Source organism: Jaculus jaculus, chromosome 6 (assembly GCF_020740685.1).
Source record: "Jaculus jaculus isolate mJacJac1 chromosome 6, mJacJac1.mat.Y.cur, whole genome shotgun sequence".
In the NCBI taxonomy this organism is placed as follows: Eukaryota; Metazoa; Chordata; class Mammalia; order Rodentia; family Dipodidae; genus Jaculus; species Jaculus jaculus.
The window spans coordinates 153,034,676-153,104,683 of record NC_059107.1 but is presented as its reverse complement, the minus strand read 5'-3'; the positions used below and the strand labels follow the sequence as shown (position 1 = coordinate 153,104,683).

Here is a 70,008-nt window from a genome sequence, read left to right as displayed (position 1 = left end):
GAGGCCCTGGTGCGTCTATTCTCTCTCTCTCTCTCTCTCTCTCTCTCTCTCTCTGCCTCTTTCTCTCTCTGTCTGTTGATCTCAAATAAATAAATAAATGAAAATAATAAAAATTTTTTAAAGAATAGGAGACCCTACCTCGAAAAATAAATAAATAAAATAAAAGAATAGTATGTCAGGAGAGATCCACAGAAGAAAAACTGAGGTGCTAAGCCTAGGAGTGTTCCAGGGCCAAAACCAGGGCTCCCCGGAAGAGATGCACTTGGCTGAGGTCCACCAGGGTTCGCCAATACCTCGAGCCCTGAGTCCCCGGTCTGTGGTGAGGCTACGTGGCCACCTACTGGGAATGCTGGAAAAGTGAAGACAGTGATGTCCTGGTGGGACTTGGAGCTGGTTGAGGTTTGAAGGTCCCCTCTGTAGCTGAGTGTCACTTATCCTCCAGTAAATACAGAGCTCCCATGCAGGGCAGAATGTCCCTCATTCCCAGAGGCTGCAAATATTCTAAGTCATTTGTGACTAACTTCTAGCCTGTCAGCAATCCGGTGTCCTCATTTTGACCATTGGTCTGTCTGCTGAGGAACTTCTAGAAAAGACTTGTGTTGTTCCCCCACACCGCACGCCCACACTGCTGGCTGCTCCATTCATCCTTCCTTATGGGGATGACGGTGTGAGAACATGATGCTTAGCAGCTATCTTGAGACCGTGAAGCAACAAGACACCCATTGAAAGGCAAATTCCGGCTACATCTTATGATAGTCATTAGGTGTCAGGGTGTCATTGGCTCTTATTTTTAATCAATGATGACACATCTGCAATCCTAGCTTTCAGTTGATGGCCAGCCTAGGCTACGCAGAGAGACCCTGTCTCAAAGACACTAAACCAGCCTGGTGTGGTGGCGGGACTCAGGAGGCGGAGATAGGAGGAGCGCCGTGGGTTCGGGGCCACCCTGAGAGTACATAGTGAATTCCAGGTCAGCCTGAACTAGAGTGAGACCCTACCTTGAAAAAACAAGTAACAGAAAAACCTACTAACGGGAGGTGATAGGATGGAGAGTGGAGTTTCAACGGGGATAGTGGGAAGAGGGAGGGTATTACCATGGGATACTTTTATAATCATGGGAGTTGTTAATTTAAAAAATTGAAAAGAAAAAAAAACCCACTAATGCAGGACGGGGACATGACACAGTGGATAAAGTCCTTGCTCTATAAACATAAATATCTGAGCACTTGCCTTCTTGTTTCTGGGACAGAGCACCAGACCAAAAGCAGCTGGTGGGAGGGAAGGTTTTATTTTGGCTTACAGTCTCAAGGGGAAGCTTCATGAGGCCAGGGGAAAGCATGGCACAAGCAGAGACGGGACATCGCCTCTGCCACAGTAGGTGGGAAACAGCAGCGGGAGAGCGAGCTGAACTCTGGCAAGGGGGAGCTGGCTATAACACCCCTAAGCCTGCGTCTCATGACATACCTCCTCCACCAGGGCTCCACCTCCCAAACTGTCACCAGCTTGGGACCAAGCCTTCAGAACACATGAGTATGAGGGACGTCTGATTCAAACCACCACAGACTGCCAGGACACACGTAAAGTCAGACGCGGTTGGTGTGAGCTCTATGATCCCAGCATGCCCACAGTGAGGCAGAGCGATCTCCCAGAAACGCACAGGCCTGCGGAGGTGAGGGACAGACTTTACAGACTTCCTGTGAGTAGCAGATGAGCCGGAACAATCTAACAGCCCGCGGGTCACGCTGCGCACAGAGGTCTATAAATATCGCTGTCACCACCGCCGTGGTTAACTGCAGGAAAGGAGGGACAAGAGTTAGCCCAGGACCAAAAGCCAGTGCAGGCAGATCTAGGAGCAGAACTTGAGTTTCTGTGCACGTGTTAATGCCAGCAACGGGGCTGAGGAGGCAGCTGGGGGGGGTGAAGAGCTTGCTGTGTCGTCATGAGGACCTGAATTTGATCCACAGCACCCACATAAAAGCCGGGCATGGTGGTGCAGGGATGGGGAGCCCCTGGGGCTTGCTTGCTAGCTGATCTGGCTCAATCGTCTCCAAAAACAGGGTAGAAAGAGACTTAGGAAGATACTCAGCATCGACCTCCAGCCTTCACATGCACATTTACACATAGAAACACCTATGTGCACACATGCACACCACACGCATGCATGAATATAAACAAAAAGCACCATGCCCCGGCACGCACCATGTGTCCCGTATGCATTTGCTCTCTCTAAAGTCAGGCTGGTCCTTGTCACTCCCATTTTAGAGATGGGAAGTCTCGGGTGAGTCACGGATTTACCCCCAGGTGGGTGGTAAGGGCAGGATTTGAACCCAGGGGACCTGGCCCCAGGTCCTGCATAGCGTGGGGTATGTGGGGACTTGTGGACGCCTTTGCCTCCCTGAAGAGAGGTAATCAGATCCACTGGGGTGTCAGTGTCCAGGGCCACTGGTGGGGGTTTCTGCCAACATGGAAGGGCTCCTCCAAGCAGGCTGCGAGGCAACAAGAGTTGCCTCTTCAATGTTCTGCCTCCCTCAGGAGCAGACCGTGGAGTCCAGGGCACGGGGAATGGGTGCCCGAGGAATAGCCCAGCAAAGCCCACCTGAGGGCAGTTGTGAGCATGGCCGGTGGCCCTCCATTCACCATCTCTTTGATGGCAGCCCCCCCCCCATGCAGGAGCCATGTAAACACAGGTGATAGGAGGCTTGGAGCAAGCACTCAGTGTTATGAGCATGTAAGGACCAGCATATGGTCCAGGGACAGTTTAGATAAATAAGTTTGTTTTTCTTTGTGTGTGAGAGTAAAAATGCAAAGTCAAACTTTGTAAGCAAAAAACTAAGAGTAAGCTGAGTACAATGACATAGTAAGAGATTAGCAGAAGGTGTGTGTGGAACCCTAGATAAGTAGTGGAAAATACAAAAACCCCAGCTGCTCAGCAGCCGTTGTCCCAGTCCTCCCGACACTATGACTGACTGAACGGCTGCTCAGCAGTCCGGACTGAGACCTCCGCGAGACGCATCACCGATCCGAATTCATCTGCCCGACATGTTGTCCGAACGACCGAGACTCGCCTTGAAACACCGCGAACCGAGAGAAAAGTCGGAGCACGGACCCGTGCCACCAGGTTGTAAAACGTCAGAAATCTCGCAGACCGAGTCTCGCGTTGAGACCGAGTCTCGCGATACTGCATCCCAAGTCTCGCGATATCAGGTTGTATACATGTTAGACTCGTTAGAAATATTCTTGTGTTAGTAGTGATGAATATAATTTGGTTATATATTATATTAGCTATAATATTAGTTGTGATAGTTTGGACTTGCTTGTGTGTGACTTTCATCCCAGTAAACTCCTTTGCGAGTACACCAGCGTCTGAGTATTATTGACCTTCGTGGGTGGAATCCTCTCAACCAATCATCTTTGAGAGTGCTCGCGACACCCAGGAGACAGCCCATACCAGTGCCCCTCCCCACATGGCCTCTGTCGGCCCAGGTTTCCGGAAGGCCAAGCAGGCTTCCCTCGGCCGGGGGTGCCAGCCCTCATGCTCCCATCCAGCTGCAGACAGTGACAGTTAAAGAGGACAGCGAGTCACAACGCGGTCTTTAGGGAGATGGGCGTGGTGGCGCCCGCCTTTAATCCCAGCGCTCTGGAGGCAGAGGTAGGAGCTTCGCCGTCAGTTCGAGGCCACCCTGAGACTACAAGGTGAATTCCAGGTCAGCCTGAGCTACAGTGAGACCCTGCCTCAAAAAAAAAAAAAAAAGCAATCTTTAGGGCCGATCTAAAACAGCAGGACTGGTGTCCCAGTCTATGACCCAAGACAATTCTTGTGGCCCAGACAAACCAGTCATTTTACCCTTATCTCGGAAGGTAAGCAGGGTCAGGCCTGGTTAGTATTTGGATGGGAGAAGCAAACAAGTTAAGCATGCCTGTGATAAGAGATTTAGGAGGGTTGGGGGATCACTTAGTGGATAAAACACTTCCCACACAAGCACGGGGACCAGAGTTTGGGTCTCCAGCACCTACATAAAAACCAAATACAGTAGCTTACGTCTGTAGCCCCGGAGCACCTACTATGAAAGGGGAGGTGGAGACACAGGATCCCAACGCTGTGGGCCGGAGAACCTGGCGAACACACACCATGGTGAACACCAGACACACCCTGCCTCAGAGAAGGTAGAAGACCAGCATCCAACTTACCCTCCAACTGCCACTCCTGTGCCAGGCACGCGCCTGTGCTCAGGCATACAGAGAGAGAAGCTAGAAGCTGGGCACAGTGGCTCAAGCCTTTAATCCCAGCACAATGGAGGCTGAGGTTCCTACCTTGAGTTCAAGGCCAGCCTGGGTTACAAAGTGAATTCCAAACCAGCCTGGACTAGAGTAAGACTCTGATTCTCAAAACAACAACAAAAAAAGCCAAAACAAAAAGTGAGAGTGTGTGTTGTTTACATACTAAATATGTCCATACCTAATAGCAAGAGAGAGAGAACAGGGCATAGGCAAGAGGGAGACCAGATGAGGACACAGAAGGGAGGAGCCACCAACCTTCCCCCACCCCCGCGCGCCCTGTGCCCAGATCTCCAACCTCCAGAACTGCGGAAAACCATCCTGCTGCCCAATGCCCCAGCTGGCCAGGTCCCAGCCAGGTCCCAGGAACAGCCTCTCTAGGCCAGACATCTGCCCAGCATGGCAACCTCTCACTTCAGACCCCAGAGGCAGCCCAGTACCTGCTGTGCCCGTTGGCTTTCTGTGCTGCTGACAAGGTACCAAAGGCAATCAACTTGAAAGGACGAGATGAGGTCTAGGGAGGCCCTGAGCTCAGACCCCAGCCCCTGTGGAAAATGCAAGGTGGGCGTGGCAGCCAACCAGTAACCCCAGCGCCAGGAAAATGAGACAGGTGGACCCGTGGGGCTTGCTGACTATCTAGTCTAGCGAAATGGGCGAGCTCCAGGTTCAGTGAGAGATCCTGTCTCAATAAGGTGAAGAGTTACTAAGGAGGACACCCTGACATTGACCCCTGGCCTTCCTGTGCACACACGTGTGCACCCCCACACACATGTGAGCATGTGTGCATATATTCATGCACACCATACGATACACACATGCACACAAAAAAGAAAGAGGGCTGGAGAGATGGCTTACTGGTTAAAGGTGCTTGCTTACAAAGCCTACTAGCCCAGGTGTAGCAGACAGATTCAGGTTCGCTGAGATGAACTTCCAGACCAGGCACAGTTATGGAGTAAGGGATATTTATTGAAGCTTACAGATCCAGGGGAAGTTGCATAATGGCAGAAGAAGCTGGCCTGCCTTCACAGGTCCAAACACAGGGAGAGAGAAGCACAAGCCTAAAGATCAAAAGCCACAGCACACTGCAGGAACTCCAGCTAGGCACACTTTGCATATCTTTAGATTGAAATCTGAACCCCACCACCACACCTTAAGATCACCCAGTGACATTGCCTCCAGCCAGGTAGCCAGCAGATGCAAACCACAAACAATAAAGAACTGAATATATTGGGGGCCATCTATTCAAACCACCACACCAGGTTTCGATTCCCCCATACCCACGTGAAGCCAGATGCACAAAGTATGTGTCCTGAGTTTGTTTGCCATGGCAGAAGACCCTGGCACACCCATTCTCCCTCTCTCTTTCTCTCTCATAAATAAATTTTTAAAAAAAGAAAAAGAAAGTGAGGGAGGGCTGGAGAGATGGCCTAGCAGTTAAGGCGCTTGCCTGCAAAGCCAAAGAACCCAGGTTCAGTTCTCCAGGACCCACATAGATCCAGCTGCACAAGGTGGCGCAGGCATCTGGAGTTCGTTTGCAGTGGCTAGAGACTGTCATGCCCATCTTTTCTCTTTCTCTCTCTTCTCTTTCTCCCTGTCTCCCAAATAAACAAATAAAATATAAAAATTTTAAAAAGAGAAAGGGAGAGGGAGAAGGAAGGGAGGGAGGGAGAGAGGGAAGGAGGGAAGGAGGGAGGGGAGGAAAGGTTCCTTTTAGCTTCAGTTTCAGGGGTTTCAGTTCATGGCCACTTAGGCGTGTGACTGAGAGGTCATACTGGGGAGGAGGGAGCTTGGCATCACAAAACTGCCTGCATCATGGTGACGAGGAAGCCAGGGAAGCAAGAAAGAAAGGGGGTGGGACAAAATACTTCCTTCAAGGGAAGGTGCCCTGTGACCTCGCTCCTCCACTAGGCTCTACCTCCAAGTTCCCACAACCTCCCAACATCCTTTCCTTCACCTATAAGCTCATCCACTGGCAAGTCTTCTCACAGGGTCTCAGCCCAGTGCTCCGGTCAGCCTCAGGGCCACACCCCCAATGCTACCTACCGCACTGCGACCTCACACCTTCAACACCTGAGATCTGGGGGTATTTCAACCCCAAACCACAGCATCTTCCTTCTTTGTGCTCCTGTGGATTCAGCCACCAGAAGAGGGTGCTTCTGGGCCCTCTCCCGTTTCCTTCCTTCCCTCCGTGATCCCGGGTGCAGTTGTGACTGGCATGCCCTCATCAGGAGCTAGCTCAGCAGAGTCACCTAACTCCCCAAACTCATGGAACTGAAAGTCTGGGAGAGATCTCAATGAGGGCTTAGGGGTGAGCATCAGGCCTGGCTGATTCAAGGCTTTCAACTGTCATTCTCTCTGTCCTGCGACAGAATTGTCTCCACACAGCAGTCCAAGGCTAACAGCTACCAAAATGCCAAGGAACTGTTCCCAGGGAAGATGACTTTTTCTTTTCTAGATCTCAGGCAGACCTGCTTCAGGCCGAAGGGGTTTCGTGGACAGGACTTGGGCTTCTGGGAATGGCTGGGCCCAGGCTACGCGGTGGCCAGCATCTTCCTGGGTCCAGTCTTTCCCCTCATTGTAAAGCCACAGCTCACAGAAGACCAGGACACAGCCACAAGAACAAATGCATCAAAGGCCCTGGCTCTTGCCCCGTCTTCTCACATTATAGCAAGTGCCCTCTGAACCCCAAGGCAGTGGTACAGGCTAGCAAGCCCTCCTCATCAGCAGCAGGAGGAGACTGGCTACTGATGACCAGGCACAGCAGAGGGCCAGGTCTGCCACCAGAGATGGCGGGCTGGTGGTCCCAGTGGTCAATGCTGTCCATGGAGGAACCCTGAGAAACATGTGCAGGGGACTAGATGAGAACAGACCTGCGCTCGGCTCTGCTGCCCACTGGCCGTGCAGGCTTAGGCGCCCTCCTTTACCTCTCTGAGGCATCCCTTTTCTCATGCATAAAACGTGGAATCAAGGGTGCTGGGCAGATGGCTCAGTAGATGCAGCACTTGCTGAAAAGCTTGACTACTTGACTTCAGATCCCCAGAGCCTAGGTAAAAGCCAGAAGCTGTCAGGCTGCCGTCACCCCAGCACTCCTTTGGGGCGATGGAAGGCAGAGACAGGAGAATTTCCCCAAGCTTACAAGCCAGCTTAGCCTGGCCCAGCCTGGCAAGTAGACGGCGAACAAGAGACCCTGCTGCAAACCAGGTGTAAGTAAGGGCCAACCTCTGGCAGTCGTCCTCTGGCTGGGAGTGGTGGCACATGCCTTTAATTCCAGCTCTCAACAGGCTGAAGTAGGAGGGTCTCCATGAGGTCAAAGTGAACCTCGGCTAGAGAGTGATCTTCAGGGGCTGGAGAAGATGGCTTAGCAGTTAAGGTGCATGCCTGTGAAGCCTAAGGACCAAGGTTCGATTCTCCAGGTTCCACGTAAGTCAGATGCACCAGGTGGCGCGTACGTCTTTGCAGTGGCTGGAGGCCCTCACGTGCCCATTCTCGCTCTCTATCTCTCTCCCTCTCTCCGTCTCAGTTAAGTAAATAAAATAGATAAATAGAGTGAGCTTCAGGTTATGTCAGCCTTGGCTAGAGTGAGACCCTGTGTCAACAAAACAGAACAGAATGAAGCAAAACAAAATGAAACAAAAGAAAACATCCAATAAAAGTGACCTCACACTCGTGCTGTGGCACTTACACACCCACACTCACACACACAAACACTCCCCTACACATATACACATATCATAAACACCCCACCCCACAAAATGAGCCATCCTTACCCTACCCCACAGGAATGCCAGGGTAGCTATAGGAGAGAGGTGTGAGGTCTTGAGCGCAGGCTCATAAACTTGGCTTTGCCCATCTGTGACCTGGGGCTTCTCCATAGGATGGGGAAGGGAGGGATTAGACATTAGGGTTGTGTTCCTGCCCAGGGTCGATTCCCCAGCAGCTCAGGGGCTCACAGGGTGAATTCCCAGGAGGTTTGCAGCTAAGTGTAACCACAATGTGGCCACTGAGTCCTATGTCCTATGAGACTCTGAGCCACCTGGGGGAAGGGCTACCTGGCCTGGTGTGGTCACTGCCTCTGGGAACCTCCAAATTTTCAGTCCCTCCTCTCAGCCCATCTGGCTGTCAGGGACTCTGGTCCTTTCCCAGGCTGAGGCCCTCACAGTACCTCAATGACACGTGCTGAGCTATCAGGGCCGGCAGGCGGCTCCCTCCTACAAATGAGACCCTGAGCAAATGGCCCACCTCGCTGGGTGCCCCTGCCGATCCCAGGGCACTACTGAGTGGAGGTGGAGGGCATGACCGCACAGGCCAGGAGACTCCGCAGGGACACTCGCCAGGCAATCCCGGGACTAATTGAATCTCATGTTTTGCACCCTTGGGGCTGACAGCTGAAGTCAGCTCAGAGCCGAGATAATGAACTTGAGGAAGCTCTGGGAAGCTGCAGCTTGCATGCCAAGCTTCCTGCAGTTCCCACAACTCCTGACAGCGAGGGCACCCAGGCTGCTTCAAACCTGGCAGGGTATCCTCAGCCCCCTGGGGAGGGGGTCCCATCTTCACTCTCCCAGGGATCAAGAGGGTGACAGCAAGGACAGTAGCCCCCGTCAGGTCTCGGGGGGTGCCTCACCTGTCATCATACATCTCCTGGGATCTGCCCCACTGGCACCCGGCACCCACCCCAGCACCCCACCCACGTGCGGTGACATGCTGGGGCGGAGGGGGCAGAGAGGAGATGTCAGCGTACCTGACATGCCAAACGCCACGTGAACCATGACGTGCCACTCAACCGGGAAGATGGCAAAGCGAGGCTAAAATGTGGCTGCCCCTAGCCAGAAGGGGATGAATGGGGCAGCGCCTGCCCCAGAGGATTCTCACACTCACTGCCTGTGTCCAAGGGAAACTGAGGCTCAGGGAACGAAAGCTCAACATGCCCTGGGCCCGGAGCAAGAATGGCAGGTGTCTCTCCAGCCTTGCTCGACTGCACCTGGCTTCGTTCCATTACAAGCACGAGGTGTCGGCACCTTCCAGTGATGCCCTCTGTGATACCAACTCCCCGGCAAGGCAGATCTCTGCCTCCATTGTCCTGCCACGTGGCACTATCTTGACCCACTACAGAGGTGCTTTTTCCATAGAAGGCTTGTGTTGTTTCTGCTCAAAAAACTGCTAGGCTCCCTACAACTTCTTTTTTTAATTTTTTTTTAAATTTATTTGCAAGCAGAGAGAGAGAGAAAGAGAAAGAGAGAATGGGCATGCCAGGGCTTCTAGCCACTGCAAACAAATTCCCGATGCATGTGCCACTTTGTACATCTAGCTTTACGTGGGTACTGGGGAATCAAGCCCAGGTCATTAGGCTTTGCAGGCAAGTGCTTTAACTGCTGAGCCATCTCTCCAGTCCTTTCTTTTTTTTAGTCTTTTCAATATTTAATTTATTTATTTGCAAGCAAAGAAAGATGGGAGAGAGAGAGAGAGAGAGAGGTCCTATGCCTTCTAAGGATCAACCAGGAATCTTCAGTCTCCATCGGCTGAGACCTCCCAAGCATCTCTCTGGCTTACTGGAGAGTATCCCCTCCCCTCCCAGACCCTCATTCCAGGTGGCTGATGCGTCAGCCTTCCTCTGCGAGGCACGCCCATCTGCTCATGCCCATGGTGGTCTCATGCCATGGGACCCGCCCCATGGTCAGCCGAGAGCAGGACTCCCCAGGGGAGCTCATGCCCTGACCCTGTCCCCTGTGACTGTTGAGGGACTCGTGCTTACTCATCAGCTGCCTTGAAGACATGGGGATCGGGGCTGGAGCTGGGGCTCAGTTAGGAGACCACTTGCCCAGCACCCATGAAGCCCTGTGTTCCGTCCCCAGCACTGCACAAAGAAGGCATGGTGGTACACATGAGATCCTGCCTGAAAGAAAGAAAGGAAGGAAGGGAAAAGAGGGAGGAAGGGCGAGGGGATAGGGAAGAAAGGAGAAGGAAGAGAAGTCAGCACTGGCCATGTGGCTCAGTGGCAGAGCTTTTGCCTAGAATATTGAAGCCCTGTGTTCCAACCGCAGCACCAAATCAAACAATCAAATGGCCAGGGAAAGCACCCTGGATATTATCTGGGTGCAGGGGACAGCGTCATTACAAGGGCTCTAAGAGGAGAAAGACAGTCCCAAAGGCTCAAGAGGGAGCCGGTGTAAAGAAGCGGCCAGCCATTGTTGGCTCTGAAGGTGGAAGGGGCCACCAGGCACAGAACTCTCCTCGAGAGCCCCCCAGGACGGCAGCCTGATCACACCTGTGTCCCCACAAGATTTCTGATTACTGCTTGTCAAATCATAAGCGTGTGTCCCTGAAAACCTGGCACCCTGGGTCACCTGCACAGAGAAAACCACCAAGGCCAGCACCCCTTCCTGGTTCCTTGGGTGCACCCTACACACTCCTTGGTCAAAATCCCCACGGGCACAGGAGACATAACAGGCGCCATGTGGATAGGAGGAGAGCTGGGGAAGGTCAAGCAGGGGACCACAGCTCTCTCCACACCTGCGGGATACCTGCTCACTCACCCAAGGACAACCCCAGGCTCTCCTTCCCAGTTACACACCAGAGTCCCCTGGTGTAGCCCTGTGTTGGTGATCCTTGGGTGGGAAAGATCCATTCCCCACAGGCAGCTGGCTGGCATTCCTACACGGTCATTCTCCAGATGTAGAGATAGAGCTAAGCGGTTAAGGTGCTTGCCTGCAAAGCCTAAGGACCCAGGTCCAACACCCAAGATCCCACATAAGCCAGAAGCATAAAGGTGAGGCTAGCGCAAGGTCGCACATGCCCACTAGGTGGAGCAAGTGTCTGGAGTTCGATTGCAGTGGCTGAGACCCTGATGCACCAACTCTCTTTCTCACTGTTTCTCTCTAAAGAAAAATAAATAAATAAAGATCATCCCATTCTTGATGATGACCGAGGTTAGCCTAGTGCTTTCTAGCAAGAGTCCATTTGTTAATGCCTAGTGACATTCTGGGTTGTCACATCTGAGGGATGTTCCTGGCATCTAGTGGGTAGAGGCTGGGCACACTGCTAAGTATTCTGCTCAAAGAATGGTGCACTTTCTGTCAGTTGGTGCAGAGGCTGAGAAACCAGGGGTTACTGGGATGGTCCCACAGGAAAGCTAGACACAGCCCATCTGTGACATTTACATCATCATGCAGAAGGTAAGTTGGGCTCAGAGAGGCCAAAGAACTTGTCCAAAGTTACACATCTTCGAAGGGGAACTCCACCAGAATTCTCAAGAGTTAGGGGTCGGGGCTCCTCCTAACCGTCAGTGACCCCTGCTGTCCCAGCCAGGCTCAGTGTTTAAAGGAACTCCTTGCTGATGAAACCCTTGGTACCCTGGGTCATCTAACCCTTCAGAGCTCTCCCCACAGCCCCTCACACGCCTTTCTGCCCATGTTTTTCTCCAGGCCAGGACAGTAGAAAGGAAAGGAAAGGAGCTGGAGAAATGGCTTAGTGTTTAAGGCACTTGCCTGCAAAGCCAAAAGACCCAGGTTTGATCCCACAGGACCCATGTTAACCAGAGATGCACAAGGAGGCACATGCATCTGGAGTTCGTTTGCAGTTGCTGGAGTCCCTGGTGTGCCCATTCTCTCTCTCTCTCTCTCTCTCTTTCCCTGCCTATTTCTTTCTCTCAAACAAATAAAGGCAAATAAAATATTTTAAAGAGAGGAGAGAGTAGGTGACATCTGCTTGTTGAATGGTGGGGAGGACACTGCACAGAACACCCTTGTTGGGTAAATATTTACCCATCAAGAGCTGGAGGAACTGAGGTGAAGCCCAAGGCTGTTCCCGGGCTGGAGTCCACAGGGAAGAGGGAGGCGGGAACATGTGGGGAGAGGAGCCAGGCCTCCAGCCCACCCACCCCCACAGTCCCATGGGGTGGCACTTGGCAGAAGAGGATACTAGGGAGCCCCCAAGGCCCCGCCTTTTCAAAGCATCCTCTGTGTAACCCCCAGCCACGGGCAAGCTTGGTGTTTCTAGGAAGGGTCAGGCAGCCTCAGGGGTGAGGGGAAACAGGGGACAATGACAGCCCTAGTGTGAGGGGCTGACCTTCCTCAGGGACCAACTGCATCTCTGCCTTGGTCCGTCTCTGGTTCCCCCTCTCCACTCTATGGCTACCTCCCTCCTGGCTCTGACCCTCTCTCTGATTCATTCTCTCCTCGGAATTTTGTCTCCACCCCTGTCCAGCTCTGTCTGTCTCAGGTGCTCTTTCTGTCTCTGTCCCTCTCCCACTTGGAAGGACAGCACTGAGTCACAGCACACTCAGGGAGCTCTGACGGCAGGCACTGGGAACTCAGTCTTCACAGCTGTGGGGAGGCCAGGCTGGGCTGCTGTCTGGGGCTGCTGGCCAGAAGCAGGGGGGCCCAGGGAGGGAGGAGCTGGGCAGGAAGTCAGGAGCTGGTCACTCACCCCTGCTCGTGATTACGGATGGCATGCCCCGGCCTCAGGGAGCCCTTGCTGAGAGCATGCCATGGCCACACACACTTCCGCTTTCCGACCCTCAGTTTACCTGGAGCAGCCACCCTCGCTTCTCCCGGCCTCGGCTGACACACCGGCCAAGTGGATGCAGCAATGCCTCCCTGTCAGTGCTGAGAGAGGCGACACGAGGGATGTCACTACCAGGACCACGTGGGTCAAGCAGCCGGGCCATGTGCGTGTCCCTCCACCCAGGGGCTGAACTTGACAGGCACATAAATATTTGCTGAACATGAAACAAATTCCAGAGGAGGCACAATTATTCCAACCTCGTTCTGTTTGCACAAGAACTGGTCGCGCTGGCTCCGGGACAGGGAGGGCGACAGGCCTGTCCTTGAACATAAGCACAAAGCTCACAACAACCAGAGAACCTGCAAGAAACCAGGGGCTCCCTCCTGAATGCCTGCACGCCCCATGGATGGCAAGGGGCTATCTTCGCTGGAGCCCCGCCCGGCCAGTGGAGTCAGATGGCATCATATGGAACTTGGGACGAGCGTAAGCCTCAGCGCGTACTCTGACCACAGAGGATCCTGAGGTGGTCGCCCATCCATGCGCGCAGCAAGTCGCCACTTGGCACCTGTACAGTGCCAGAAAGACAACAAAACAACAACATCTCAGACAGTGAGGCCAGCAGTGAATAAAGGAGATGCCAGTGGGGGAAATGGCTGGGGGAGGCTCAGTGGGGACAAAGGCTTGGGAGCCAGCCAGGGCTGAGGGCATCTGGGAGAGGGAATGGCTGGCATCATGTCGTCAGTGGGCCATGGTAGAGTAGAGCCCGGAAGTGTGCAAGCCAAGGTCCCCCATAGGTGAAGGCAGGTGCCAAGGCCACCCTCCGTTTAAGTCTGAAGCCAGCTTGTTGCTTGCGTACCTGGTTGTCAGGCAAAGTCAGACCGGGAAGGAGAGAACGGAGAAAGGGGAGGGCCAGGCTGCAAGGGCGCAGTGCAGGACCGGGCCCGTGGGAAAGGATGCTGGCCTGGTCCAGGGGTGCCCTGATAATCACCAATAGCCAGAGGACCCTGGTTCCTTAGTGGCGGCATGGTCTCGGCAGGATTGGATAGCCAACTTTCTCCCCCCAGCCGCAAGCTTCCATTTCTCCCTGCTCCTGTCTGACGTCCCCCCACTTCTCTTCCTGGGCAAGCTTGGTCTCTTCATCCTCTCAGCAGTTGTTATTGACAAAGCTGGGCCACAGGGGCCACTTGCACCACAGGCCCAGGGCCATTGTCTACTTCTGCTGGATTGGGACAACCAGTTAAGGTGGGGGGGGGGGGTGACAAGGTGAGACAGCGACAGGTAACAGAACCTGCAACCCCAGCGTGGCTCTCTGGGCCCTGGGTCCACCTGACCTGGCCAACCTGGGCTCCTCGGCAATCAGAGTAGGTACATCAACCACTGTGGAAGTCAGGGCTGCCTCCCTACCCAGGCGTGGGCAGCAGGCTTGGGCAAAGCCACCCGGCAAGGGGGCTGAGTGCATTTGCATCACGAAAGTTAATCTCCCCACACGAAGACCCACCAAGTTCGACTTAAATATTCCTGTTGCCCTGGCAACCTTCTTCTTCGCTTGTTCTCCCCTGTCATACTCCATCACAAACCTCGGTGGGAACTTTGTGTTTCAATTGAAAACTTGCCGTTGTCAAGGCAACCCCTCTGAAGCATCCTCAGGATGCAGGTAGGACGCAGGTGGGCTGCAGGTGATAGGAGCGAAGGATCTGTCTATTGTTGGCCCAAGGTGGCTATGGGAGGGAGGGGGCACCACCCTGGGCAGTGGTGGAGTCAGATGAACACCTGGGGCCATGCGTGAGGGGTGAGAGAGGCGCTTCAGCAAGGAGAAGTCGGTTGGCTCTTGTTCGTTCTCTCCCTCACAGGATTGTCCTTCCTTCCTTCATTCATTCACTTGCTGACACCCTCAGTCAGGCAGCTTTCCATTCTGCCTACCTGGGGATCAGTGGAGAGGTAAAAAGCCCCCTTCACACACACATACACACACACACACACACACACACACACACACATACACACACAGACCCCTCACCTAGAAGAGAAGGAGCCCAAAGAGTGCCCTCTCCTTTGAAGTCAGGTAGGCTGGGTTCCTACCCAGACTCCTGACCCTTCGCTCATTTGTAAAGGAAACACGTCTGAAGATCTGGGGAACGCCAGAGGAGAGGGTCTGGTTAACGGCCGGGGTCCTCGTCACCCCACCCCTGCACTGAGCTGGGCCCTCCACCCAGGCCGTTGCTTGATTCTCCTGTGAGAGTGAAAGGGTTGGTCCCCAGGGTGGGCAGTGAGAGTACCAAGACGGAAACGGAGCCAAGGATGGCAGGGTGGGGGGAGGGAGGGGCCAGAGAGGTTATAGCATGAACCATTTCTCCTCGGGTTCCGGAGGTCTAAGGGCCTGTCCTGCCCATTCCCTGGTACAGTTTAGGTAATCTCAATGCCTTCCCCAGAATCAGGAAACTGGGGTTCACAGAGGTGGAATAAGGTCACCCAGGAGCACACAGCTGATGGGAATCTACCCGTGGGCTGGTTCTCTCCAGATTTCCTCATTTAATTCTCCCAGCATCCTAGGAGGCGGACTGCATTATCCCCCTCTGCTGAGAGGAAAACAAACTGAGCTCAGATAGCTCGCTCACCTGGGAGCACGCAGCTCCTGCGGCACTGCTCCCTGCTTCCTGCCCCCACAGCCTGCCCTCAACTTGGGACCAGTTGGCCCTTTTTAGGCCCAAGTGGGCACTGGGAGGAGGGAGGGAAGATAGGAGAGAGAGAGAGGGAGAGAGAGAGGGAGAGAGGAGGTTGGAAAGGAGGGAGGGGAGAATGAAGCAGGCCCGGCTCGTCACCTCTGTTCATCCCGTGTCTACCATGTGGTTCCTTGGGACCAGGCGTGCCCTCTGGTCAAGGTGCCCACAGGAACAGGGGTGGGGCTGAGGGATGGAATGGGCAGTGCAAGGCAGCCAGCCCTCTTTCCTTCCATGGCATGGCCAATACCAGACATCAGGGCAACACAGAACAGACCTTCTGGCCTCTGGGAAGATTGAAAACAGTGGGAGAGATGTGACCTAGGGGGTGGAGAGCAGAGTCTCCTCGAAGCTGCCAGCTCCCAGAGAAATGCACGGTTTGGGATGTTAAATGGTATAGTCGAAACTCAACATGAGGGCTGGAGAGATGGCTTAGCAGTTGAGGCACTTGCCTGCAAAGCCAAAGGATGCAGGTTCAACTGGCCAGGACCCACATAAACCAGATACACAGGTGGCACATGCATCTGGAGTTCGTTTGCAGTGGCTAGACACCCTGGCATGCCCATTCTCTCTCTCAATCTGCCTCTCTCTCTCTCTCTCTCTCAAATAAATAAGTAAAATGTTTTTTAAGGGCTGGAGAGATGGCTTAGAGGTTAAGCGCTTGCCTGTGAAGTCTAAGGACCCCGGTTCGAGGCTCGATTCCCCAGGACCCACGTTAGCCAGATGCACAAGGGGGCGCACGTGTCTGGAGTTTGTTTGCAGTGGCTGGAAACCCTGACGTGCCCACATTCTCTCTCTCTCTCTCTCTCTCTGTTGCTCTCAAATAAATAACTTTTAAATAAATAAATAAATAAATAAATAATTTTTTTTTTTTAAACTCAACACAATGGGCTGGAGGGATGGCTTGGCAGTAAAGGCACTTGCCTGCAATGCCTAAGGACCCAGGTTTGATTCCCCAGAACCTATATAAGCTAGATGCACATGGTGGCACATACATCTGGAGTTAATTGGCAGTGGCTAGAAGCCCTGGTGTGCTCATTCTCATTTTCTCTCTCTCTCTCTCTTCCTCTAATAAATAAATAAAATGTGGGCATTAGCCGTCCTGTGCACTCATCCTGCCCACCTCGCCCTCCCCCCTGGGTCTGTTTCTGCTAAAGGAAGGTGTTTCCGATGAGACTGGGTACGTTCAGGATGGCATGGCTAAGGACAGGAAGGCCTTTCGCTCCCCAGTACCACATAAATCAGGGGCGGCCGCTGTGCACACCTGTAATTCCAGCACATGGGAGGTAGGGTTCCAGGTCACCCTTGACTATATAGGGAGCTGGAGGCCCACCTAGGCTACATGAGACCCTGTTTCAGAAAAGAAAATAGCATTCCTTCCATCGTGACAATATGCATTTATTTGGCCACCGGTAGGCGGCTCCCACAGACGCGGGGCTTCGGCTTGCGTCTGTGTCCCCAGGCTGCTCCTGGCACAAAGCTGGTGTTTAATAAACACTGGCTTAAGTCAGCGGAAGGCTCCGACGCAGAAAGTGGGATCCCAGGAGCGTGCCGGGAGGCCTTGGACATCCTGCCTCGGTCCTAGGGGTGGGACTCAGAGACGGACGCATTCTCCAGTTGCTCCCTGGACCGGCGCTTGTTGACTCCTGCACTGGCTCCGTGGAGACACACCTGGGCCTGTGGGACCCTTGAAGGGGCTCCCCTCCTGTGGCGGGCGTTTAGAAGAAGGGACACCGTGCGGATAGGGTCAAGATGACTAGGGCATGGTCAGAGGGACAGAAAGGGACTTTCTAGGTCCGAGTCCCGGCACAACCAAAGGCACTAGAGAGCTACCACACCGCAGCGGCACTTCCCACAGCACTGACGCTGGACCTCACCCAGAGACTTGCCCTGGCCAAAGGAATGTGGGCAGGAACAGAGGATCCCAGTTCTGGGCACAAATGCCAGTACTTGGGAGGCATCATTGGCTTCCATATGCTCTTTGTGGTAGTTTGAATTTATATCTCCCAGTAGACTCAGGAATTTTATTAAACCTTGTAACTTGGATTTTCAGCCTCCTGGCTGGAAGAGATGTCCCTGGCAGTGGATCCTAAGGTCCAGCCCAAAGGTTTGTTTGGGGCACACCTGAATTCTAGCCTAAGGAATGCAATGAGTTCTGTCTGGTTTCACTGCTGTTTGGCTCTTGCTTTTTTTATAGTTTTTATTTTTATTTATTTATTTGAGAGTGACAGAGAAAGAGGGAGAGAGAGAGAGAATGGGTGTGCCAGGGCTTCCAGCCACTGCAAACAAATCCAGACGTGTGCGCCCTCTTGTGCATCTGGCTAACATGGGTCCCAGGGGTTTGAGCCTCGAACCGGGGTCCTTCCTTACGCTTCACAGGCAAGCGCTTAACCAATAAGCCATCTCTCCAGCCCGGCTCTTGCTTTTTTTAAATGTTTTTTAAATTTTTTATGAGAGAGAGAGAATTGGCGTGCCAGGGCCTCCGTGGTGCGCGCACCATCTTGTGCGCATGTGCAACCTCACACACTGGTGCCACCTTGTGCATCTGGCTTACGTGGGACCTGGAGAGTCAAACATGGGTCTTTAGGCTTTGCAGGCAAGTGCCTTAACCGCTAAGCCAGCTCTCCAGGCCACTGCTCTTGCTTTTCATGGTGCTGGTGGTGGTTTTTCTCTGTGAAAACGGATCTGTGAAAACGAAACCAGTTTCTTCCGCCATTACGGAACTTACCCTGGATCTGCCTATAAGCCTGAATAAGTCCCTTCTTCCTCCCATAAACTGTGTTTGCTCTGGAGGTTCACCCCAGCAACGTGAAACTGACTTCAGCACCCTTCATTGTCATCCTGGGACAAGTAAATCCCAGTAGCCAGGTGGTTCGTGCACAAGTGGTCCCTGAAGCGGGCCTGGAATTCTGTCCAGCTGAGCCCGGCTCAGTCCACTGATCCTTTGCCGTCCTGTAGATTTCAACACTGGCATAAATGATTTCTTTTTTTTATTTTTTTGGTTTTTCAAGGTAGGGTTTCACAGCTAGCCCAGGCTGACCTGGATTTCACTATGTAGTCTCAGGGTGGCCTTGAACTCACAGCAATCCTCCTACTCTGCCTCCCAAGTGCTGGGATTAAAGGCATGCAGCACCACACCTGGCCAAATGATTAGCTTTCATTGCTAGGTTTGGGGGTTGTTTGTTAAGCAGCATTATGATAAACCTGACTGATACACAGCACTGAACGCATTCACTGTGCCGCCTGTCCTGCGACCGTTGCCTGACCCCACACCGGACTGGGTGCGGCAAAGCACTAATGTTGAATGAAGCCAGGCAAAGTCTTCAACAGAACAGTGGCAGGGCCGACATGGTTTAGGAAGAAATTCCTGGAGGCTATAAAATGGGTGATATGGGGAGGCCTCTGCAGGGGGCCAATCACTAATGTCGTGCCGAGGGAGTCCATAGTGGCCACAATCTATAATGATAAAAGAAGCAACAGGTCTGGAGAGATAGCTTAGCAGTTAAGGTGCTTCCTGCGAAGCCTAAGGATTGCAAAATGCGTTTGGCACTAGGCCCAATTCAGCCCATTGAGGAACACTGGGCCCCGTACCCTGTGGCTGAGGTAGGCTCTAAGAGCCCCTCCTACAGGCCAGGAGAAATACCATGTTGGCATGGGATGGGCAATGTGTGGGGGACAGGCAGGCACGGAGAGTTCAATTCCCCAGTACCCATGTAAGCCAGATGCACATGGTGGTGCATGCTTTTGGAGTTTGTTTACAGTGGCTGGAGACCCTGGCATGCCCATTCTCTCTCTCTCTCTCTCCATATATATATATCTTTTTCTCAAGTAACTAAATAAAAATATTTTGAAAAAGAGGAAGAAGCAACAGATCCAAGAAGGATAATGACCAACCCAAGACTGTGTCAGCCCTGCAGGGGGCTGGCTGGACTGTCTCCAAGTCACCACATTGAGTTCTCAGCGACCAACAAGAGGACACTCCATAGTCCTCACTTTCTAGAAGAAGAACGAGGCACGGGTCAAACAGCAGCGAGGGGTGGACCCCAGCCAGGCTGAGTAACCCTGGACTCATCACGCCAGCCCTCTGCCATATTCTTACCATCCTCCCCGTGGATCAAACAGGGACTAATGAGTTTAAAGAGGGTTGTGTATGAAACTGCAGGGCCAGGCTAAGGACCTCAGAGGAAGACAGTAACGGTCCCGACACCAGAAGAGCCATTCTCACAGCTGTCCAGAGAGGTGTGAAGGGATGGTCCAGTGGCCAGGATGTGCTGTGACCTCAGTGGAGGAAAGTAACCAACCCATGGTGGCCTGTGGAGCCAGGGGCTCATACCCCGGCCTCACTCTCTTCCCATCATCTCACTGCCACTGTGCCCAAGTCAATCTCAGGGGGAAAAAGAACAAAGAAAAGGGGGGCTGGAGAGATGGCTCAGTCCTTAAGGCACTTGCCTTCAGAGCCTAAGGACCCAAGTTCAATTCCCCAGTACCCACGTAAAGCCAGATGCACAAAGCAACACATGCATCTGGAGTCCATCTGCAGTGGCCGGAGGCCCTGGTGCACCTATTCTCTCTCTAATAAATAACTAAATCAATTTTTTAAAAATAAGGAATTGTGTGATGTTAGAGGGTTTCTGTTTGTGAAATGTATGTAGTAGGACTTTAGGAACCAAAAAAAGAAGAAAAAAAAAGGCACTCAGGGGCAGGTGGGGCTGGAAGGCCTTTTGACAGAACAAAACAGAGAAGTTGTACTTTCTTTGTTTGTTTGTTCTTTTCCAAGGTAGGGTCTTGCTCTGGAATTCACTATGTAGTCTCAGGCTGGTCTCAAACTCACAGAAATCCTCCTACCTCTGCCTCCCAAATGCTGGGATTAAAGGCATGCACCACTGCAACCTGCTCTTAAAAGCAAAAACAAACAAACAAACAAAAACAACTCTTGGGCCCTGGGGAGCTCGGGAGGCTCCTGAGCCGGAGCAGCTTCATCAGACTGGGGTCAGCTCAGCCTGGCAGGGACTTAACAAGAGCCGAGAAGGCTGGGAGGGCAGGAGGGAGCTAGTCAGGGGCTATTGCAGCATGTCACTGCCTAACACAAAGGGTCCTCAGAATGCAAGACCCAGTGTGGTGGTTTGATTCAGGTATCCCCCATAAACTTAGGTGTTCTGAATGCTAGGTTCCCACCTGATGGATATTTGGGAATTAATGCCTCCTGGAGGGAGTGTATTGTTGGGGGCGGGCTTATGGGCTTTATAGCCAGTTTCCCCTTGCCAGTGTTTGGCACACCCTCCTGTTGCTGTGGTCCACCTTCTGTTGGCCAGGGGGTGTTGTCCACCCTCTGCTCATGCCATCGTTTTCCCCAGCCATTGTGAAGCTTCCCCTCAAGCCTGTAAGCCAAAATAAATCTCTTTTTCCCAGAAGCTACGCTTGTTGGGTGATTTCTACCAGCAATGCAAACTGGACTGCAACAGTAAAGTGGTACCAGGAGTGGGGTTGCTGCTAGACACCTGACTGGGTGGCTTTGGCCTTTTGGATCTGATTTTCAAGAGGAAAGTGGAAGGAGTTGAAACCTTGGCCTAAGAGATGCCTTGCAGTGCTGTAAGTACAGCTTGATGGACTATTTTGGTCTGAGCTGTAAGACCTGAATGCAGTAAGAACTATGGACTGTGAGGTTTGGCTTATGAGGGTGAGAAAGAGCTTTGCCTGGACTGAGCTAGCAGTTTGTGTGAGAAGCTTGCTCTTATGCCCGTATCCTGAGAAGTTGTGCAGGGTTGCTTTGCTTAGAAATGAACTGGTGTGTGCAGAGGGATATGGCACAGAAAGAAAAACCTTTGGGTGAACTGCTGCCCGTTCAGCTGCAACTGAGAGATTACAACCTTTGAGACTGGGCTAGCTGACCTGCGCTGGGGCAACAAGAAGAATGTCAACTCTTTTGAAGGGGTCTGAGTGCTCAAGGAGTGTCCTGTTCTTCAAAGTCTGCTTTATTCCCCCCTGGATTACCAAATTGGCACCCGACCTGGTATCGTGGAGTATAAGAAATGCTGGAAAGAGGGTCATTGAGTTTGCAACATGGTCTTGTGTTTTGGAAATGGCCATGGGCAGTGTGAAGCAGGTTTGCTGGTTGCCTGCAATAGAGACCCCATGGGGCCATGAGGATGAACCGTGGCTTGCAGTGGAGACCCAGTGGAGATGCCGGGACCATGAGATGGCTGCCAAGGAGCTGCCGGCCCCAATGAAGTTTCCCAGGACTGTGAGTAGCCTAGCTGGAGGGGCGGAATTGGAATGCCAGAGACTTGTTGCTGGTTAGAATTATCAGACTTGAAGATTTGTCACTGGCTAGAATTACTGGACTTGAAGCTACAGAGTTTGATGTTTGCCCTGGTTGTTTTAAATCTTGTATTGGTTGAATGTTTCTTTGCTATGCCCAATGCCATCTTTTGCAGTGTGAATGTTTATTCTGTGCCATTATGGGTTTTTTGAGGTTATTTTTTGGTATTATGGCTCAGTTGAAAGATCTTGGACTATGGGGAATGTATGAACATCTTTGGGATTGATAAAAACTATGGGGACTTTTAAAATAAGATGAAAGCATTGTATTTTACATCATGTATGGATATCAGTTTATGGGGGCCAGGGGCAGAATGTGGTGGTTTGCTTCAGGTGTCGCCCATAAACTTAGGTGTTCTGAATGCTAGGTTCCCAGCTGATGGATATTTGGGAATTAATGCCTCCTGGAGGGAGTGTATTGTTGGGGGCAGGCTTATGGGTATTAAAGCCAGTTTCCCCTTGCCAGTGTTTGGCACACCCTCCTGTTGCTGTGGTCCACTTTCTGTTAGCCAGGGGGTGATGTCCACCCTCTGCTCATGCCATAGTTTTCCCCTGCCATTGTGGAGCTTCCTCTCGAGCCTGTAAACTAAATAAATCTCTTTTTCCCAGAAACTACGCTTGTTGGGTGATTTCTACCAGCAACGCGAACCAGACTGCAACACCCAGTGACACTCTGAGCCAGGTCTACACGTGCCCACTTGTGCCGGCACCACCTTCAACACCCGTGCCACAGTCCCACCTCTGGGCCTTTGCACTGACCAGTTCCCTGGTCTGGGCCACCCTTGCTGACCTCTCCATCCATCCTTCCTGGCTCCAAGGTTCAGCTCAAGCCAAGTGCCGCTCTTCTAGCCGAGCCTCCCCTGGCGACCCTAGAGCTGAGGGGCCTCAGGAGCCCACCTGCCCCAACCGCTCCTCCGCTCACACAGCCCCACTGTTGAGTTCAACTCCTGACTCATCTGCTTCCCAGCATACAGTGTGACCTCCCCGTGCCTCCATTTTCCCATCTGTAACATAGGCACAGGGAAGGCTCACTTGCCTGCAAGGCTATTATGATAAATAGATCTGCCAGACAAACACCCCTGGTCCACTCCCACAAGGGGGCTGTAGGCAACCAGAAAATGGGGTGACACTGCTATTGGGAATAATCTTTCTTGGACTAAGCTGACTTCAGCTGCTAAGATACTGTTCCTTCCTAGACTTAAGACACAGATAACCCATCTTCCAGATGATGCACAGTGGGCACTTCAAGACAGCAGCCGTGTCCCCCGAGTTGTCCTGCTGATAGGCCCAACAGCCTGGTCCCTCCGCCTGCCACCCCCACAAACTCTCTCCCTGGCCCCGGGTCACATGACCTCGGCTCCTGCTCCAGGCTGAGCTCTAGGACCCCAAGGCAAAGAGGGGGAGTCCACTTGCCAGCCAACTGCTGGCTCCTGCCTCCCAGGGCTCTTGGAAAACTCTAGCTCAGCTCTGGCCTCCTGGGACACAGCATGAGCCCAGGTGACTGCCTGCGCTGCTGCACGGGACTCTAAACTTCACTTCTGCTGCAGTCAGATCCATGTTGCTGGCAGTAAAACACCCAACCACAAGCAGTTTATGGGAAGAAAGGCTTTATCGTGGCTTACGGACTCAAGGGGAAGCTCCATGATGGCGGAGGAAACAATGGCATGAGCAGAGGGTGGACATCACCTCCTGGCTAACATCAGGTGAACAACAGCAGCAAGAGTGTGCCAAACACTGGCAAGGGGAAGCTGGCTTTAATACCCACAGGCCTGCTCCCAACAACACACTGCCTCCAGAAGGCTTCAATTCTCAAATTGCCAGTTGGAGACCAAGCATTCAGAACGCGTAAGTTTATGGGGGACACCTGAATCAAACCACCACACCTTTCGACACCCTGTTTCTGAGCCAGGCTTTGTGGCCCCGTGAAGACTGCAAGGTCCTGAGGGTAGAGACACGTGCAGGCCAGTCGGCCCAGTGACATCCTAGAGAGATGCTGTCACCCCCCTCTGACTCCTGCAGCAGCATGTCTGAGCTATCTCAGTCACACTGGGGGCCACAGGTCCCTGGAGTGGGCATCAGGAATCAGGCAGTTCGGGGCTCCCAAGTCCCAGGTCGAAAGTGCAGGTCCAGGAAATGCCCTGGCTGACGTGATTCCCTCCGGTTTGCCTTCCCAGGCCACAGCCTAGCTCAGTGTTCTGTCTCCATGCCAAGGCCCCGCTGCTCCTGAGTTGCCACTGACACCATTATCACCAATTTAAGTCCTCCTGTCATGACACAAGGTTTGGGAAAGTGGCAGCTCCATTCTGCACTACGGTCTCAAGGGTGCATGCATGCTGTCTGGTGAGAACTGGGCAGGAGGACACGTGGGAAACGGACAGTGACATCTAAGAACAACCCGGTAGCCGGGCATGGTGGCACACGCCCTTAATCCCAGCACTTGGGAGGCAGAGGTAGGTGGATTGTCATGAGTTCGAGACAACCATGAGACTATATAGTGAATTCCAGGTCAGCCTGTACTAGAGCGAGACCCTACCTCAAAAAAAAAAAAAAAAAAGCCTGTTCCAGTGACTCTCCTTCCTTTTACTTCAGCATACCCACACTGCTCTTTGATGGACACAGGGAGCTGGGAGCAGCTAATGCTGTATGACCACTCGAAGGGACACAGACTTGAGAGGTGACCCTGCAGGCCTATGGCAGGAGCAGGACAGGAACCCAGGCCTCAAGCCTCCAAGCCAGGCAGGACAGGTCGAGTCCTGAAGGCTGGCAGGAGAGGCCCAGGGAGACCTGTGGGGTGTCAGGAGCTACTTCTCTCATCCAGGCTGGGTCTGGCGCACACGGCTGTGCCCGGCCATCAGGGGACAGGCCTGCAGGACAAAAGCTGCAGCGGGAGGGCCGGGGGACAAAGGCGCTGCTGTTGTAGACCAAGTTCCAAAATAAGCCCTACTTGTGGAGAGCGGTCACCATGGCAACAGGAAAGTTGCCGTCAGGGCCAGCGAAGCCTTCGTCCCCCTTCAGGGACTAACCACCGTCACCGTGAGGAGCGCGACGGCCTGGCACCGGCGTGAGCGCTGTACACACTCTGTCCCCGAGTCCATGCCGGGGTCCCGCACGCCGGCCCCCACCATCCTCAGCTACGCACGGCTGCAGCGCAGCTCTGAGACTCAGGTCCTGGCCGGGTCACAGCCCAGCTCCGCCCGGGGGGTAGGTGGTTTGAATGGAAAATGTCCCCCATAGCCAGCTTGATGGCGCACCCCTTTCATGCCAACTCTTGGGAGGCAAAGGCAGGAGAATCACTGTGAGTTTGAGGCCAGCCTGGGACTTCAGGGTGAGTTCCAGGTCAGCCCAGGATTAGGATAAGATCCTTCCTCGAAAATACCCAACCCGGCCAAAAAAAAATGTTCCCCATAGTCTCATGTGCTTGTGGTTAAGCCTCATACGTCATCCCCCGGCCTGTGGAGACTTTGAGAGGTGGAGCCTTGCTGGAGAAGGTGTGTGGATGGAAGAAGGCCTTGGAGGTCCAGCCCTGCTTGCCACACTCAGTGAATTCCTTCTCTCTCCCTCCTCCCTGCTCATATGTGGAGATGTGAGGCTCCACTATCTGCCATGCTTTCTCTACCATGATGATGCTTCCCCTCAAAATTGTATGCTGGGAGCTGCAGAGATGGCTTAGTGGTTAAGCTCTTGCCTGTGAAGCCTAAGGACCCCAGTTCAAGGCTCGATTTCCCAGGACCCACATAAGCCAGATGCACAAGGTGAAGCATCTGGAGTTCCTTTGCAGTGGCTGGAAGCCCTCATGTGCCCATTCTCTCTCTCTGTCTCTCTCTCTCTCTGTCTCTGCCTCCTTCTCTCTTTGTTGCTCTCAAATAAATAAATAAAAATAAACAAAATTAAAAAAAAAAAAACCTGTTCGCTAGAAATCAATCCTTCCCTTCCAGAAGCTGCTTCTCTGATTGATGTTTTATCCCAACAATGAGACAGTAACTGCTACCGGAGGCCAGCATCCACACTTCCAACTCTGTCCCTATTGCCTCTAAATTTCACTTTCCCCTCCTGACCCAAGATGCTGTTGAGGTAGAGGCGGGCAGTTCTGCATCCTGCCCAGGGTGCCATGGTGGAGATGAGGCACGCTCACTCATGAGCAGGGGTGCTGTGCTTCTATAACGACCCCTTGCCTTCTACCTCAGTTAGGGTAATGTCCCCCGTGGCATCCACTGGTCACTCACTCCCCCTGTGGGGTGGCTGTGTCAGACTGGAAGCTGATGCCTCTATGTGACCCAAGTGTTGTCATTGGCTTCCAAAGACAGATTCTACCCTGGCTGACCACAGTAGTGAGACATTATCCTGACCTGACCAATTGAATATTGTAGTTCATCTTTCTGGCAACTATGATTGGTCCAAGAGACAATGGCTGACCCAAGCAGAGCCAATCAGGGAGCTCCTCTGGAATAGATAGATGGATGCTGAGAGAAAGAACCCCCCACCCCAACTGTGTTGGGGGATTCTGACTGCTTCCTGAAACTCCCAGTGACTTTGTCCCACACACTATGGAGAAGGGAGCTCAGTCAGGGTTCAGTCAGTCAACTACATCCACTTTGCCGAGGTGAACAAGATGTGAGGTAGCTGGGCTTCTGGGATCAACAACCCGGAAGCCACAGCAAACCCAGATTGACAAGGCTGCCACATCCAGGGTTAACCTGAGCTCCAGCGCCACCTACCCGCACCCTGCCCCTCTCCCCTTGGAGCTCAGGTCCAGCCAGGCCTATGCCAGAACAGCTGATCACATGAACTCCATGACACCTGGAAGGTTAGCTGTCAAGTGAGCCTGGGAAGGTTTTTCGAGGTAGGGTCTCACTCTAGCCCAGGCTGACCTGGAATTCACTCTGTAGTCTCAAGGTGGCCTCGAACTCATGGCGATCCTCCTACCTCTGCCTCCCAAGTGCTGGAATTAAAGGCGTGCGCCACCACGCCCGGCTTGAGTCAGGAAGTTTTTTAGGCAGGCATGCCAAGTACAAGGTGAGGCAACATGGCCTCTGCACTGGCACAGGCCGGCCTCAGGTCTCCACCGCTGAACTCTCACACACAAGGCAGGGCGCTCACAATCTCTCATGCTGAAGCACAGACTGTCACACAGTCCCTTGTCATGGGGCCCTGGTCTGTTCCATGGCCATTTGAGGACGCTCAGATCTGTTCCCTGGGCATCTCAGAGTGGGTGTGAGGATCAAGGCAAAGACAGTAGGTAGGAGTTCATCACTATTCAGTAGTCAGCTCTGCCCAAGAGGAAAACGCACCCGGCAACCAGGGTGGTGAGGTAATACCTCTCTGTTGCGGTCAGGTTCACATTGCTGGCAGAAATCATCCGACCAAGAGTAGCTTTGGGGGAAAAAAAGGAGGGGTGTATCTTGGCTTACAGACTTGAGGGGATGCTCCATAATGGCAGGGAAAATAATGGCATGAGCAGAGGGTGGACATCACCTCCTGGCCAACATCAGGTGGACAATAGCAAGAGAATGTGTCAAACACTGATGAGGGGACACTGGCTATAATACCCATAAGCCTACCCCCAACAATACACTGCCTCCAGGAGGTGTTAGTTCCCAAATCTCCATCAGCTGCGAACCCAGCATTCAGAACACCTGAGTTTATGGGGGACACCTGAATCAGACTACCACAAACTCCAAAGTCAGCTCTTCAGCCACCAAGAGGAGGGGGAGAACTTGAGCTTGTGAGTCCTGCTTAGGTGCCCGAGCAACGGGAGACAGACAGACGGAGAAGCAGGAGGGAGCACTGCTGTGAGAGGTGGAGGTGCTGGGGGTGTCATGAAGGTGTCCACGACTGCATGACACATATGAAACATCCGATATGCACTGTCCCTGGTCTCTGGGGGTCAGCTCGGCATGGACTAGCTGGGACCACTGGCTCTGGCCATCCCAGGTTGCACTGGCGTTGCAGTGTCCCAGGAAGGCTAGACAGGACAAAGACCACTGCCTAGAGCCCTCACCTGGCTTCTGAGCCTCAGCTCTTGTTCCTGTGGGCACAGCCAGGCAGCTCTCCACAGGGAAGCCTGAATCCAGAGAAGGGGAAGGAGAGGGAGCCCCAGATGGGCCTCTGTCACTTCCCCTGTCCCTTCCACAGAGCTCCCACACTGCCAGACTCCAGTCACCAAACAGTCACACATACAAGGGAGGATAGCATGAGGGTGTAGTGACCAGGAGGAAGGGCAGCTGGGATCAGGCCAGCCCCAACCAAACCCAGGACCAAGAGGAGCCACCACAGGCTGCAGCTCCAGGCCACTGCCCCTAGGGAAAAATGGACACAGGGGGACAGAAGGATGGGCAGAGCAGCCAGATCCAGCTTCACTGCATAAAGTGTGCCCAAGCCTGGTGCTGGCGCTGGAGAAGCTCGCAGGAAGGCTCGCTGGGCGCTACGTGCCACTCCCTGTGAGGGCAGGAGGGTGGAGGCACAGTGAGTGGTGCGGGGTTCCACACGCCAGCAGAACGACGACGAGACAGACACTAGAATGGGCACCCCAGAGGCCCCAAAAGGCCACATGGAGTCATGTAGGCAGCAAAGGGGTTCCATTCAAGCTTTGCGGTCCTGGGAAAGTCTGAACAGGCTGTGTGTCTGAGAGGAAGTCACGTGCTCTTTCTGGGCCTCAGTCTCTCCATCTGAAAAAGTCCTCTCAGCTCCAGGGGTCAAGATTCTCCTATAATGCCAAAGGCATGTAAGTCCCTGGTAGCCACACATACACCAGGCCTTCACAGGTCCTTAAAGGTCAAGGGAGCTGGGTGGCAGACCACTTCAGAGTTACCCTGAGGCACTGTCCCAAGCTGAACCCCTGGCATCTCTCCACGCAGCCCAGCCTGCCTGAGGCTCTCAGCCCTTCTCCTTCCCTCTGGCGCCTCCCCCGTGCAGTCACAGGAGGCCAGGCTTAGTTAGGCAAGGGGCTGAGCAGATGGCCTGGGCGCAGACCAGAGAGACACCAGGCGCTGGGGCCTGGGGGAAGATGCTTCCAGACTCCTGGGTGCTCTCCTCCCCACCCTGCTCCGCCGCTAAGGAGCGCGTCCATGTGGGGGCTGTGAACATAACTGTCAAAACACTACCCTGGCTCCCTGGCTGCCAGCTTATGTAACGCGGGGCTGCCACCCCCGCCCCAGCCAAGCCCCTTTGGCTGCGTCTCAAAGCTCAGAGACACCCGGAACCCACAGCCCAGGGGCGTCTCCTTAGACTCTCTCACCAGACCCTTGGTGCCAGCCAGCACTAACACTCTCTGGTTCTTTCTCTCCCTCTCCCCGCCCCCCAGCTTTGTTCTGTGTTCCCAGCGTCCAGGAAACACATGGCAGGCAGGCAGACTTAGCTAAACCAACAAAAAAGCACCAGCGACGGTAACACACACACCTACACAGAATGCACCCCGGGCCGGCGCCTTCTAAGAACCATATACGCATTGGCACATCGAATCCCAACTCCCCTGGTGTAGGCAGTGCTGTCCTCAAGGTGTGGTCAGATGGGAGGATGGATGGAAGGATGCTGTGTTCTCTCCCTGGGAAGGCACAGGTCCAGGGAGATCAAACCCATGCCCAGCCTTAGAGCATGAGAGTGTGCAAATACGGTGAGGGATAAGGAGTCGTCTGGTCCTGGTACAAACACATCTTTTTTTTTAAAGCCTAGATGTGGTTGGGCATGGTAGTGCACACCTTTTTTGTTGTTGTGTTAATTGATTTGAGAGAGAGAGAGAGGGGCAGAGAAAGAGAGAGAGAATGAGCACATCAGGGCCTTCAGCTGCTGCAAATGAACTCCAGACACATGTGCCACCTTGTGCATCTGGCTTACGTGGGTCCTGGGGAATCGAACCTGTGTTCTTTGGTTTTGCAGGCAAGCACCTTAACCACTAAGCCATCTCTCCAGCCCCAAACACATCTTTTTGTTTTGTTTTGTTTTTTTGTTGTTTGTTTTTGTTTTTCCAGGTAGGGTCTCACTCTTGCCCAGGCTGACCTGGAATTCACTCTCCAGTGGCCTCGAACTCAGTGATCCTCCTACCTCTGCATCCCCAGTGCTGGGATTAAAGGCATGCGCCACCACACCCGGCTCCAAACACATCTTTGATGGCTGCCAGGGGGCAGGGAGGAACAGCACAGAAATACTGTCATAACCCCACCCCCATCCCTGATCTGTAGCTGTCAAGGCACATGAGACTAAGTTGACTAACAGGAGCCCCGACTTGGCATAAAGCTATGACTTGTTGCATGAGTAAGGACAGGGCTCTTCTCGCACTGTGCTCTCCAGGAACCCATGGGACTGTCCCTGGTCACTAAGCAGGACTGGAAGCTGAAGGAAGTATGCTGGCTGGTTCTTACAGGCTGCCCGCCCACCTCTTCATCAGCCAGCCCGAGTCACTGGCTCAGTAGAGGTCCAGGAGTGGGGATTGGATTTTGGTGAAAGCTGTTAAGCAGTGGAGGGTCTGCTTCGTGCCAGGCACTGGGAAGAGAGGGCAAATTCAGTAAGGTGGTCCCTCCCACAGCGCCCTCTTCTGTTGGGAAAGGGCCAGGAAAACCGCAGTGAGCCAGGCTGGGTGGGGCCTGAAAAAGTGACCTGCCGGGGCCATGATGGCTTGGAGGTCAGAGGTCTGATAGGAGCTACCTAAGAGGCTACACATCTCGGGGCCTTCTTGCCATCGCTCCTGTGACAAAAGGGAGTCCCCAGAGTCAGGCGTGGTGACGCACGCCTTTAATCCCAGCACTCAGGAGGCGGAGGTAGGTGGATCACCGTGAGTTCAAGGCCACCCTGAGACTACAGAGTGAATTCCAGGTCAGCCTGAGCTAGAGTGAGACCCTATCTCGAAAAAAAAAAAGGGGGGGGGGAGTCCCCAGAGGCAGGCTGGGCTTTGGGCTTTCAGGATGAGGGTCCCTTGTAGAGGGCGGAGGCAGAGAGGGAACAGGGTCTGAAGGGTAAATACAGCCCAGAGTCCCCATCACTGAAAATAGCCTACCTACTGTTGCTTTCATGCAAGGGGCCTGAGGAACCAAGTGAGACTCTCCCAAGCCGTGACTCTGATGCCTGCGAGAACCTGAGGGCTGCATTCTAGATGCATTTGGGCCTTGGACACCAGGCCTGTGAAATACTGCCCAGCTCCGAGATGACATGAGTCCACACCAAGAGACCTCAGAAACTGAGTCACCTCCAATGAGGGGAAACTGGGGATGTCTGTGGAGAAAGAGCTGAGTCCTACCTTGGTTTTTCCATCCATGCATTATTTTAACAAAAATAAATTCTATATACATTATATAAAAGGATGAATATAAATGTAACGTAGAAATCTAATGTTTTGTTTATTTGACAATGTGTGTGTTGGATCTGCATTCAAAATTCCTGACAGTCTAGTCTTCTAAGCCTCTAAGATTACAAGTTCAGCTGGGCATGGTGGCGCACGCCTTTAATTCCAGCACTTGGAAGGCAGAGGTGGGAGAATCGCTGTGAGTTTGAGGCCACCCTAAGACTACAGAGTGAATTCCAGGTCAGCCTGGACTAGAATAAGAATCTAACTAAAAAAAAAAAGATTCCAAGTTCATTCTCAGACTAGGGTACCCAAGGCAGTCAGTAAAGAATTGAAGGTCAGGGTCCCCTGGTTTGGACCCCAGCCTCACTCATTGTTGTCACTTCACCTTGCTATGCCTCAGTTTCCTGTTCTGTAAAGGGGAGTAAGGATACCTTACGCGCTGGGAACCTGATGGAGACAGTACACGTGTGCTCTCTGGGCCCAGCACATGGCAAGACCCTTGTTCACAAAAAAAACAGTGGGGATCATCTCAGGGGGCTTGGCTGCAGAGGAGCCCCTGGGAACCCCCTTGAAGCAGGTCGGCGGGGCTTTGTCTGGTACTCTGGTGCCCTCTGGTGGACACTGTCTTCACACCCGAGGGACCAGAGAAACAGTCTATTTTCTCTCACGCGAACGCGTGCACGCGTGCGCACGCGCACACACACACACCCCCAGATGAAGGTTTCAAAAAGGCCTAAACTCACCCCTCAAAGATTGACTTCCTGCTCATACCCAAGCCTCCCTTCCCTTCTGTCCTAGCTCTGCTGTCTTCTCTCATCACACCAGGTCAAAGCCCTACACCCCAGAAAGGTCCCTTGGATAGTAATTAAAGTGGGCCTGATCCAGCCTGACTGGTGTCCTCATAAGACGTCAGAACATAAGCTAGAGGCTTCACACACCAAGGCTGCCAACCTTACCTTGGTCTTCGGCTTCCAGAACTGTTATCTCAGCCAGGGGAGTTGTGATACAGGAGCCTGGCAAACACCACACCCCACCATGGCCTCTACCCCAAAGGACCTTCTCCACCTCGTCCACAGTGGCCTTGTGCAGGATTCTGGGAGAGGTGCTGACCAACCAGCCCTCACAGCCGGCTCTCCAAATTCCCTCAGCTCCATGTACTCAAATAACATGTCAGAATGATCCCAAACTGACTCCTGTACTCCAACACTGAGCTGGGATATTTCCAGTGCTGTTAGGATTTGCCACACCCAGGGGTCTTGTCTCACCCTTAAATGGACATTCCTATTTGCCCCCAGAGGGAAAGGAAGACTCAGAGATAAAGAGGCCAAGGCACAATTTGAAGGCAGGCCACCTAGCTCTGAATCCCCCTCTTACTTAACCCCACACCTTACCGCCAGTTTGTTTAAAAACAACCCTACTTTGGTTATATTGGAAATTATCTAATATGTTCTTTAACCGTGCTTATGGTGTAGGGGTGGAGTCTGGAACTTACGTGTGCCAGGCCACATTGCAATCCTTTTACGCATTGAGCTTATGTGGGTCCTGGGGAATCGAATCTGGGTCATTAGGCTTTGCAGGCAAGTGCCTTAACCACTGAGCCATCTCCCCAGCCCCATTGTACATTTTAAAGCAAATAAACATCTACAGCTGTCCATCCACACCAAGGCAGCTGTGTAGGGTGCAGGCCTCAGAACCAGCCCAGCTTGAGGTCTGACCCTGTAGGTTCCACTTGGCAGACGAAAGTGGCCCCACTCACGAGGAAGGGCCACCAACAATACCAGATAGCACCACATACACATTACACATATATATTACACATATATTCTCAACAGATGCAGGTCAGGGAGAGCCGGTCTCTGTGTGAACAAGATGGAAGGTTACTGGAACCCCAAGTACCTCTTTGGACGGCAAGAACCGCGGGCACTCCTCACCAGGACTGCCTTTGGGAACGCAAGCACACACAGTTCCGAGTTTACCAACTAATCCAAAAGGAGACAGAAACATCTCTGAACGCTAGTGAGTCAGGAACGCTTTGGATCCTCTCGGCTTGCCACTTCCTGGAAGTGTCCAGGAGGGGGTACTTCAAGCAGCAGGCAATTCTGCACCACATCAGGATGAGCGGTAACTGTGAGGGTGCTGACGTGGCTGTGTTTAGAGAGATCTAACAGTCATACTTCAAGTGTTTCCTGCCTTTGATTCTACACCGTTATTTTTAGTTTATCAATAACTGAAGATGTTTTAACACATCTCTGTTCATGTTTGAGACTTTGCATTTCTAAATATACTTTAGATGCTGGATTTTCTTTCTTTTCTTTTTTTTTTTTTTTTTTTTTGAGGTAGGGTTTCACTCTAGCCCCGGCTGACCTGGAATTCACTATGAAGTCTCAGGGTGGCCTTGAACTCACAGCGATCCTCCTACCTCTGCCTCCCGAGTGCTGGGATTAAAGGCGTGCACCACCACAACCGGCAGATGCTGGATATTTTATTTCATTAACTTCCCTTTAATTTTATGAAGTCTTTTTTTTTATTATAAAGATTTTATTTATTTATTAGAGCCAGAGAGAGAGAGAAATGGGTGTGCCAGGGCCTCTAGCCACTGCAAACAAACTCCAGACGCATGTGCCACCATGTGCATCTAGCTTACATGGGACCTGGTGAATCGAACCTGGGTCCTTTGGCTTCGTAGGCAAGTGCCTTAAACTCTAAGCCATCCCAGCCCTGGATTCAGTTTTCTAAAAACAAACAAAAACTCAGTAGCACTTTGGTATTATGAAAAGCAAGGATGGATATGCTGGTGTTTTCCTCGAACACAGCTGCTCCCAGCAACTCCCAGCGTGTGGGCTGGGTTCTGGTCCTCCCCACTGCACTGATAAGCCCAGTGCTCAGCGTGAGTGCGGCACCCGAAGCAAGTGGCCTGGGGAATCTCAGCCCCTCGTCTCATGCACTCCGCTGCAACCCTTAAGCAGTGTCACTGTTTGCTGACTGGGAAACTGAGGCAGATTCGCTCAGTGAATGTCCAGCTCTCACGTGTCCCAGGTGCTGCAGGAGGACAGCTGAGGCAGGTCAGCCCCACACACATCACAGGGACTTGTTTAATTTCCCTGACATGAGAAGCTGGAGCACAGCCAAACAGCCAGGAGCCCCCCACAGAGCACCAGCCAGGGACCCTATCTGCTCCTGAGCCTGCTCCAAGCCCCAAGGCCACCCTGCCAAGGGGGCAGGGGAGGGGCACACAAATGCATCTCACTTTCAGTCAGGCCAACTGAGCTACAGGCCACAAGGGAGGCAGCACTGACACAGAGGCAAACAGGTAGCTTGTCATCCAGAGCAGTGGGGGCGCAGGAAGTGCGGGGACAGTGGTGCCGCTCCTGGAGGGCGACGGGCACCGGCTCACTTGAGGCGATAGAGCACCTTGCGTTGCATGCGGTGCTGGATCTCACCCCGGCGCAGCATGAGCTGCAGCACCTTGCGGATGGCGTGCTCCGGGTACTTCTGCGGGAGGGGAGGGAGCACAGGCGAGATGCAGGAGGGGCCGCCAGGACCAAGGCGCCGCCACACCCTCTGCTCACCAAGACCCTTACAACGGACAAAGGCTTCCACCTCCCGATGACTTATACCAGGAAGGTACAGTCTTCAAAGGCATCACCTCATTCCCATTGTACAAAACAGGAAATAGGGACTGGGAAAATGGCTTGGCCGTTAAGGCGTTTGCCTGCAAAGCCTAAGGATCCCAGTTCAATTCCTCAGGACCCAGATGCACGGGGGGGGGGGCATGCATCTGGAGTTTGTTTGCAGTAGCTAGAGGCCCTGGCATGCCCATTCTCTCTTTATCTGCCCCTTTTTCTCAAATAAATACATAAATAAAAATATTAATTAAAAAAACAGGAAATGGGCACCAAAAGGCTAAGTCGCTTGCTTCAAGCCATACAACAATTAAATGAACTGGGATTTAAGTCCCTGTGACTCTCTAGAGTCACATGTTCTTGCCATCTCTCAGTCTCTTTAAGCCCCAGTCTGCTTACCTACAAAGAAGGCCTGAAGCCACCACAGTGCCAGGACAGGGAGCCAAGACCAGAAGCCACAGGCTCCGCCAGGCATCTGGAAGGGCTAGCCCCTCTGTGTGGTTTCAGTAATCCCGACCCCACAAGCTGCCAGACCCACCACCCAGTTCTGGTCCTTCCCACCCAATCATGGGAGAATCAGAGAAGGGCTGGGGAAACTGGGAAGTGGTCCTTCCAGAACCCAGCCTCCACTTCCCTCCTCCCTTCATGGAGCACACGAAACACCCCACCCCTGAAGACCCTAAGGAAGGAGGCGCCACACCCCATCCCACCCACCGCAGTGCTGGCCTCCTGGGCACAGGACAACGGGCACGGAGGACCCACCTGCTTTGTGAAGTCCTGGATGATGCTATGCTCAGACACCTGAGAGCCAATGGCGAAGCGGCGCTTGAGCTGTTTCTCGATGCGGCTCAGCATCTCCTGGTCCTCCTGGCTGGTAAAGCCCTCCACGCCTGTGGGCAAGAAGGCAATGGGGGTCAGGCACTGGGAACCCCAGAGATGGCGGCCTCTGACCCAAGGAGTGGCCAGAGGCAGGAGAGAAAATTAAGAGAAGGAACAGTGTGCTGGGGGGCAGTGAGGGAATGCCCGAGGAAGACAGCAGATAAACATGGGGAGAATGTCCCAGGGAAAGGGCACAAAGGCAGAATGCACCTGACCCGTGCAATGGTGCCAGGGCCAGATGGCAGGGACACAGGGGAGTAACTAGAGGCCAGATGCAACGGGCCTGTGTGCCTCTGCACAGGTTTGCTTTGACTGTGACCAGAGGAACAGCCACTGGAGGGCGCTGAAGGACGTGCATGCTTTGGGCAATAGCTGCTTACAAGAAAGCTAGGTGAGATCTGACACACAGGTCCTGCCCGCTTAGGCCATGGGCAATTTCCTAAAGGAGATCTCTGCCACAGAGGTACACAGGACCTGGGGGGGGGGGAGGGGAGAGTCAGGCCTCCCTGGGAACCAGATCTTGGGGGAAATCTGAAAAGCAAGAGCCATGCCCACAGCGGCAGGTCTCCCTGCTTGCCCCGCGAACTGACACCGACCGCATGCCCAGCCAGCCATTCCCTCAGCTCGCACAGGTCAGCCATAATCCAGTGGGAAGCACTGTTGCTCCTTCTCTGGCACACCTGGTTCTGCCATCACCACCCCTTCACTACCTGTACCTGTCCTGTCTCCTCAGCAATGAGGAAATGGGAACCCAGAGGGCAGGGATTGACTGGCAAAGGGGGAGCCTGGATCACCTGCCGGAAGAGGCGGGCACATTACCCGTCTCAAGAAGCTGCTGGAGAGTCGGGTGCAGTGGCGCACGCCTTTAATCCCACCACTCGCGAGGCAAAGGCAGGAGGATCGCCGTGACTTCGAAGTCACCCAGAGACTACACAGTGAATTCCAGGTCAGCCTGGGCTAGGATGAGACCGTACCTTGAAAAATAAAATTTAAAAAATAAAAAAACAAGAAGGTGTGGAAGGCTGGCAGGAACCAGGCGGAGGGGCTGGGAGGATGCCTCCTGTGGAGACTAGTGATCAGACACCATGGACGCGGCTCTGGAAGCGCGGGGCCCATCTCCAGGATGGAAAGGGGAGGACAGCAGCCCACATCCCCTGCACAGGTGACCACCGAGGAGAATACAGCCACGACTCGGAAGCTCTGAAATGGTCCTGAGCCCAGGCTCACCGGGCTCCTTGCACTGGCAGGGCCACAGTTACTTTCCCGAGAGGACCGGGACCGAGTTTGGAAAGGAGCTGCCTCCTTCCACCTTGGGGAAAAACAGCCAGGGAGAAGCGGGGGGTGGGGGAGGGGTGATGCTACCACCCGCAGCACTGCACGGGCTGCCAACACACCCAAGGCCACGGCCCAGCAGCTGCTCACCTGACAGCGTGCCAGACAAGGCAGCGTCCAGCGTGGACACCTGGAAGAGCCTCAGCGCCTCCTCCACGTCAGACTCGGTGGCAAAGGGCTGCAGCTTCATCTTGCTGAGGGACTCGGCGATGCGCACGATGGCCTCCAGCTGCCTGTGAGTGAAGTGGGTACTGATTCCTTCCTGACCTTCCCAACACCACGGTGGTTAGGACAAGAGGGAGACTCTCGGCCGTCCCCCTACCCCATCACCCTTCATTCAAAGTGATGGGACTCAGTTTTCCCAGCTCGTGCCGGCAGCCTGCTAGGACATGTCCAGCCTCTTTTGCGTCCAGGTGTATCTGCATGACCAAGGTGTGTCCACTAAGTTCTAAACCTCAGCATAGGTGGGAATGTCAGAAGTGCCTTTAGAAAGTTAGCCCTTCCCCCTGCCTCACCTGACCTGCTGCCTGGAACAGAGAGGTGATGGCTGGAATCCCAGCAGCCCCATGGGACTGAGGACAAGCGTAGGGGTAGTCCAGATGGACCTCAGGCCGACAACTCTGAGAAACCACAAGCTGCCTACCTCCAGATGTTTTACAATGAAATAACTTCCAATTTACTTTTTTAAAAAATCCATTTTGAGAGAGAATAGGCACGCCATGACATCCAGCCATTGCAAACGAACTGAGGATGCATGTACCTCCCTTGTGTGTCTGGTTTACATGAATCCTAGGGAATTGAACCTGGGTCCTTAGACTTTGCAGGCAAACACCCTAACCGCTAAACCATCTCTCCAACCCCCCCCCCTCCTTTTTGAGGTAGGGTTTGCTCTAGCCCAGGCTGACCTCACTATGCAATCTCAGGCTGGCCTCAAACTTATGGCAATCTTCCTACCTTTGCCTCCCTGGTGCTTGGATTTAAAGGTATGCACTACCACACCTGACCCCAACTTACTTTATGTGTGTTTTCCATTATATACATCTAAATATACTTCAAATCAGTGCTGGAGGCAGGATTCAACCCAGGAAGGCCCCAGCTCTTACTCCCTGTACTGTCTCTGTAAGGTCCTAGCAGTGGGGGGTTAAGCACTAGGAAAAAGTGAGACCCAGAGAAGAACAATTTCTCTGCAGTGAGCCACAGACCGGGACCAAGGCCTGGACCTTCACTCAATCCTCCCCTCCCCACAGGCAGCCTCCCAGTGGAGGAAGCCAGACCAAAGCGAGAAGCGAGGGGACTGGGCACCCCCAGAGCACACTCCCAGAAGGCTCGTCCCACTCACCGCACGGTGATAGGGATGCTGGAGCGGCGGTCAATGTCCCGCTCGTGCTGACGCGCCCCGCTCCGCATGATGACATAGCGGCTCTTCAGCTTCTCGGCCGCCTCTGCTGACAGCCGGGGGCCACACCTCCTGCGGGGCAGAGGAGCAGTTACAAGAGGCCAGGAGGGAATCCTGCAGTACCCACACTGCCCCCAGCCCTCCGCTGCCTTACAGAAATGCATCTTCTCACCACACCATAGCTGCCTGCAGGGAGGGAGCAGGCATCAACATGGGGCGGGGGGGGGGGGATGGACCAGACCCCCTACCCCTCTCAGCAACCATGTGTGGTGACGAAAACTGCCTCTGCTACTGGCTGCAGTGTGGCACCTGGCCACTAGGTGGACACTGTCCCACCAAAAACTACGAACCATGGCACACAGCAGGAGGTGGCCCACCAGGTGGCAGGCTTCTGAGCCTGCTCCAGGTCCTCCACCCCATAAATGTGCACACAGCCCAAGCTGGACGGAGACATCACCCCGAGTCAGGTGGTGCAGGAAGGTGTGGTCAGCAGCTGCCTCTACCTGCTCCTCCACCTCTTGGCCAGATGACCACCCCCAAGTGAAGGGGGGTGCTGAGGATGAGACGAGAAAGCTCTCCAAGGCTTCCCAAGGACTACTGCACCGGGGACACTGGAGTCCAGGGCTCCCCAACTCATACCCATGGGCCAAGCCTCTGAGGACTCAAGAGTTGGAGGCAGAAGTAGGAGGATCACCGATAGTATGAGGCCACCCTAAGACTACATAGTTAAAATTCCAGTCAGCCTAGACCAGAGTGAGACCCTACCTAGGAAAAAAAAAAAAAAAAAGTTGAAAACCTTGACAAAGATTCAGGGACTGCTGGGTCCCAACAACTGCCCACTTACCATGGCAGAGGTGGCTAAATTCAAGACCCGCTTAACTGCCATGGATCAGATCAGAGTTCTCCTCAAGACTTGGATATTTATTTATTTGCTTGCTTGCCCATTTATTTATTTATTTATTTATTTATTTATTTATTTATTTATTTATTTTGAGGTAAGGTGTTCACTGTAACCCAGACTGAGCCGGAACTCACTCTAGTCCCAGACTGGCCTCAAACTCACAGCGGTTCTCCTACCTCTGCCTCCTAAGGGCTGGGATTAAAAGTGTGTACCACCACGCCTGGCCGGGCTTGGACCTTTAGAAGACAACAGACAACCTGGAATCTGGCATGGTGGTGAAGAGCAGCCTCCCGAGCAGGCGCTAGGCTCCACTACTCCCAAAGCTGAACCCACCCCAAGCTACCTGACTTTCACGGGCCTCGGCATCCAGCATCCCCCTATAAAGAACTGTCTAGTCTCCTGGGTGTTGAGGAAGTTCACCTCCATTTATGTACAACACACTCAATAAGGCTGGACATGGAGAAACACCATGTGTATGGTTACCACTGTAATGAGTGATGGCTGCTGTCCTAAATACTACTGACATGGTATAGGGAAGTGCCAATCACCTCATCATAGTGTGTAGTCCTTAAGAAAATCCCAGGGAGAATTGCACTGGAGGCCCACTTCCTGGGAGGGAATACATCCCTGATACTGAAAACCTACAACAGGGGTAGTCATGACCCCTAGGGGTATAGTGTCTGCTGCTGTCTGGCTAAGTGTATATACTATGTTCATCAAACTGCCCAGTAAATACTTCTCTTAATGTTCATACCCATGTTAATGCTACTCTCACTTTTGGTAGAGAACCTTCTCTTCAGATGGCAGTGACCTTGGGAAGACTCACAAGGAATCATGGTGCTGGAAAGAAGTGACAGAGGAGTACTCAGCACTGCAATATCTCTATCACACCTTCCAAGGCTCAGGGTCCATTGAGGAAGAGGTGGCAGAAAGAATGTAAGAGCCAAAGGAAGGGTAGGACTCCTTACAACATGCTCCTCCAGATACAAAATGGCCTGGATATCCATGACTTCACAGTGCCTGACACTACCTACACAAGACCATCATAATAGGAGGAAAAAGATCAAGACATCAAAATAAAAGAGAAACTGATTGACAGGAGGAGGGGATATGATGGAGAGTGGACTTTAAAAGGGTAAAGTGGAAAAAAAAAAAGAGGAAAATAAAAGGGTAAAGTGGGGGGAAGGAGGGCATTACCATGGGACATTGTTTACAATCATGGAAGTTGTTAATAAAAAATAAATTAATTTTAAAAAGAAAAAGAGTGCCAGGTGTGGTGGCACACGCCTTTAATCCCAGCACTCGGGAGGCAGAGGTAGGAGGATCACCGAGAGTTCGAGGCCACCCTGAGAATACACAGGGAATTCCAGGTCAGCCTGAGCTAGAATGAGACTCTACCTCAGAAAAAACAAAAAAACAAAAAAACAATTGTTAAAAACGAAAATCCCAGGGAGACTGAAGCTCAGAAAGGTTGCCCAAGGTCATACAGCGGAGCTCACATCCACAATATCCTTGCATGCAGACTTTAGGGGGTGGGTCTGCAAGACCATCTGAAAACTACCCTCCCAGAGATGGGGAAATTGAAGCAAAGAGCCATAGTGACAGGAGTGGAACGGGGGACCAGGCTACCAAACCAGGAAAGCCAGTGACCTCTCCCACACGGCCTTCCCCCGGCACTCACGCTCGACAGTAGGCAATGAACTTCTTCAACTTGGCCAGGTCAATTTCGCCCTCCACAGCCTGTGTCTGGGTCAGCGCGCTCACGTGCAGAGTGATCACATGTTTAGCCAGCAACTGGGGAGAAGGGGAGACGCTGGGTCAGCCACAGGCCCTCACGAGGCAAGGTTTGGCAAGTGGGAAGTACTGATAGGGCCCTGGCCCTTTCTAAGCAGCTACCCCAACCCAAGGCCTGTCCACCCACACCTAAGGCTATCCTGGGATGTCTGCTACAACTGAAGAGGGTTTCACTTACTAGCTAAGCTACAACAGTGATCTCCCTTTTGCTCTGGGGACAGCAGAGATTGAAGCCAGGCTATGCTAAGTGCTCTACCACTGAGTTATATGTTTTGAGACAGGGTCTAAATTGCCCAGGCTGCCCTTGAAGTTGTGATCCTTCTGCCTCAGTCTCCTGAGTAGCTGAGATGACAGGCCTACACCACCAGGTGACATAAGCTTGCTTTGTCTTTACCAGCACGAGAGCAGCTGCCCAAGAAAAAAGCTTCCACCCATGGAAGACGAGAGGCAGAGGCAGAGACAGGGCTGGCCAACAACCACGGTCCCCCTGGGCCTTGAACCTCTGGACTTCTATCGGCCACTGAGCTCTTTTCTTTCTGAAATTTACTAAGCAGCACTGGGGGTGAATATGAAAAGCTCAGTGGTAGGCGGTCGACCAGCACATGCAAAGTTCTGGGTTTGAATGCCAGCACCACAACCAAAACTTAATCCAAGCTGAGGTTCTCGAACTTATAGCCAAATGCCAACATTTTTGCTCTAGATATCCGTGACTGAAGCCCAGCCTCAAATCACACAGCATCTCCCTCTGGGCAGAAGCAGGGCCAGGCTACAGGACTTCAGAACCCCTCCAACACCCCACAGGCCACTACCACCACCATCTTACAGTAGGCTTCCCACAAACAGCCTAACTGACCCTCAGCAGCTTCCTGGCCAAGCCTCTTGGCCACCCGCCCCCAGGACCATGAGCCTGCCCAGAGTGACCCGCCCGGCCCTGAACGTACCACATCCCTCTCCTCATTATGCTCATCCTTGACAATGAAGATCATGTCAAAACGGGACAAGATGGTGGGCATGAAGTCAATGTTGTCCTCCCCCTTCGTCTCATCCCAGCGGCCAAACACTGAGTTGGCAGCAGCCAGAACAGAGCAGCGTGAGTTCAGGGTGGTGGTGATCCCGGCCTGAGGAGGGAGAAGCAGGGGGAGATGACCAAGAACCCTGGGCTGGCTTCTCCCTCCTCACATGTGCACGTGTACACACCACACCCACCTACCCCCCCCAACACACACACACGCATTCTGCCACTGCCAGCACAGTCCTAGGCACACAGGATTGGTGAAGCCCACCACAGTAGCCTAAGGACTGCCAGGTTGGGCACTCACCTTGGCGATAGAGATGGTCTGCTGCTCCATGGCCTCATGGATTGCCACGCGGTCATCTTCTCGCATCTGAGCCAGAGAGACAGACTCTCAGACCCCTCGCCCAGGTGAAGGAGAATGGCAGCAGAGGTACAGGCAGTTTCCAGGCAGGCTCTGGGTCAGCCAGCAGCCTAGGTCACTTCTAATCTGACCACATGGCTTGTTTGGTTCACTCCCCCTGGTGTTTTTCTTTTGGGGACAGGGTCTTGCCATATAACTCAGGCTGACCTTGAACTTGAGATAATCCTTCTGGCCTCTGCCTCCCAAGCACTAGGATTACACCACCTATACCACCGTACCACACCTGACACTCTCCCAGATCTGTAGATATGGAATCAGGGCTCAGGAGGGTAACTCTCCAAAGTTATCCCACAATGGTAAGCCCAGGGACAGCACACAAATCCCAAGTGAGAGGTGGTGTCTGCTACCGCTGAGGGTATGTGGCCGACTCACCTTGTCAAACTCATCAATGCAGACAACCCCGCCGTCAGCCAGGACCATGGCTCCACCTTCCATGATGAAGTTGCGGGTGGAGGGGTCCCGCGTGACAGAGGCTGTCAGGCCTGCAGCGCTGCTGCCTTTTCCAGACGTGTACACCTGGGGACGGAGGCGGGGAGGCGTCATCACCCAATACCACGCTTCCACCCCAAAGCCAAGAGATCCACAGGGCCATGGCTTCAAAGCTGCCTGCAGAGCACAGGACTCAAGCCCAGCCAGGGGCTCTTTCCTCTGGAAGGAGAGGCTGCCCTGGGCCCCAGTCTGCTCTAGGTGTTCTAGGATATGTAGATACGGAAGCAGGGCTCAGGAGAGTAACTCTCCAAAGTTCTAGGAGAACGCCTCCCTCTGGGGAAGAAGCACGCCTCCCCAGAACCTCAGCAAGCGCTGTAAACAGAACCACTGACACCCCAGAGGAGAGGACATACTTCAAGCTGGCTTCTGGGCTGAAGTGGGAATCCTGGCTGTCACCCACCCCAACCCCGCTGCAAATCCATTGTCATCTATGAAGACCTGTGTGCCACATGCTGACAATGAACCCTTGACATGCACCAAGTCCGAGCTGAGATGCCCATAGTGAATGACACACAGAGATCACAGACAGTACTAACAACAGACATGCCAAGTATTCTTTTAACAATTCCATTCCACAAACAATTGTCCATTTATTTTTACTGATTTATTTTTTGGAGGCAGGGTCTCACTCTAGCTCAGGCTGACTTAGAATTCACTACATAATCTCAAGGTGGCCTTGAACTCATGGCGACCCTCCCAACTCTGCCTCCCAAGTGCTGGGGACTAAAGGACGACATCACCACATCCAGCTTTTCTCCTACTTCTCTGCTGCAGTTTCAATTTACTATACACCTCACTTTTTAGTTAAGGTGTGTATTTTGCTGGTTTTTGGTTTGTTTTTTTTTTGGCTTTTCCCCCTTGGCTGCTTTGGCGTGGTACCTATGCTGCCATCTTAACCGGAAACCACACCCAGCTTTCAACAATTGTTTATATTGGGCTGGGGGAGATTGGTTAAAAGCATTTGATTGCAAAGACTGCTGGCCCAGATTCAATACCCCAGCACAAGCATCTGGTATTTGTTTACACTGGCAAGAGACCCTGGTGCGCATACACACACACACACACACACCCCTGAGGCAGGGTGAATCTCACTCTAGCTCAGGCTGACCTGGAATTTATTCTGTAGCCCTGGCTGGCCTTGAACTCATGGCGCTCCTATTTAAGCCTCTCAAGTGCTAGTATTAAAGGTGTGCATCACCATGCTCAGCTAACTAGTTTTTTAAAAAGCGAATGACTGGACTGGAGAGATGGCTCAGTGGTTAAAGATGCTTGTTTGCAAAGCCTGAATGCCTGGCTGGGGTTCCCCAGCACCCACCAGAGTCAAATGCACAAAGTAGTGCATGTGTCTGGAGTGTGTTTGCAATGGCGCTAGGCCCTGGAGCACTTACTCTCATTCATTCTCATTCTCTCTCCTTGAATAAAAATAATTTTTTTTTTTTTAAAGTGAAGGCTGCAGAGATGGCTTAGCAGTTAAGGCACTTGCTTACAAAGCCAAAGGACTCAGGTTCAATTCCCCAGGCCCACATAGCCAGATTTATAAGGTGATGCATGTGTCTGGAGTTCATTTGCAGTGGCTAGAGGCCTGATATGCCCATTCTCTTTTTCTCCCTTTCTCAAATAAACAAGTTTACAAAATTAACTTTTTCTTTTGACAAGTGAATGACCAGCTGTGCTACTATAATGTCATTGGAACCTGAGGCAAAGGAAAAAAGAAAACCACTGGGACCATCCATCCACCCATCCTAGCTAAGGTATTAAGTGCCTACCATGTGCCAGTCATTCTACTCAGCATCAAGTTTTAAGTATTCTTTCTATGGGACAGTGCCAATGTGGACGAGGCACGCCTTCTCTGTATCCAAAACACAACCACACACACCCTGCACAGCTCACTGGCCAGCCACATCCTCCCCCACTATGACTGTCCCAGACCCCTTTGTCAATATGCCAGGGGATTGGGCTCATCACCCAGGCTCTCCCTCTGGTCTAAATCTAGCTCCCTGACAACAGAATCTTGAGGGAGACACGTCACTGTTTCATGAGGTGACAGCACCTACCAGAGTTGAGCAGAGGACTGAATGAGTAGATATATCGCAAGCACTTCCCTGGGCCTGGACTATTACCACTATCAATGTCATTATTTAGCACGTGGATAAGCTGACACTCAGGGAGGCTAAAGGACCTGTCCTAAGTCCACAGGTGACCACGGGCCAGGTGGAGATGTAAACCCAGTCTGATTCTCTGTCTAGGTCTATGACCCGCGCTCCCAACCTACATGCATGTTCCTTCCTCCTCCCATTCCTCCTGCCAAACCTGACACAGCCAAGAGGAATGAGGAAGAGTTTCAGGAGAGCCAGAACCATGGGTGCTCAGCCCTGCAGCCCTCTTTCCCAGTGGGACAGAGGATGTCCCCAACTACTCACCCCAATTGGAGAGCACTTCTCCACAAACTTCAACAGCTGAGACTTGGCTGTTCCTGGGTCCCCCAGCATCAGCAGGTTGATGTCCCCTCGGCGAGTGAGCCCATCAGGGAGCCTGGGGAGGACGGGCAGGTAGACAAGATTAAGATGTCACTCGAGGGCTGAGGCACTGGCTGGTCACTGCCTGACTGGTTGGCAGTTAGCCCAACCAAGAGTCTCAGAACACATGGGAACATGGGGACCCTGGCCTGTGTGCTCATGCCCGGCCGAAGTCAGGGACCATGGCAGGACTGATCTAAGACCGGAGGGCGGCGCGTGCCTCAAAGAGCGAAGTAAGGAAACGGCACCGGGGGCTGTGTTCAAGCAACCCAGCCTAAGCCTTCTCTGCAGCTGGAAAGGAAGGGCAGGCGGTGCCCACAGGCCGTGCACACTGCAGAGCGTAGCATGGGGGCAAGCTGCAAGCCTCACCCACATGCCCAGAGCAAATACCTTCCTAATCTCTGCCTGTTTCCCCACAACAACAGGCCCCTCACCTCTTCCGGGAGCCCCCAAAGAGCAGGCAAGCGATGGCCTTCTTCATGTCCATGCCCCCAAAGATGGAAGGGGCGATGCTCTTGGAGATGAGCTCGTAGACATTGGGGAGGGCGGCCAGACGACGGAACTCCTCCTCCTCCTGTGGGCTGACGGACCCGGCAAAGCTGCGCCCTGGGCAGGCAGGGCAGAGTGAGTGAAGGGTGCCCTTCCTCAGCCCACTGTTCAGCCTGGCCCCCACTCAGTAACCCCCACAGGCAGGGTCCTCAGTAGCAGGACAGTACAGCCTCACTCAGGAAAACCATCAACCCATCCCCAGGGCTATTTCCCCAGCCAGACCCTAAGTTCCTGACTGCCTTACAAGCCTCCATCCACTTTACTTCTGTTTCTGGCTACTGAAATGCAGCATAAGACCTGCACCTTTTTTTTTTTCCCCTGAACCCAGAAAAAAACAATCTACTAACTTCTACTATATCAGGCAGATTTTACAATGCTTGCCAAGTATTTGTTCTAATAGCCCTGAGCTATGAATTTTCCTTTCCTTTTTAACTTTAGGTGAAAAGCCAAGACAGGGGCCAACTAATCCCCTCAAGAACACCCCTGCCGCAAGTGAGCTGGAGCCACTTTGGGCTCCTGAATACACACGAACGGACGAACGCACGATGAAGTCTGGGTAATCCATGCTTCTCATTTCGGAAAGCCAGTTGTGGCTCAGTCAGCGCTCCCGGAGTCTGTCTTTGGGCTTTGAGACAGACAGGGTTTGGCTATAACCCTGCAGGGATTGCTACTGCAGATCCCCATGCCTCCGCCTACCAAGGGCTGGGGTGACAGGTGTCATCAGTCATGACCAGCTCCACGGCAGCCAGGTTTTTAATGAACTGCTTGGCATGCTCGTGCCCTATCACACCCCTCACAGAACCCAAGGCCTTGTGTGTGCCAAGCAAGGACTTCCACCGAGCCCCAGCTCACTATTGACTCTTTAAAAGCAAATAAACAAAAGCATGCCTTGGACATGAAGAACCTTACAATGACTTCTATGCTAATGTGCGTGCACATCACTCAGGAGCTTGCTTCAGAATAATCACAAGGTTTGCAACACAGCATTAACAAAAAAAAAACAAAAAAACAAAAAAAAACCCACTAACTCCTTGAGCCTCAAGAAGTGATCTGAGTCTAGTGCTTCATTCTTTCCCTCCAAGACTCGAACAGAATACAGCAGTGGCAGGATTGTGCCCTAGGCATGAAACAGCTTTGGCCACCAAGCCAGGCATCAAGCTAGGATGAACAAAGGACTTCCATCTTTTATGCCCCCTAATGATACAAGAATAACACCACCGATGAGATGTTTCTTTGCCCATTGTCAGGGGGTGAGTCCTATACTCTTGATCTTGCATTTAGACTACACCCTCCGAGCCAGAGCCACAACTAGGGCCGGTGGGTGAAGCTCTGGGGCAATAGATGTTTTGCTGACTATAAAAATGAGCACCCTGGAGTCAGGGATATAGCTCAGTGGTAGTAGAATGTTCTCATAGTATGCCCAAGACTCCAGATTCCATCTCTACCAGAAAAAGGGGGAAGGAAGGAAGGAAGGAAGGAAGGAAGGAAGGAAGGAAGGAAGGAAGGAAGGAAAGAAGGGAACAGAACATCCTATTACAGATATGAACAATTCAAAAATGCCTGGCTACCTCATGAGGTAATGAGCTTCCCTTAAGGGAGGTATACAAACACAGCATTTAGGCAAGGTCAAGCCCGGATCCCAAAGCCAACTCACCAGAGCCATCTGTGTCCACCTGGATACCCAGGACCCGGATGTAGGAGCTCCGGATGCCCACACCCACCCTGTCCCGGCCCTTGCCGGAGTTCAAGCCAAACTTCTTGATTGAATAGATGCCCATGATGGTGACCCTGTTTCCAGGAACGACCTTGTCACACAGGTACCTGAGAGGAGCCCAGGGGAAGAAACAAAAGCAAGTGAAATCCCGGCGGGGACAACATCGCTGTCTTAGCATTTCTCCCCCCAGAATCACCCCCAAGCCGGCCTTATCCCCACAGGGCCCAGAGGACGGGCCCTCGCCCCATTACCCCTCCACCCCACAACTGGAGCTGCTGGACCATAGCATTAGTGGCGGACTGACCCTCACTGAATTCAAGAGGGCGGGTGTTCTGCTACTGGAAGGGAGGCTCAATGCCTGCCCCCACCTTTCAGAAGCCCCATCTCCATCTTAAGCGCAGCTGGCTCAAGGTGTGACTCCTCTTACCCCTCAGGATTCCCCCTCATGTTCGCCCACTCTCTACAAGAGCTGCCCCCACTCCTGCCTCAACAAGCTCCCTGAGCTCAGACCAGTCAATGTGGCTCTTAGCTTTTATTTCTCCTCTGTTAAAAATAAGATGCTGGTGTGCAACCTTGCGCTTGCCTCACCTTTGTGTGTCTGGTTTACATGAGATCTGGAGAGTCGAACATGGATCCTTAGGCTTTGCAGGCAAGTGCTTTAAAGGCTAAGCTTTTTCTCCAGCCCTGTAGCCCCTTTTTAAATTTTATTTATCAGATTTTTTAAAGTTTTTTTTTCTTTTTTTTGGTTTTTCGAGGTAGGGTCTCACTCTAGCCCAGGCCGACCTAGTATTCACTATGGAGTCTCAGGGTGGCCTCTAATTTACAGCAATCTTCCTATTGCTGCCTCCCTAGTGCTGGGATTAAAGGCATGCGCCACCACGCCCGGCTTATTTTTAAAAAATATTCTAGGGTTGGAGAGATGGCTTAGCAGTTAAGCACTTGCCTGTGAAGCCTAAGGACACCGGTTCAAGGCTCAATTCCCCAGGACCCATGTTAGCCAGATGCACAAGGGGGCGCATGTGTCTGGAGTTCGTCTGCAGTGGCTGGAGGCCCTGGTATGCCCATTCTCTCTCTCTCTCTCTGCCTCTTTCTCTTTGTCTGTCACTCTCAAATAAATGAATAAAAATTTAAATATTTTTTTTAAAAAAATAAGATGCTGGGGCTGGAGAGATAGCTTAGCGGTTAAGGCGCTAGCCTGCAAAGCCGAAGGACCTCGATTCGATTCCCCAGAACCCACGTTAGCCAGATGCACAAGGGGGCACATGCATCCGGAGATCGTCTGCAGTGGCTGGATGACCTGGCGTGCCCACCCGCCCACCCTCTCTCTCTCTGCCTATTTCTGTATCTCTCTCTCTCTCTCTCTCTCAAATAAATAAATAATAAAATATTTTTTTAAAAAAAAGACTAAGATGCTGAGGGCTGGAGAGATGACTTAGTGGTTAAGGCGCTTGCCTGAAAAGCCAAAGGACCCAGGCTCAAATCCCTAGGACCCATGTAAGCCAGATGCACAAGGTGGCACATGCGTCTGGAGATCGTCTGCAGTGGCTACAGGGCCTGGCGCACCTATTTCCTCTCACTCTCTACCTCTCTCTCTCTCACACATGTATGAAATGTCCAGCAGGAAGCCTGGAAGGGGTGGGGAGGAGCAGGCAGGAACTATCTCCGCTGCTGGTTGCTCATGTGTGTACTTGCTGGCTGGGCCTGCCAAGGACTGCAGAAATAGTCCCTAGATGAGCACAGCCCTCCGCACAGGCTCAAGGCCCAGCTCCTCCATGCACTAGGTCACTGATCTAACCTCTGCCGGTTATGGTTCCCCCACACAGCATGGGAGTTGGTGTGCCCTGCAGACTGTGGGGAGATGAGGAACTGAGGGACGAGGAAGCCTTTGGAGAGCAGCACCAGGTGCAGAGCAAGGTCTGCACACCAGCTGTCCCGTCCTCCCCTCACCCCACCCCAGAAGACACCCGCACGGCACCTGAGCGAAAGGCAGGGACTCTGACCCAAAGCCTCCCTGCCTCCTCCGAGGTGCCACCATGCAGCCACCACCACCGCCCCCCCCCCCCGCCCATGGCACCTCACCTGTCACAGTACAGCTGCACGTGTCTGGGCATCTCTCCATGGGGCACTGCACCAGGCAGCTCCTGCAGCTTCAGGGTCTGGAAGTCCACGCACTTGCACTTGTCCGGCACGATGAAGTATGGGTCCAGCGGGCACTTGGGGCGCCCAGCCTGCTCCCTGGGCAGGGGAGGAAGGAGTCACCAGAGGTATTCTGAGAACCCAAAGGTGAGGCTCATCCACCCCCGGAGTCAGCGATTTAAAGCAGGGCTGGGTATAAGCAACGGGAAGGACCTAAGGGGAAGACACAGGACCAAAAGTCCCTGTATGGGGCCAAATTCTCCTCAGGAGAACACAAAATAAGCAAATATCGGGCTAGAGTGATGGCTTAGCAGCTAAGGCACTTGTCTGCAAAGCCCAGGGGTCCAGATTTGATTCCCTACTACCCATGTAAGCCCAATGCACAAGGTGGCACATGCACCTGGAGTTCATTTGCAATAACTAGAGGCCCTGGTGCTCGCCATTCTTTAGTTGCCTCTTTTTCTCTCTCAAATAAAAAATAAAAATAAAAAAATAGCTAGAGGGGCAGAATTGGAACTCCAGAGACCTGCTGTTGGTCAGAATTATCTGAGACTTTTTTACTGACTAGAGTTGTTGGACTGTACAGAGTTTGATGTTTGCCCTGATTAAATCTTGTATTGGTTGAATAATTTTGCTATGCACAGTGCCATATTTTGCAATATAAGTATTTATTCTGTGCCACCATGGGATATTGTTAACAATTATGGAAGTTGTTAATGAAATAAAAATATAAAAACAAAAATAAGATAAATAAATAAATAGGGGCTGGAGAGATGGCTTAGTGGTTAAGGCACTTGCCTGCAAAGCCAAAGGACCTCAGTTCGATTCCCCAGTATCCATGTAAGCCAGATGCACAAGGAGATGCATGCATCTGAAGTTCGTTTGCAGTGGCTGGAAGCCCTATTCTCTCTCTCTCTCTCTCTCTCTTTGCCTCTTTCTCGCTCTCAAATAAATAAAATCTTAAAAAATAAAAAATAAGCAAATATCTGCATAGTACACTAGCAGGTAAATGCTATGAAAGTTTATCAGGCAGGTCAGAGTAAGCAGATGTATGTGTATCAAATGGGCAACAGGGTGAGGAAGACACATGTGAGCTATGTGAGGCGCCAGAAGACACGAACTGAGGGCTGGAGAGATGGCTTAGCGGTTAAGCACTTGCCCGTGAAGCCTAAGGACCCCGGTTCGAGGCTCGGTTCCCCAGGACCCACGTTAGCCAGATGCACAAGGGGGCGCACGCGTCTGGAGTTCGTTTGCAGTGGCTGGAAACCCTGGCACGCCCGTTCTCAATCTCTCTCTCTCTGTCTCTTTTTCTATCTCTGTCACTCTCAAATAAATAAATAAATAATGAACAAAAAAAAATTTAATTAAAAAAATAATTTTTTTTTTTAAAAGAGAGGAATTGAACCCAGGCTAGCAGGCTTTGCAAGCAAGCTACTTTAACCAATGAGCCACCTCCCCAGCTGAAGAAAGGGTCTTTAGGCAATGAGGACAGTAAGTGCACAGGCCCAAGCTGGGCTGTGCTCAGTGTAGCCCGGGACTAGGAAGGAGGCAGTGTGGTGGGGTCAGCAAGAGCCAAGGCAGACCACAGAGGGGCCAGCCACCAAGCTGCAGGGTGAACAAACTGGGAGGTGCAGGTGGACAGGAGGGAGGGAGGTGGCTCCAGGGGAGGGATGGACAAGCGGGATGTGCCTCAGACAGGGTGGAGGCTGATAGAGAACTAGAAGAGAGAACCAGGAACAGCAGGGTGAGCACATGGAGCCCTCAAGGTCGGGGTGTGCACTTCCTACTAAGAACTAAACAGAAAACATGTGATGTTCTGTAAAGGCCACACTCCTTGTCCTTGAAGCCCCGGACAATACACTCAGTGGAGGGGTGTAGCCATGTTCTTGTCCAGTATGGCTGGCACACTTGACCTGGACCAGCAAACTAGCTTTTACTTATTTATTTGACAGAAAGAGGGAGAGAGAGAGAGAGAATGGGCGTGTCAGGGCCTCCTGCCACTACAAACCATTGCCAGATATGTGCGCCCCCTTGTGCATCTGGCTAACGTGGGTCCTGGGGAATCAAACCTGGGTCCTTTGGCTTTGCAGGCAAATGCCTTAACCACTAAGCCATTCCTCCAGCCCTAGTTTTTAATCCTTATAAGAGTCCAGGTACATTCACTGCCCTTGACTCTTTCCTCCCGGACAAGCCTGGGTGGTTCTCTATGCAGGCTCTTGGGGCATCTTAGGAGGGACAAAGCTCACTCGTGTGAAGGGACACTGTGCTCAGTCCACAGCCCATGCCTGTTCCTGCCACCAGGCCCTTCCCAGTGAGCCTAACAAGCAGTGCGGGTGGTGGCCTCCAGGGCCTGGCTGCACACTCACGTGTTGCACTTCCGGGGCAGGGCATAGCCCTCCAGGCCTGGACGCATGGCGATGTTGTTGAGGCTGTTGCCGCAGCTGCGGCACTGGATGGAGATGCGAGTGGCCTTGGCGCGAACGGCGGAGGCAGCGATGACGATGCCCGGGATCTTCACCAGGTGTGACATCACATCCGACTGTAACAAGGGGAGACTGAGGGGTCAAGGGGAGCCAGGGAACCTGGGAAAGGTGGCGAGGAACGGCCGGGCAAGGTCTGGGGGAGGTAGCACGGGGCCAGGGGAAGAGCCACAGCTCTCTGGTTCAGCTCGCTTTCCCGCACATCCACTAATGCCAGGCTACCTGGACACGGCATGTCGAGGCACCTCAGACACAGCCCTGGCTTGCAAGGACCTTGTGGTACAGTGGGGTGGAGGGGGACATAAAGGAAACTGTGTTTCACTAAAGTGCACGAGGCAGGAGACCTGGAACCCAGCCAACAGTAACTTCTGTGGAGCTGCACAGCACCACCGAGAACTGACCCGGGGCAGGGACCCAGATTCCAGTTTTTGTTTTGGTTTTTCCAAAGTAGGGTCTCGCTTTATCCCAAGCCAACCTAGAATTCACTATGTAGTCTCAGGGTGGCCTTGAACTCAAGGCAATCCTCCTACCTCTGCCTCCCGAGCGCTGGGATTAAAGGCATGTGCCACCATGCCCAGCCCACATTTTAATTTTTTTTTTTAATTTATTTATCTGAGAGAAAGAGAATGGGTGCACCAGGGCCTTCAGCCGCTGCAAACTGACTTCAGATGCGTGTGCCACCCTGAGCATCTGACTTACATGGGTCCTGGGGAATCGAACCTGGATCCTTTGGCCTTGCAAGCAAGCACCTCTCCAGCCCCCTACACACTTTGTGTCTTTGCTGCATTTCCAAGTGCTAATATTACAGTGGTTCACAGGTTTCTCAGTGTCTCCATGGATAGTTCCGGTGGAGTTCCCTGTCGTTTCTCAAAGACTCAACTCTACTGTGTGCCGAGGACACTGATCCAATGGGGTAGTTAACGCAGAGGGGGAAGTGAATGGGCTCAAGAGCCTTGCTGAGCATTACACAGCTAGTAGTGCCCCAGGCTGCCTGTCTCAAAAGCCCTTTACACTATGCAGCAGCCACGCCACCTTTGCAACCGGCCTCTCGGCACACCTACCTTCAGACTCCGAATGCTGGAAGGGCTGGCATCTGACTTCAGCATAACCTGAACGTCCTGGAGCGCCTCGTCTCCAGCGGGCCGGGGCCGGGTCACCTCATCAGCCACCTCTTTGGCAGCTTCCTCTAGCTGGGAAGGAAGAAGGCCACAAGCTGTTGTAGATGGGGCAGAGACAGGTCCAGCCTTCGGGGGCTCTCACGGCTGGGTCCACTCACCAGCTGCAGGTGTTCGGCTGGCTGCTTGTACAGGTAGTCGGCCAAGTCCTCGTCAAAGCTTGCCAGGTCCTCCATCTCCACCTCGATCCAGTATTCCCCCAGGTTGTAATGACGCTTGAGTTCATCCCTGCAGCGGGTAGCATGGGGGGTGGGGGGGCGGTGCAGGGGAGGAAACCACACGGTCAGCATTACATTCCCATACATCCCCAGGCCACTGTTCCAGGCCATTTCATTGAGCACCACAGAGGGACAGCCAACAGAGGCATCGCCAAGAAGGGCCCATGGAAGGAGTCCACGGTGTTAAGATGGTAGAAGAACTAAAATTCTTTTTTCTTTTTTTTTCACTTCAGGTTACCTCAGAGCCTTCAATGTACTTTTTTTTTTCAATTTTTTTTTTATTAACAACTTCCATCATGGTAATACCCTCCCTCCCCTCACTTTCCCCTTTGAAACTCCATTCTCCATCATATCCCCTCCCCATCTGTCTCTTTTATATTCTGATGTCATGATCTTTTCCTCCTATTATGATGGTCTTGTGTAGGTATAGTGTCAGGCACCGTGAGGTCATGGATATACAGGCCATTTGGTGTCTGGGGGGAAGCGCTGTGCAGACTAAAAGGGAACAAGAAGCCTCAACCTTCAATGCTCTGAGGCAGCACAGCCCCATGACTTGTCAACCACCACACAAACCCTTTATGCAGAACATCCCATGGCACGTATTTGGGGACCACTGATCACAACCTGCTCCCAGGCCTCAGTGCATCTCAGGCCCTATGCCCTTATATCCGCCCTAATCCTGAAGGGACCTTATTTATGTCCAGGAGCCAACACAATGCCAGTCTAACCTTGAAAGCCACCCACTGTTAAGAGCGTGCCCTGTGCCTCTGCCAAGCAGTTGCTCTACCTAGAATACCTTCCACAATGGGCACTTCCACACCTCAAATTCCCCTCACCTCCCACTGCAGCCCCGCTGGAGTCCTCCCCAACGCCATCCCCACTGCGATTACCACTTGGAATGTATTCACGCCTCACACCTGACTTACGAGGTGTGTGTGTGCGCGCACCAGTTTCTTGCCACTGCAAACAAACACCAGACATTTGAGACACTTTTTATGGCTGGCTTTACATGAGAGCTGGGGAACTGAACCCAGGCCAGCAGGCTTTGCAAGCAAGTGCCTTTAAGAACTAAGCTATTGGAGAGATGGCATAGTGGTTAAGCGTTTGCCTGTGAACCCTAAGGACCCCGGTTCGAGGCTCGGTTCCCCAGGTCCCACGTTAGCCAGATGCACAAGGGGGCGCACGCGTCGAGTTCATTTGCAGAGGCTGGAAGCCCTGGCGCGCCCATTCTCTCTCTCTCCCTCTATCTGTCTTTCTCTCTGTGTCTGTCGCTCTCAAATAAATAAATTTAAAAAAAAAAAAAAAAGAACTAAGCCATCTCCCCAGCCCCTTCCCTTTTTTTTTTTTTTTTTTTTCTTTTTTGGTTTTTTGAGGTAGGGTCTCACTCTGGCCCAGGGTAACCTGGAATTCACTACGTAGTCTCAGAGTGACCTCGAACACACAGCAAACTACTTCTGCTTCCCAAGTGCTGGGATTAAAGGTGTGCACCACCAGACCCAGCCCCTACATTTTTTGACATCTCTCACTGAACCTGGAGCTCGCTAGCTTGCCAGCCAGCAAACCCTGGGGCTTTCATTTCCACCTCCCCAGCGGAAGGATCACAGGCACTCACAGTACTGTCCCTGAGTGTTAGGGATCAAACTCAGGCCAACTGCTTGATGGAAAGCATTTTACCAAATTAGCTACCTCCTGGGCCCTTGAGAATTTCTTTAAAAACAAAAAAGCTTGCCTTTTTTTTTTTTGTGGTCTTGTTGCCAATTGAGCCCAGGGCCTGCCTTCCTCCTGCTAGGTAAACACTCTACCACCGAGCTACATCCTCAGCCCCAAGAAGTTTGTATTCATGTCTGTCTCTCAGTGTCTGGCTTAGGACCTGGCACATGGGGAATGAATACCACCACCTGCTGGATGAAATCCTAGAGGAAAAAATGAGTTTACTCATCCTTTTTTCTCTTCTTCTTCTTTTTTTTTTTTTTATTTTGGTTTTGCAAGGTATAGTATCTCTCTAGCCCAGCCTGACCTGGAGCTCACTATGCAGTCTCAGGGTGGCCTCGAACACACAATGATCTTCCTACCTCTGCCTCTCAAGTGCTGGGATTAGAGTATGCCACCATGCCCAGTAGTTTACTCAACTTTCTGATGAAGAAACGGAAGCACAGATAAATTTGGCATTTAAAAGTCACTCAGCAAAAAGTGGGACAAAGCCAGGCATGGTGACACACACATGCCTTTAATGCCAGCACTTGGGAGGCAGGGGTAGGTGGATTGCCATGAGCTCGAGGCCACCCTGAGACTACACAGCGAATTCCAGGTCAGCCTGGGCTAGAAAGAGATCCTACCTCGAAAAAACAAGGACAACACGGAACTCCATATGATGTCTCTCTCAGGCGTCCCGGAGACTAAGCCAGCACTGCACATGGGGTCTGGCACACAGCAGGTGCTCAATCAATGAAGGCACAAGGGTAAGAACATGAAATAAGCAAAGGGAATCCTAAGTGCACCTTCAGGGATTTGCACCACAGGGAACCTGACTCTCTTGAAACTTATGAAAGCCATCCACCACACGGAAGCCCAGGAGACAAGAGACTAGACCTGGACAAAGTACCAAAGAGCGCAGTAGCTCTGGCTGGAGTACTGGTGGCCCACCTACCGGGTGACTCACTGCGAGGTTAATTTAAGGTGCAAAATGTACAAAAGCTGTGGCCTGGGGTGACCCACAAAGGGTCCCCTCTAGGGTCTCCCCGTCCGTGCGGTGTCTGTCGGGAGTGACAGGCGCTCCTCTCCCGCGCTCGCACCTGTACTTGAAGGTGAAGCCCGTGCGGTCGGTGCCCACTCGGTACTGCCGCAGGAACTCCTTGAAGCGCCGCTGCAGCTGCGACTTGCGGGCCTGCCCCTCATCGGCGCCGGTGTCGCCCCCGAAGCTGTCGCTGTAGAAGATGCCCGGATCGTCGAAGCCCGACATGACTGCACCTGGCGCGGAGACACAGCTCTGCAGCGGGTCGCGACCCTGCCCGGGACGCCTGGGTCCCCTCCTCACTCCGTGCCGCCGTCCCACGACCCCAAACACGCCCTCGGGACACCAACCTCCACGTTCCCGTGCCGCCGCTGCCTTTCGCGGGAAAAACGAGACCCGGCTTTCGGACGCCGCGGCCTCTGCGCTCCCATTGGTTCGCCCGAGCCCCGCGGCCAACGATTGGACCGCTCTGACTCCACAAAGTCCCGCCTCCAAGGCCGGCTGTCGAAGATGACTGGCTGTGGCTCTCGTGACGTCACATCCCGCCTCTTTCCGGGCTCCATTTTGTGCGCGGACCAATTTGGCGCGAAATTTCTGACTGAGAAGGAAGGTGTGGCGTGCCCACCGCCCCTCACCCCACGCCGCCCCCGCCCCCGCCCCCGCCCCCGCCCCAGAGGCGCAAAAATGGCCGAAGGCTGTGAGGAATATCAGGCACCTTTGTGCAGTTTTCCTTTCTTTTTTTCTTTTTCTTTTTGTTTTGAGGTGGAGTCTCACTCTAGCCCAGGCTGCCCTGGAATTCACTCTGTGGTCTCAGGCTGGCCTCGAACTTACGGTGATTCTCCTACTTCTGCCTCCTGAGTGCTGGGATTAAAGGCCTGCGCCACCACACCCCACTAGTTTGGAGTTATTTCTTTCCCCCCTCACCACTGACAGTATGATGGCAAAGATTCCAAATTCCAACCTGGTTTCTCTGAGTCCTGATCACTAGGCCTCAGTCTTTGTTAGTGGCAGTTGGGGTACAACTTCACATTTTTGGCTCTGCAACTTGAGGGGTCCTCCTCACGTGTCAGGAGCCTCCACTCAGGTGCAACTGGGACTCTTTTTTTTTTTTTTTCTTTACCTTTTTTTTTTTTTTGGTTTTTCAAGGTAGGGTCTCACTCTAGCCCAGGCTGACCTGGAATTCACTATGTAGTCTCAGGGTGGCCTCGAATTCACTGCGATCCTCCTACCTCTGCCTCCTGATTGCTGGGATTAAAGCCGTGAGCCACCACGCCCGGCTTTTTTCTCAATTTTTATTAACATTTTCCATGATTATAAAAAAAATCCCATGGTAATACCCTCCCTCCCCCACCCCCACTTTCCCTTTGAAATTCCATTCTCCATCATATCCCCTCCCCATCTCAATCAGTCTCTCTTTTATTTTGATGTCATAATCTTTTCCTCCTCTTATGATGGTCTTGTGTAGGTAGTGTCAGGCATTATGAGGTCATGGATATCCAGGCCATTTTATGTCTGGAAGGAGCACGTTGTAAGGAGTCCTAGCCTTCCTTTGGCTCTTACATTCTTTCTACCACCTCTTTCGCATTAGACCCTGAGCCTTGGAAGGTGTGATCGAGATGTTACTCAGTACTCCAGTCACTTCTTTCCAGCATTATGATACCTTCTGAGTCATCCTGAGGTCACTGCCATCTGAAAAGATTCTCTACGCAGCTGGGATTCTTAATGCTTCAGCAAAGGATTTTGTTGGTTGGTTGGGTTTTCTTTTAAGGTTTTATTTTTATTTATTACAGAGAGAGAGAATGGGCACGCCAAGGCCTCTAGCCACTGCAAACGAACTCCAGATGCATATGCCACCATGTACATCTGGCTTATGTGGGACCTGGAAGGTAGGTCTTTTTAAGCTTCTCAGGCTTGTGCCCTAACTGCTAAGCCATCTCTCCAGCCCTTTGGTTTTTTTCAAGGTAGGGTCTCATTCCAGTCCAGGCTGACCTGTAATTCACTGTGTAGTCTCGGGGTGGCCTAGAACTCATGGCGATCCTCCTACCTCTTGAGTCATAGGATTAAAGGGATGCAGCCACCACTTCCCCATGGGAGGGGGAGAATGAATGAATGAGAATGGCACACCTCTGCCACTGCAAAGGAACTCCAGATGCATGCACCGCTCTGTGCATCTGGTTTTATGTGGGCACTGGGGAATTAACTGTGTCATCAGGCTTTGCAAGCAAGCACCTTAACCATTGTGCCATCTCTCCATCCCATGTTGTGGAACCTTTAAGAGGTGGGGAACCTTGTTAGGGGAAGTGGGTCACTGAGGGCAGGCCTTGTGGGTTTGCAACCAAGCCCCCTTATTTCCTTTTCACTCTCTACTTCCAGGTGGTGGCCACAGTGTGACCAGCTGGCCTCCTGCCTCCTCTACTGTGATGAAATGGATCTCCCCAAAGCTATAAGCCACAACACGCTCTTTCCGTCCCTAAACTCCTCCCTGTCAGGCATCTGGTCACAGTAATGAGTAACTAATTCAAGAAGCCACCACATTTCTCAGTCTCTTCATGGGATAGATGGTGAGGTAAGCATTGCTGTACTCCTGTCATAAATCTGAGTCCCTGGGGCTGGAGAGATGGCTTAGCAATTAATGTGCTCATCTGCAAAGCCAAAAGACCCAGGTTTAATTTCCCAGGACCCACAAAAAAGCCAGGTGTGCAAGGCAGCGTACACATCTGGCACGCTCATTCTCTCTCCCTCTCTTCTCTCAAATAAATAAAAACAAAGTATTTAAATATTTGGGCTGGAGAGATGGCTTAGTGGTTAAGCGCTTGCCTGTGAAGCCTAAGGACCCCGGTTCGAGGCTCAATTCCCCAGGACCCAAGTTAGCCAGATGCACAAGGGGACGCACATGTCTGGAGTTCGTTTGCAGTGGCTGGAGGCCCTGGTGCGCCCATTCTCTCTCTGTCCCCCTCTCTGTCTCTCTCAAATAAATTAAAAAAAAAATTTAATAAAAAAATTAAATTTTTTTAAATAAAAATAAATCTGAGCCCCAGAGAAGTCACATGACCAACTTCAAAAGGAGCAGGAATTAGAACCCAGGGAGCTCCCTCCAGTACGAAGGTGCCATCAGAGCACATCAATTTTACCCCAGAATTTACCCCCTCAGTGAGGGTGAGCCTCAGGCAGGTTTCAATAAGAGGATCTGTCTGCTTAAAGCTCACCTCCTAAGATCTCAAACACAGCCCAGCACCTCAAACCTGGTCCTGCCACCATCACCACTGCCCACCTTCCTGCCAAACCAGACACTGAAGAGCTAAGTGAGGGACAAGGCCTTTCCCTCAGAGAGAGCAGAGCACAGTAAGAACACTTTCAGTGACTTTCAGATAATGCCATTTATTATTTTACACTGAAGCTGGAGACCAAGGCCACATTGTTGTTAAGTACCTCCCACCCACCCTTCAAAATACATCCCACCCCAGTTAGAAAAAAACACACACAACATAATACCACCATTCAGGTGGAATCAGGAACACAAACAAGACAAAAGACACCACATCTCTGCACACTGATATAATACTGGCCATGACCCTTGGGAAAAGCAGTCGTGGCATAGTCATCAGTACAGATGCCCACGACACAAGGGCACTGGGCTCAGGACAGCTGCCTCTTCCGGCCACGGCTTCCGGGCTCGGCTGCAGGTTTGGGAAGTTGAGGCCACCAGCTGGATGGACTTCCAGTGAAGGACCCATGCCTGGAGCACCTCTCTCTATTCCAGAGAGACAGGGACATGGGGAGAGATTTGGAGGCCTGAAGGTTCTCCCGGTCCAAGAAAAGGGAGCTAGGCAAGATTCCCCTCAGCAGAGAGAAGGCCCTTCCTTCATTGCGGAGTTCACAGCCCCTGGGGGCCTGGCAGGCTCGCGTTCACATGGCGTAGAGACCCACAGCCACTGTTGCCACCAGAAAGCTAAATGTGAGGACCCATCGGAGGAGAGGTGCCTGGGACAGGCTGCTGAGCTGGGGTTTCCCACTGGGGACCACTGCAGGGGTGGGCTCTGAAAGAGAAAGACAGGCAAGGTCAAGCAGAGTAGGGTATGTCATCACGGAGTACATGGCACTGAGGGGCCACAGTGTATATTTCCGGTACAGTCCTGTCCTGTCGAAGGCCAGGAATCTGCTACAGCACACAGGGTATCCCACTAGCTATTGCTTAAACAGCTCCCAAGACAGTAGCTCACTACCTCTCTATGCTGTCCATACTTCCCTGTTCAGCTGGGCCGTGTCAAGGCGAAGACCCCTCACCATATCAGGTAGCTAATCCCATTAGAATTGGCCACACTGGGGCTGGAGGGATGGCTTAGCAGTTAAGATGCGTGCCTGTGAAACCTAAGGACCCAGGTTTGATTTGATTCCCCGGATCTCACGTAAGCCAGAGGCACATGGTGGCATATGTGTCTGGAGTTCATTTGCAATGGCTAGAGGCCCTGGCACACCCCTTCATTTCCCCTCCCTCCCTCCTCCCCCTTCTCTCTCTCTCTAATAACTAAATAAAAATAGTCCGACATGATGGCACGTGCCTTTAATCCCAGCATTCAGGAAGCAGAGATAGGAGGATCACTGTGAGTTCGAGGCCACCCTGAAACTACATAGTGAATTCCAGGTCAGCCTGGGCTAGAGTGAGACCCTACCTCAAAAAAAAAAAACAAAAAACCTAAAATAAATAAATAAAATAAAATGGAGAACTGGCCATTATTTCAAGCCTCCAGACACAATGATGCCAATAACAAGGCTGTGTAGTCCCGCCCCAAGGTGGGTTAGAATGGTATTGAGCAAAAGACGGCCCAGGTAACCTGCCTCGCTGGACCTCTCTGCTGGTACCCACCCACTCCTAGTGCCACGCGCATCTCAGGGGTGGCAGGCTTGGAGAGTGCATATTCTGTGGTACACTCTGGTCATTTTGGGGCTCGCCAGAGGTTCTCACTATAGCCACAACCTCCTCCACAGCACAGCACAGGAGGCAGGGGCTGACACATGAGGTCCAGGGGTACATGTCTGCCTAGTGTCCCCTGAAAAGTCAGTAATAGAAGCAATCCCCCTGCTCACTTGGGGCCCTTTGATAGATCTACAGAGGTACCTTCATCTCAGCTACTGGGGAGACTAAGGCAGGAGGACTGCTTGAGTCCACATGTGCGAGCCAGCTTGGGCAACACAGCATGACCTTGCCAGAGTCTAAGTGAAGGGGACTTACTCTTGACTTCCAATGGGTTTCCGTCTACCTCCAAGCCAACGACTACAGGCTCAGCTCAATCTCCCCTGATTTTTCAATGTTGAGAAACTTAGGCATGGAGAAGCCTCACAGTTCACCCAGGGTCACACACACACTGAAAACTAACCCTGGTAACCTTTTGACTGCACCCCACTTCTCAAAACATTCAGAAGAAGCTGGGCATAATGGAGCATGCCTTTAATCCCAGAACTCTGGGAGGCAGAGGTAGGAGGATTCACCATGAGATCAAGGCCATCCTGAGACTACATAGTGAATTCCAGGTCAGCCTGGGCTAGCATGAGACCCTGTCTTGAAAACCTTAAAAAAAAATTTTTTTTTCAGAAGAAGGAAAGGGAAGAAGAAGGAAATATCAGAGGCAGACAGCTGGGCTGTGCCCTTCTGACGGGAGCCCGGCAGCGAGTGCCCTCCCAGACGCCCTCACCTTGCACTTTGCTGCTGGCCCGCTGGCGAAGCCCCGACGTCTGTGAGGAGCTCTGATCCTCTTCGTTGTGGTTCAACAGTCCCTGTAGCTCCTCAAACAGCTAGAAAACAAGACACAGCCATGTTAGAGAAACCTGCTTGCTAGCCCAGCTAAAGGCAGGGCCTTGAAGTTTAGGTAGGGACTATTTTGGAAGTGAAAATTATTTTTAAAAAATTAATACATGCATCTTTCACCAGCTTGTGTTATGAGTTGACACGAGAAGATCCATTGGCTCCCCTACCCTCTCTTCCCAATACTACCCAGCACCCCACCTGGTCCCCATCAGTAGCAGCTGTCAAGAATCTAGAATGGATGGACCTGGAAAGGATTATACTAAGTGAGGTAACCCAGGCCCAGAAAGCCAAGCGCCACATGTTCTCCCTCATATGTGGATCCTACAGATGATTGGGCTTCTGCGTGAGAAGGAAAATACTTAGTAGCAGAGGCCAGTAAGTTAAAAAGGAGATATAAAGGGAAGAGAAAGGAAGGGAGGAGGGTACTTAATAGGTTGATATTGTATATATGTAAGTACAATGATTGAGATGGGGAGGGGATATGATGGAGAATGGAATGTCAAAGGGGAAAGTGGGGGGGGGGAAGGGTATTACCATGGGATTTTTTTTTATAATCATAGAAAATGTTAATAAAAATTGAATAAATAAATAAATAATAAAAAGAATCTAGAATTCACTGTCACCCTTCCAAGCCCTACTCATAGCTCCATGCGCAGCACCATTTAGTTTGCTTGAAACAATACGTTTTGAGTATGCCATGCTTGTACAGGCTGCCACCCGCTGGGCCCTCCTAGCTGTGCACTGGTGAGCTCACCCTTGGGAAGGTGTGTGTCACGGTGTGTGTTAGCCTACATCTGCAGGTGAGAAACATGCAGCTCCTCAGGGAGAAGGGCTGTTCCTGAGACTGGCCAAGGGACGGTCAGGATGGAGGCCCAGAGGGCTAAGGGTATCTATCCCTCAGACGTCCAGTGCTTGTCCAGCATGTGCAAAGCTCTGGGCTCTGGGTTCCATCCATCCCCAGTACCACAAAAAAAAATGGACAGCCAGCTCTCAAGCAGGGACTGCGTCCAAACTCATTCTTTCCACCACACCCACAGACGGACACTGCTGTCCTGGGAGGAGTTGGATTTGGGAGGGATGAGACAGGGATGCTGTTTCATAACGGGTGCCTGATGGGCCACTTTTAGGAGCCAGACTGTGAGTGGGGAGTCAGGAGAACATGGTCTGGGAGCCCCCAACCCCACAGCACCCCAGCAACAGGGTCTATGGTGAAGATAACCCTTCCCTCTAACTCCCCCAAAACTAGACCTTTCAGAGCCTGAAACCCTTACAGTGCCAACCAGGTAAAGTAGAAGCCACCTGTGCATGAGGGCATATACATCTTATCTATGGTTATACTATACAGTTGTCAGAGAATGTGACACTGTGACGGTCACTCCCCAAAACAACAGCAGCTGGCATCTCAGGGCTTACCCTGTGCCCAGTCCTCCTGCAGGGGCTGCACTGCGATCAACTCACTCACAACACAGTACTATTATTACCCCTATTTTGCAGATGGGGAAACTGAAGAACACGGGAAAGATTAAGAGATTATCCCCAGCCAGGCATCTATGCCTTTAATCCCAGCACTCGGGAGGCAGAGGTAGGAGGATCTCAGTGAGTTCGAGGCTGGCCTGAGGCTACAAAGTGAATTCCAGGTCACTCTGGACTAGAGACCCTAACCTTGAAAAAAAAAAAAAAAAAATCCAGAGCCCGTGGTCCCCAGTGCCAATGCTTAGCCACGACCCCAGCCCTCTCTTTCAGTGACGGTAGCCGTAGCTTGCAGGAGCAACAGAGCTCACCTGGATGTTGAGCAAGAACGCAGTCTTGGCCTCTTCGATCACCTTCTGCTTAACCTCGGGGGTCATCTCCAGGGTGTTCATGCGTGCCCGGTACAGCTGCTTGAACTTGATGGCATTGCCAATGTTGGGGAAAGTGAAGAAGGCCACACCCTCTCCGGAGCTGGGCAGTCCCAGGGCCTTCTGTGCTATCTTCTTGAGGACCTGGCCCCCAGACAGGTCACCCAGGTAGCGGGTGTAGGCGTGGGCTACCAGCAACTTGGGCTGTGTTTGCCCCACCTCGTGGAGACGCCTCACATAGTGCTGCGTGGCCGGCGTGTACGGGATGGTCTCCTGCCAGCGGGGCCCATACCAGAAGGCCATGTCCTGCTCCAGGGCGGCCTTCCGGTGCAGCTCCTCCGGAAAGTAAAGGGGGGCATAGACCGGGTTCTGCTTGTTGCGCTCAATCTCTTCCTCCAGGGCCACGTAGACATGGTACAGGGAGGCCATGACCAGCTGTAACCAGAGCAGGCAGGTCAGAACTCTGGAAGACCCCAACTGCCCATGCCCCACAAGGGGCTGGCCTCTCGCCCCTGCTGGCCTTCAGTCCTGTCCTTCCAGCAGCAATAACCACTGAGAGTGTCACAAGAGAAAATTCAGCCCCCTGCATTGTCGCAGCTTAAAATTTTTACTCTGCTAGATAAAACACATGGCCTCACTTAGCCCGGCATGGTGGTGCATGCTTTTGGTCCCAGCACTTGGGCAACAGAGGTAGGAGGATTGCTGTGAGTTCGAGGCCAGCCTGGGATTATAAAATTAGTTCTAGGTTAGGTTGGGGTACAATGAGACCCTACCTTGAAAAAATAATAGCAATAATAAAGATTCCATTTTGTGCTTGGGTTCCCTCAGCTTAGAGCTCACTTTTTGAATTCTGTGACCTACAGGCAGGATCCAAAGTCCAGCTGGGATTACACATTCCAGAGGTCACCCTCTGCACCCCCACTGCCCCAGCCATATTACAGTAACTGATCATCTGTCCACAAGACAGAACTAGGGCCCCTGATCTGTGAGCTACACTCACTCCTGGCTGAAGCCTCTCTCACACTGGAAATGGAGCTCGGGGCAGGTTGGGGTTGCACAGGGGACAGATATCAGGAGTGGGACCCAGCTCATCCGCCCCCATGCTCTGGCTATACAGGATTTCCCGACACTGATATTCCAACGCCTGATACCCTGTCTGGTTCCTTGCTGACTGCTCTCCTTCCAACTGACATGAATTTCACAACTATGCCAGGAAGCAGCAAAATCAGGGCCAGTGCATACACCTGGTGTGAGGTGTGATAGTCCCTCCCCAAGGTCTGAAAGGCCTTTGTTTGAAAGCCATGTCTCAAATGAGCAAAAGGTGGCTTAGAAGGTTACATGAGATCTCGCTGTAAGGTCAGGGAACTGCTAAGACTCAATGCCATACTTCCCCTTGCCTTTAGACACACACTAGATCAGAAGAGCCAGGCATGGTGATGAAAGTCTATAGCTCCTGCTCTCAGGAGGGTGAGGCAGGAGGATTGCAAGTTCTTGGGCTATTTAGTGAGATGCTACCCAACAAACCATAGGCTCAGTGGAAGAAAACTTGCCAGCATGTGCCAGGCCCTGGGTTCCACCCCAGCATGGCAAAAAAGAATGAGGTCAAGGGTTTGGGAGATGGCTCAGGGGTTTAAAGGCATTTTCTTGCAAAAAGAATTAGATCAGGAGCACAGCTCTGATCTGAAACCTTTCTTTGTTCCTGACTTTCTCCACCTATATGAATGGCCTTTAATCTCTGAGTCACTCCTTCGTCTTATCAGGGTTGAGGCCAAGTGTATAAAGTGACCAACACAGGTCTTTAGGGAACAGCCCTGCCTGCTGCCCAGGTCTTCTCCCAGCACTACCTAGCAGGCCATGAACTCGCTCTGTGAACCTGGGTTAAGTCTCCTCTCTGAGCCTCGGGGTCTAGGTTGGTAAAATGACTTCCTTGGATAAAAACCTCAGCATCCCTGGTTCCGAGCTCCCCTTTAAACTTTGGGCCCATCTACTACACCTTCCACCAGGGCTGGTCCTACCAGGCCACACACCTTGAAGCCTTCACGGGTCACCTGGCCCTTCTGAAAGTTCTTCATGAACTCGGCATTCTCTGCTTGGATGTGGACCTCCTTGGTGGCCTCCTTCAAGGCCTCAGACAGATCCTGGGGCATGCTGCAGAGGAAAGGAGGAGCATTAGCAAGGAGTGGAAGGTATGGGTGGTTCTCCCAGAGCTAGGCCCAGGATGGTGCCTTTCTGCAGGCAGCCCACCCACGGACCTCACTTTCTCAGACTGGCCCTGCAGAAGTAAGTCCAGCCAGAGTCCCAAATGTGCAAACCACTGGTAGTCACAAAATACTATGGCACGTAGTCCCCAAAACCACAGGTGAAATCCCTGCTGTTATCCCCACTGAAGTAAAGAGGAGGGAGGTCCGGAGCAAAGGGGGAGAGGAGGAGCTGTGAGGCCTTGTTCAATGGTAGATGCTTTCGTGGTAGATGCAGTGTGTAAGGCATTTCTTAACAAAAGTTCACACGTGAACCTCATGAGCCCCAGAAGGTTATGCTCATCAAAGTGTCTGTATCAGACAGACTAAGAAAGTCTGCTTTACTCAGAGACAAAAATCTCTGCCTGTTGGAAAGATCGAGGCAGAAGAGTTCGAGGCCAACCTGGACAACTTAGCAAGAACATGTTTTAGGCTGGGCATGGTGGTGCACCACTTTAATCCCAGCACCTGGGAGGCAGAGGTAGGAGGATCGCCATGAGTTCAAGGGCATCCTGAGACTAAATAGTGAATTGCAGGTCAGCCTGAGCTACAGTGAGACCCTACCTAGAAAAGCCAAAAAAAAAAAAAAAAACTGTTTTAAAATAAAAGGGCTAAGAAGACTGCTCCTCAGTAGTTAAATTAAAGGGGGTGGCTTCAATTCCCCGACTACACACACACACACAAATAAATAAAAACTTTTAAGAAAAGAAAAGAGGGCTGCAGTAGAGCACTTGCCTAGTATGTTCTTGTGAGGCCCTGGGTTCAATCACTACCACAAAAAAAAAGAAAAAAAAAGCAGTGCGTGGTGGCACACACCTTTAATGCCAGCACTTGGGAGGCAGAGGTAAAAGGATTGCTGTGAGTTGACACTAGATAGTGAATTCCAGTCAGCCTGGGCTTAGACAGAGACCCCTGGGGAAGACAAAACAAAATAAAACAAAACAAAACAAAACAAAAAAGCAAGAAAAAGTCCCTTACTAGGAGCATTTTATAAATATTTTATTAGCCAGGCGACGTGGCGCACACCTTTACTCCCAGCAGTTGGGAGGCAGAGGTAGGAGGATCACCGTGAGTTCCAGGCCACCCTGAAACTACGTAGTGAATTCCAGGTCAGCGTGGACTAGAGTAAAACACTACCTCAAGATAAATAAATAGGATTTATTTACTTATTTGCCAGAGATAATAGATGCGCCAGGGCCTCCAGCCACTACAAACTCCACAGGCATGTGCCACCATGTGCCTCTCTCGTTTACGTGGGGTTCTGGGGAATCGAACCTACGTCCTTGGCCTTCACAGACGAGTGCCTTAAGTGCTAAGCCATATCTCTCCCGCCCCACTGTGTCCCTGTTCCCCCTCAACACACCTTGTCCTTTCTCCCTTTTCTCCAGCAGCCCTCCAGAAACCCCCCTTCTCCTGGCCTGGCCTGTCTGTGTGCTCAAATTCTTGGGAGAAGCACATGGCCCAGACCTGGACACAGAGAGCGGGATTCAAATCCCAGCTCCAACACCTGCTGGCCGGGCCGCCCTGGCACGCTGGGAGAGCGCAGGGCATGGGCTTGTGAGGTGGGAATACCACGGCCAAGGTGCCCATGCCATGCCCAGCCCAGGCACTTGGCAGCTGGTGAGCGCTGCCATGGGGCCAGCCAAGCACTACTCACTCGCGGGGTGCTGGGGAGCCCCACCACTGACCCATCAGAGGCTGAGCAACACGCCCACAGAGAATGTCTCAAAGGCCGGATACCACAGGGACACTGCCACCGGGTCACCCACAGTGTGCCAAGGAGCCGGGAGAGGGAGTCGCCTTTCCTTCCTCCAAATGCCCACTGTTCCCTGGCAGGCAGGCAGGCAGGACGAGAACCCATCCTCTGACCTCAACAGCCCTCATTCCGGAGCAGGACAGACAGAAAGAAGGGAGCGGGTCCCCAAACTTCCCGTCCCCCATCCCCGTCCCCCATCCTCGTCCAGGAGCTTGCCTGTCGATCTCCTGGTGCTCCATGGCCGGACGGGGCTGGCTCGGGCGGGCTGTGCTCACGCTGGGCTGGCTCGGGAGGACTCAGCTCACGCTGGACTTGCCCGGGAGGATCCTTGTCTGCTCGGAGGCCGTGGACAGAAGCTCGGGAGAAGACAGGCTGGCGAGCGGAGCGGCCCGCGCTCGCCTTTTAAGCGCTGGGCGGTCACGTGGTGGCCGCCGAGGGTTGCAACACCCCCCAGCCCCGCCCCACCGGGCCTGCAGGGGGAGAAGTCATATGACCCAGGACAACAAGGCCCGGCCACAGGACTTAAAAAAAAAAAAAAAAAAAAGGAAATCTGAGCTCTGCTGGGTTCTAGTAGTGATTTACTGCACTGTCCAGAAACACCCCCTCTCCTAGTGATGGGGCTCAGCTTCCTAAGAATCTAGAAGGTTCTAGAACTGATCCCACCTAGCCAGTCCCCCTCCCAGAATCCTCAGCACAGCCGGCCTCCTCACACCCCACAGGTTCCCTCAGGCCCGGTCTCTGCTAGTCTTACTAAGCCTAGAGGTGCCTCAGCCCTACATCTGTCCCCCAGGATAGACAGCTCCCATTTTATAGATGGGGAAACTGAGGCAGGGAGATGTCATGACCTCTGCTGAGTCACACTTTAAAGCAACAGCCTGTCATCCCAGTGTCTGGCTGTCTCCTCCACACTCTCTTTACACATGGGACACCCTGCATGCTTAGGTGCCTGGGACATACTTCAAAGCCATTTGCTCTGCCTCTCATCTCCTCCCAGATGCCCACGCGGACTGAGCAAGTGTCCTGCCAATCACTTGCTGGATTCTTTGTGAAGTGGGTCATTGGGGACTGAGTAGAGGGAATGAATGCTCTGCTCAAAAACTCCTTCCTGCCGGGTGTGGTGGCACAGGCCTTTAATCCCAGCACTTGAGAGGCAGAGGTAGGAGCATTGCCTTGAGTTTGAGGCCACCCTGGGACTACAGAGTGAATTCCAGGTCAGCCTGAGCTACAGTGAAACTCTATCTAAAAAAAAACAAAGAAACAACAACAACAACAAAAAAAAAAAAACCACCTTCCTGATTCCATGGCCAAGTGGTCCTTTTTTTCTTTTCATAAAAGATGAAGCCAGGTGTGGTAGCAAACGCCTTTAATGCCAGAACTTGGGAGGCAGACCTAGGAGGATTGATGCGAGTTAGAGGCCAGCCTGGAACCACATAGTATAAGTTTAGCCTGGGCTAGAGTGAGAACCTACCTCAAAGAAAAAAGGGAGGAGGGGCTTTATTGTGTGTGTGTGTGTGTGTGTGTGTGTGTGTGTGAGAGAGAGAGAGAAGGGGGGGGTAGGGAGGGAGGGAGGGAGCAGGAACATGTGGGCCATGGTGTGTGAGTGGAGGTCAGAAGATAGCTTCCAGCATTGGTCCTTCCTCTGTGTTTGAGGCAAGGTCTCTCCTTCTCTGATGCATTTGCCAGGCTGACTGGCCCATGAGCTCCTGTCAGCCTCACTTCTCACCCAACTCACACTGAGATCATTATAAACACTACCCCTACAGTGTGGGGCTTTATGTGGGTTCTGAGGAGCTAAACTCAGGTACTCACAAATGCTTCATCCACTGAGCCTTCTCCCAAGCCCAAAAAGTGACTTAAAAAAAAAATCAGGGGCTAGAGAGATGGCTTAGTGGCTAAGGTGTTGGACTTCCAAGCCAAAGGAA

The 70,008-nt window shown here is 52.5% G+C and overlaps 2 protein-coding genes and 1 non-coding gene across 3 annotated transcripts; all 3 read right to left on the bottom strand.

The window, feature by feature from the left end:
* Positions 1–33,721: 33,721 nt before the first annotated feature.
* Positions 33,722–56,873, bottom strand: Mcm5 (minichromosome maintenance complex component 5). Its single transcript, XM_004650259.2, has 17 exons — positions 56,803–56,873; positions 56,514–56,688; positions 53,605–53,731; positions 53,390–53,518; positions 52,215–52,387; positions 49,792–49,947; positions 47,653–47,819; positions 45,884–46,055; positions 45,354–45,465; positions 42,817–42,960; positions 42,328–42,393; positions 41,950–42,126; positions 40,896–41,008; positions 38,257–38,385; positions 37,008–37,150; positions 35,469–35,596; positions 33,722–34,575 (listed from the first exon to the last, which is right to left on the bottom strand). The coding sequence occupies exons 2-17, from the start codon at positions 56,678–56,680 to the stop codon at positions 34,474–34,476; spliced, it is 2,205 nt and encodes a 734-aa protein (XP_004650316.1). The 5' UTR covers positions 56,681–56,688; positions 56,803–56,873; the 3' UTR covers positions 33,722–34,473.
* LOC123461969 lies at positions 47,107–47,250 on the bottom strand. The gene has a single exon (XR_006638012.1). It is a non-coding gene; the product is annotated as a small nucleolar RNA SNORA48 (small nucleolar RNA).
* Positions 56,874–59,810: 2,937 nt separating the features above from the next.
* Hmox1 (heme oxygenase 1) lies at positions 59,811–68,475 on the bottom strand. The gene is made up of 5 exons (XM_004650258.2): positions 68,303–68,475; positions 66,121–66,241; positions 64,037–64,528; positions 62,143–62,242; positions 59,811–60,489 (listed from the first exon to the last, which is right to left on the bottom strand). The coding sequence occupies exons 1-5, from the start codon at positions 68,323–68,325 to the stop codon at positions 60,359–60,361; spliced, it is 867 nt and encodes a 288-aa protein (XP_004650315.2). The 5' UTR covers positions 68,326–68,475; the 3' UTR covers positions 59,811–60,358.
* Positions 68,476–70,008: the final 1,533 nt, after the last annotated feature.

What these genes read in the sequence shown, in the direction of transcription:
- Mcm5 (XM_004650259.2), bottom strand. Translation starts at nt 56,680, where the DNA reads ATGTCGGGCTTCGACGATCCGGGCATCTTCTACAGCGACAGCTTCGGG. An exon ending in CTGCCCCGGAAGTGCAACAC is followed by an intron (nt 49,948 to 52,214) that starts GTGAGTGTGCAG and finishes TCCCCTGCCCAG; the next exon opens with GGAGCAGGCTGGGCGCCCCA. An exon ending in AGCATCCCTATCACCGTGCG is followed by an intron (nt 37,151 to 38,256) that starts GTGAGTGGGACG and finishes CTTCACTCACAG; the next exon opens with GCAGCTGGAGGCCATCGTGC.
- Hmox1 (XM_004650258.2), bottom strand. Translation starts at nt 68,325, where the DNA reads ATGGAGCACCAGGAGATCGACAG. An exon ending in TGACCCGTGAAGGCTTCAAG is followed by an intron (nt 64,529 to 66,120) that starts GTGTGTGGCCTG and finishes CTCTGGTTACAG; the next exon opens with CTGGTCATGGCCTCCCTGTA. An exon ending in CGTTCTTGCTCAACATCCAG is followed by an intron (nt 62,243 to 64,036) that starts GTGAGCTCTGTT and finishes CTTGTTTTCTAG; the next exon opens with CTGTTTGAGGAGCTACAGGG.